This window comes from Hemibagrus wyckioides, linkage group LG03, assembly GCF_019097595.1.
Source record: "Hemibagrus wyckioides isolate EC202008001 linkage group LG03, SWU_Hwy_1.0, whole genome shotgun sequence".
In the NCBI taxonomy this organism is placed as follows: Eukaryota; Metazoa; Chordata; class Actinopteri; order Siluriformes; family Bagridae; genus Hemibagrus; species Hemibagrus wyckioides.
This window is the reverse complement of record NC_080712.1, coordinates 26,591,145-26,642,430: the sequence shown is the minus strand read 5'-3', so window position 1 is coordinate 26,642,430 and position 51,286 is coordinate 26,591,145. Positions and strand designations below refer to the sequence as shown.

Here is a 51,286-nt window from a genome sequence, read left to right as displayed (position 1 = left end):
ATGGGACGTAAGAGCAATAACGAGAACGTGAGCATAACACTTGCCATGTCAACAGGCCCTGGTTGGTACTGAAAAGTGACCGCGGAATAATAGTCCACGTATTTTTTAATTGTTTACATGAATTACTGTCAGATATTTTGGCCTGCCATGTTCGGTGAGTTCATTTCTGAGCTTATGACTACACATTAGGAGGAGAAATGAAATGATGCAAATATTTTCTGTACTGACACTTGAACAATAATGTAAAGCATATAATCTCACTAATTTATAAACAGCAGTGATCCTACTTCATGTTCCAGTGGCAATGATGCTGCTCCTCATGTTACCGTAAACATGAATCATGGTGATATAAAACACTCATGATGATGCAGCGTTTTTATGATTGGATAAACACTTTTAGTCCTTAGGTTAAGGAAGTCCCCATGTTTATCTGATTCATATGTTATTGTACCTCTTGGGGGGAGGGGGGAGGGGGGTTTAATCCAGTAGATGACTATAAAACCATGAAATATGACCTGGAGGCTGCACTTTACGCACATATCTCTATCAATGTTTCCGTTTGTTTCTGAGATTTTTATTTATTTCATTTGTTTCTCTTCGGAACAGGAGACCACTATAAGACTAAGGTGGAGCTGCTGGAACTACTTTTTCGTGTGTAAATAGACTGCACTGCTCTCATGAACACTAAACTGTGGCATTTAAGGACATGTGTACAGCTCAAACATGTACAGCCAATCATTTTGTTTTGTTTGGTTGGTTGTTTTTCCTCAAGAACAGTGGAATGTGGAATGCAGCTCGTGCTTCTCTGATCTCAGTTTTCTATTGTAGCTTCCCTTCTTCCTCTTTTTTACAATGTCCACTTCAGAGCCTTCCATGTCTTTAAACAATAAATTCAGCCTTTACTGCTAAAACATGAGTCACCATTCCTTTAACAAGTTTTATTATTCTAACATCTGATTCATTATGTGTATCTCTCCATGGTGCTGAAATAAACAGGTGAACTGATTCCAGATTCACATTCTTCTCTGTTAAATATCCATCCATCCTTTCTTTCTTTCTTTCTTTCTTTCTTTCTTTCTTTCTTTCTTTCTTTCTTTCTTTCTTTCTTTCTTTCCTTCTTTCTTTCTTTCTTTGATGAATTCAGAGAGTGAATCCTCACCAATTCCATTTATTTGTATAGCACTTTTAACAATGGACATTGTCTCAAAGCAGATTTACAGAAGTATAGAAACAGAGAAGGAAAAATGATAAAGTTTAAAGTTAAGTAACTATTTTATCCCTATTTCATCCCTAATGAGCAAGCCTGAGGTGACGGGGGCAAGGAAAAACTCTGAGATGATATGAGAAAGGAACCAGGCTCAGAAGGGAACCCCATCCTCATTTGGGTGAGACTGGAGAGTAAATAATGTAAACGTAAATAATGGCCTTTCTACAACAACAACCAAGGTCTAATGAGGAACTATTAGGTCAGTGTAGTTTCTGAGTACATTATAGACACTAATTCCTTGCTGTCGCAAGTTGACTCTCTCACCAGAGATCAGGCACCATTCCAGCACATGGTACCCTTAACCCACACTAACACAGTGTGAAAGAACTCAATGCAATACACATTATAGTAGCTCAAGCTGAATATTAAACCCACTGTACAATGCTTGTGACTTGTATTTATTGTTCTTTTGTTACATGATATGGCCAGAAATTTTGTGAACACCTGACCATTGTGTGTGTGTGTGTATAGTGGGGAAAATAAATATTTCATCTCTTGCTGATTTTGTAGGTTTGCCCACTCACAAAGAAATTAAGGGTCTATAATTGTTATAGTAGGTTTATTGTAACAGATATCAAACAAAAATCCAGAAAAAAAACACAATACAAATAAATAAATTAAGAAAAATGATTTGATCCCCAAGCAAAACATGACTTAGTACTTGGTGGAAAAACCCTTGTTGACAAGCACAGAGGTAAGACGTTTCTTGTACACTGTAATAAATGATTTTATGGCTCAGTAAAATCATGCGTCTCTTGCTAAAAATATTTTTGTAAAATTAAAAACTCATATTAAGTAAAATCTAATGTATACTCAATTTTTTCTTGTAAATATTAGATATCCAACAGACAAGTAAATTTGACTTGTGACTCTCTGGCATATTTAATCGAATTAAAAGAATTAATTAAAAGTTCTTAAAGCAAATTTTAAAAAATCATGTAAAATTTACACCGTCTTGAAGCGAGGAATCTGCGCATGCAAGGAAAGAAATCAAATTCAAATTTTATTTGTCACATACAAAATCATACACAGTACGACGTAGTGAAATGCTTATTACAACTGTCCTACATTTGAAGAAGAATTTAAAGTAAATTGTGTGGACATGAAAAGTATAGGGGATATAGGTAATAAAAATATATATGGAAAAGCAGGAAGAATAAAAACTATCTTAGTAGAAATTAAAGACATGATAAATTATGAAAAACACCAATAGTTATGTAAAGCCGATTGTGTATCGGATATACATATACAAATATATGTGTATATAAGAATATAATAAGTGTGTCTATAATATAAACATAATATAGAGATGATAAATAATAATATAATACAATATATTATACACAATATATTGTTATATATAATATAATAAAATAATATAATAGTATAATAATGTAATGTAATATGTATAAATATATAACAATATATAAATAATATATATATATATATATATATATATATATATATATATATAAACATGTATGTAGATAGAAAAAGTCAAATATAAATATAAATGTAATGACAATAAATAATACGGTATGTAAAGTAAATCCCGCGATGATTCAAGGCTTCTCCATCAGTTCTCGAAGGGTAAGTACTATTTAAAACCGCATTATATTATGGATTTTTAGATTTAATTTATTCAAGAAATGTCATTTCATTAGATGATTGTGTTGTCACTTAATTCTGTACCTTAGAGTACCTTGTAGTCAATGTTGCAGAGTGTTTAACAAGTTTTTAAGTTTAAACTTTAAGTTTCACATAAATATGGGTAAAAACCGAGAATCTGTTATTTAACTCGTGAGAATTTTGTTTAATATTTGTTATTTTGTATGGTTGTGCATTGCTCTTCTGGAAAATACGTATGTTGTGGCCACAAATTAACAATTCTTGAACACATTTTCATTCCCTCATTTTATATAAATCTTGCACAATATAAATCATTCCCCCATTCTCTAATTACTTGCATAACTGCGTCGTTGTGCATTTTCTTACAGGAGTCAAAAGTTGTTAATCTCAGCCCACCAATTAAAGATTTTCAGGAGAGATGGCCTGCCTTATTCTCCAAAGCTCAGGTAAGTTAAGCCATTTACATTATTGTAGATGTCACATTTTGATTGTTTGCTGTTCATATAAGGATACTTTTGTGTGTGGATTATTTAACGTATTACAGATTAAGGAGGAATTCCGAAGAATTACGGCGGTGCCCCCGGAGCAAACCTTTATGTCAAAACTAGATGGCTACACACCAAAACTCTTGGAGCTTTTAAAAGCTAAGGGAGGTGCTGCGGGAGTCAAGATACAGTCAACACTCAGTTTTATTCAGTATTGATTATTAGAAGTACATCTCTTTACAGGGCCATACCATTGAAAAAAAATGAGATGGCGTGAACCACAGTCTTACTGAATATCTTGGAGAGGGGGGCAGAGAATCTTGCAATGTAAGTCCCAGACATGTTATGCTAAACATTTCTGTCCAGTCTGTAAAATTGTCCTGACCATTTTTCAACTGTTTCTACAACAGTATAGCTTATGATGTTATTAACACTTGAAATTGGAGAGCCAGTGGTTTCCGTTGTTCTTGAAGGAAGGAAGGTTCTAAGCAAATGTGAAAATACTGCAAAAGCTTCTGCACTCCTGATGTCTGTGGTCATGTTTTGATACTGAGATTAAGAAGCTGTCATATCTATGCATGAAACTTCTGATGTTGGAGTTGTAATATGTGTTTAATATGTCATTGAACATGGATGTTTAACATTGCTCAAGCTGTTTCAAAATGTCTTGAAGTGATCTTAAGCTTCAAAGGTTTCTGTAAATGCTTGTTATTTCTTGCATTGTTATTTCTTCCCAATAAAACACTCTTAACTACCCATTGCCATGTTATTATTTTGTCACATTATAACAGTAAAATTTAATTTAATTTAAATTAATTACCAGCACTGCATAAAACAAGTAAAAATGTATTTAAAAGAACAACTGGTTTTACTTAATTATATTAATTATATCAGATTTGTAAGTGAAAATTACTCAATAAAATTTAACAGGTCAAGTTACATGTACTTATTTGGTTTGTTAATTTTACTTAATTTAGTTAAGTAGATTTGCTTAATTTTCATATGTGTGAAATTTACTTGAAAAATGTTCGTGCAAAAACTTGTTGTGAATCAACGTTTTTACTTGTTGTTTTTTTCAGTATAGTTGGTTACCAGGTTTGCACACATCTCAGGAGGGATTCTGGTCCACTCTTCTTTACAGATCATCTCTAAATCCTTTAGGTTTCTTAGCTGTAGCTTGGCAACGTGAAGTTTCAGCTCCCTTGATAAATTTTCTATAGGATTAAGGTCTGGAGACTGGCTAGGCCACTCCATGATCTTAATGTGCTTATTCTTGAGCCACTCCTTTGTTGCCTTGGCAGTATCTTTTAGGTCATAGTCATGCTGGAAGACCCATCCTGACCCATCTTAACTGTTCTGAGAGAGAGAGAGAGAGAGAGAGAGAGAGAGAGAGAGAGAGAGAGAGGGAGAGAGAGAGAGAGAGAGAGAGAGAGAGAGAGAAAGGTTTTGAACATCCCATTCCCTATATAGTTCCCCCTTTGCTGTTTTAATGCACTCCAATCTTCTGGGAAATCTCTCCACTAGATTTTCGAGCGTTTCTGTGAGGATTTGTTATCATTCAGATACAAGACCATTAGTGAGGTCAGACTCTGATATTGAGTGAGGTGGTCTGGTGCAGGTGACATTCCAGGTCATCCCAAAGGTGTTTAGTTGGTTTGAGGGCAGGACACTTGAGTTTTTCCACTCCACCCTTATGTCATGCTGGAACAGGTTTGGGTTCAATGAAGGGAAATTCTTATGCTACAGTTTGTAAAGTATATGCAACTTTGTGGTAACAGTGTGAGGAAGACCTATGTATGAGATGAGATTGTGTCTAGCATATTGTGTAGTGCTAATTGAAGAATCAGTAGTATTTTCATCATTATTATTATTATTATTATTCTTATTAATCACATTTTTTTTTTATTTCGCACACTCGTGCAGTCTCGTGCTGCAGTCTTGTGATTTGTCCTGCGTCATCTGTGTAATTCCTCCACTTCTCCACTAGAGGGAGGTATTTTAATGGTTAACCTGGAGAACTACAGTCGATTTGTTTAAAGCTGCGACGTGGAAAGTTTGAAACCTCGCTACGTGACAACATCACGCGGGCCTTCAGTCCATACTTTACATGTTAGATCTTTATTGGAGCATGTGTGTGAAGAGTGTGAGGACAGCTGATTATTATAAAGGTTAGTGGACTTGAAGTACAGGAGAGGGGGAAAAAAGGAGGGTGAAAGCCATGGACGGAGCAGTGGCTGTTCTTTTAATCTCTCTCGCGATGTTTGTGGGATGTTTTCTGCTCGGACTTATTCCATTACTGATCAACTTTTCCCAGGTAAGAGTAAAAATAAAATCCTGTCATATCCAACATGGCTTATTATACTCTAATACTATTCGCTAAAGCTGTCTAAGCGCACGAGACTTTTGGCAGGTTTAACCAGTCTGACGTAAATTAGTTTCATTTTTGTGTTTATTTTGTAAATATTCTCTGATAATCATATGACGTTTGTACTAGCATACACCTCATAAACATATATCATTTGAATGTATATATAATGCCTCTTGTGATTTTAGAAGAGTTTTCTATTTAACATTTTTATCCACACCCTAACAGCAGAAACAGCAGTTTATTACCGTGCTGGGGGCGGGGCTTCTGTGTGGCACCGCCCTAGCGATTATTATTCCGGAGGGGGTGGAGCTACTTGAGAGATCCTCTAGAGGTGAGTGAATTCTTCTTGATCCATAATAAACGCACACTCTTGCAAAGTTGATCTGTATTACTGATAAATAGACTTATAAGTGTAGAAAACTGAGCCAGATCTGTGTTGCTAAATCTTTAAAATATTAAATATTGTGTTCTCTTATCAGTCACCTGTGTTTAGATCTATCCTGATCCACCTTGAGGCTGATAGTCTGTATGTTATTTCTATTTATATTGTTTATATTGTTCAATACTGCTCTAATGTGCTCCTAACTGTATTATCTGATACAACATGATGCAATGTGATAATACATAATCGACACCTAAACCCTTTTCTGCAAAAATATCAAGAGCATCTACTTCAGGATCATCCTGCAGTATATAGTGTTTAAACACGATCTTAAAAAGGAAGTGCCAGAGAAAACCAGTCAGAGCGTATCAGTGAGCAAGATTCTGAGAACTGTGTGTGTCTGTGTCTACACAAAGGTATTTGCTAACACAGAGATGCAGAGAAGCTGGTTGCACGTGAACATGTGCAGCAAGACATGCGTTTCTTTCTTCATTACCTTTTCAGCATCTACACCTTGCTCACTAGTCTTTCAGTTTGTCTGCCTCGTGCTCTCTCTCTTTACAGATACTGTTTAAATGCCACGACGCCTTAAATTACAACTCACCAGCATAAGATCTTTTTTAAGTAAAACGTTCCCTGATGCTCCTGATTGATAATTAATACTGAGCAGGTTACTTATTTTAATCACTAAACACCACTTTTTATTTATATCAAAGGAAGATATATTTGGGGAAATATATTTGTCTGTATTGTGTCTAGAGCTGTGTCTGATTATTAATTATTAATAGTTTATTCACGTTGATTCATTTTGCAGATTCATTTTGCTCAGCTGTAACAGCTAGACTGAATGCCTCAGATGCGAATGCTACTCTCAAGCCTTCCACCGAGAAAGGACTGCGTCCCCACGTCTTCATTGGAGCGTCACTGGTCCTGGGCTTCACGTTGATGTTTGTGGTTGATCAGATCGCTGACTACTGTTCATCACATGGTAAACATCATGAGTTATTCTACGTTTAGGCATACAGCAACTCGCAGCAACAGAGCAGGCGGATATCTTTTTTTTTAGAGAGAGAGTTTGTGATTTCCTGTGTCATGAGCACTAGCAACCACTGGAACTATTTATGATTGCAAAGTTGAGAAAAGTTCAACTTTATGCAAACATGAAGTGGTTTGGTTCAGTGTCTACCAGTGAGTGTGAAAGCAGGAGAGCGCACATGGCAAAGAGCTCACACTGCTTCTCCTTTATCCTGCACATAGACACTGCAGAATTTTATTCCCAAACACCAAATCTCCCTCCAGACTGTTTCATTTTAGCAGCAAAAATAGATTTGGTATGCTAACTGCATCACCCATTGCTAAACATTATTACCATGGCAACCATTAGTAGTAAGGCCTCCAGGTTACTTCATAGTACAACAATAAATTCACTGTATGTGTGAACATAGATTTGCTGTGTTCTTTCCTGCAGGAAGTGATCTGTCATTAAGTTTCTGCTACATAATCTTGTTACACTCCTAGAGCATTAAGTCAACATTAGATGATTGGAATTGGATTTGCTGCACCGTTACCTAAATCATAACATTATATCAATATTTAGCTTTGCTTTGTTGTTTTAGTTTTGGTTTGTTCTCAATGCAAATCTTATGAGTATAACGGCATTCCTTCGGTCTCTCTGTTTCTAGTCTCACGTGCAAGCGTGTACAGCGGCAGCACCACAGCGACTCTGGGTCTCCTCATTCACGCAGCAGGTACTGTTAACAAATATTCATTTCATTTTTCATTTCATTGTCTGTACCGCTTATCCGATCTATCCTCGGGCCACGGGGCCATCTCAGGTGTCATCGGGCATCAAGGCAGGATACACCCTGGACAGAGTGCCAACCAGTCGCAGGGCAATCGCACACTACCGGCAATTTAGAGACTCCAATCAGCCTAGTAGCATGCCTTTGGACTGTGGGAGGAAACCAGAGCATACTCACCAAGCACGGGGAGAACATGCAAACTCCACACACACAGTGAGCAGGAGCGAGACTCGAACCCAGGATGCTGGAGGTGTGAGGCAAACTAAGCCGTGCCGTTTACATTACAGTCATGGATGTTAAATAGACAGTGGGGTGGGTTTCTGTGTCCCAGAAAGAAAGATCCAGACCACAGGAAATATGCAATGTTAGGAAATTTGACACTTTCTGCATCCCATAACTTGATGTGTCTGAAATATGTTCTCTATATATTTTCTGTCTGTGTCTCTGTACTGTAGCTGATGGGGTGGCTCTCGGTGCAGCTGTTGCTTCATCTCAAGTGTCAGTTCAGGTCATCGTTTTCTTTGCTGTGATTTTGCACAAGGTACGACTTCTCTAATCACAATTTACTCTCAGGGGCAAAAAAATCATGACATTTTTAAGTAAAAATGATTTTTCCTGCTTAATTCACCTTATTCATCGAATTAACTCAAATATACATTGTGTACAAAAAAGTGTTATTTTATAATCTAGCAAATCATAAAGCGTGGAAGCCGTGAAACCAAATTTGCACTGATTAATGTGTCATAATTTTTTATTTGTCAGCAAAGAAAAAAAAAACACTCTCTTTTATCATCTGTGGTCCAAAATTGATTAAAGCCATAAAGTCACTAGTCTCAGACACCTCTAGAAATATCTGGCAACCTTGGAAACGTGAACTACACGGTTTATTCGCATAACCTAGGGCTGAATACCAGTAACTTTCCTCACATAAATACAGACACAGCTTTAGGAATTACAGTCTGAATGTCTTGTTCTTTACTGTCTGTCCAGGCCCCAGCTGCATTTGGTCTTGTCTCATTCCTCATGCATGCAGGACTGGAGAAAAGCACAGTTCAGAAGCATCTGCTGGCTTTTTCATGTGCAGCGCCTCTGATGGCGATCAGCACCTACTTCATCCTAATTGCGGTAAGATGGCTAATGTGGTACTAACATGTACTGGCACTTTTCTATAGAGCAGGAGTCTCCAACACACTGCTCATAAACCCACTTTTGTGCAGCTCGCCTCAAGGCATATGGAATACACTGATCAGGCATAACATTATGAGCACTGATAGGTAAAGTGAATAACACTTATCTCCTCATCATAGTTGATGTGTTAGAAGCAGGAAAAATGGATACGCGTGAGGATTTGAGCGAGTTTGACAAAGGGCCAAATTGTGATGGCTAGACGACTGGATCAGAGCATCTCCAAAACTGCAGCTCTTGTGGGGTGTTCCCGGTCTGCAGTGGTCAGTATCTATCAAAAGCGGTCCAAGGAAGGAACCGTGGTGAACCGGCGACAGGGTCATTGGCGGCCAAGGCTCATTGATGCATGTGGAGAGTGAAGGCTGGCCCGTGTGGTCCAATCCAACAGACGAGCTACTGTTGCTCAAATTGCTGAAGAAGTTAATGCTGGTTCTGTCAGAATACACAGTGCATGACGGGCCAGGGCTGTTTTGGCAGCAAAAGGGGGGCCATGAATAGAGTACAAAAATGATCAAATCAAATTAACTCATTAAACCTGTTTAAATTCCATTGACCCTTTCCGCACATGCACATGCATCACATGGTTTAATACAGCTATTCATCAATCAATTTCTCACACAGCTAGCACCACATGGAAGCGTTATATAAACTTAAATCTATAAACAGAAAGTGAACCAGTTTGGATGAAGGATACAGAAAACACATGGCAGATCCTTTCAACTTGGAAGCTGCTGGGGATTCAACAGTGTTAGGAATAAAGGTATGATGCTGCGGTGAAGGAATCTATCCTGCTGTATGAAGATGCAGGACGAGCGAGCTGTAGATATTTCTTATTAGTACAGATGGCGTTTCAGAGTAAAGTACTGTTTAATATTTCCCATTGCACTTGCATATGAATGGCAAAAAAATACTATTATTTAATCACATAAAGTACAGTACAATTTCAGGTCTCTGTCTTAATATAACCTTCAATATCAAAGGTATTTGAAAAAATTCTTGCTGAGGCCATCAGGGTATGTGTCGGGAGACTTATAAGTAACAATTTGCTGATAAATAACAGAATCTATGTAAATGAATGAAATAATAACTGATAAATCTAGTCAGCAAACACATCTTGTTAAATCAAGTAACTCTGCTCAACAATTAACATGCTGCTTATGTGTATTTAAATGGATTTTTTGTAAAATATGACTGTTTGATATTGACAAGTTCACACAAATAGCTCATTTAGCTGGTTTGGTTTACAGCAATAAGCTATGTAAATAAATGTTACTAATAATAAAACGCAAGCCGTCATTTTGACAAAGTCGCTCTCAGAGGAAAAAAGGTTAGAGACCCATGATATAGATTTAAGCAGAGTTAATAAACTTAAATTTAGTTTATTGTGTCTGCTTTTGCTAGTTTGTTTAGTTATTTTAGAAATATATGCTTTTTCGTCATTTTCCCTGCATATAACACATCATTAGTGATGTAGCTCATGGTGATCGAAATAATAGTCATGCTATGGAAGATCAGGGTTTAGATAAGAATCGGTGTCCCATCTGAGACGTGACTCTTTTAAACATTTATTTTTTTTTATATCTGTGTAGACGGGTGGATCTTCAGAGCATCGTCTGGGTGCGACAGGAATCGGCATGCTGGTCTCTGCTGGGACTTTCCTTTACGTGGCTACGGTGCATGTGCTGCCTGAGATTAACAGCAGAGGACAGCAGAGATCCGGCCACGTCCACCACCACCATGCAGAAACAGGAGCGTACCATCACACGGGACTCGGGTTAATGGAAAGCATCACGCTGGTCGCTGGAGCTGGACTTCCTGTGCTCTTAGCCCTCGGCCTACCTGATGAATGAAGAACTGTTACGTTGCCAAAGGTGATCTGTAGGAGTGAATGTATTTTAATGCATTTCAGACTTGATAATGCTCAATGAATATTTATGATTCTTGTCTTTGTATTTTTGTTCCCCCATTTTGTAATCGTTTGTCAATCCCTAAACGCAGCGGTACTGAGTTTTTATATATCAAGCACACTAGCCATATTTGATTGCACTTTTTAGATCATTTGCAGTATTGGGTCTGGAACTTCAGGAACAATAAACACATTCAGATTTTTTTTCTGATGCAGTCCTGCATATTTTATAGTGGTGATGGTTTTTGTTCCGCCTACTGGACACTGGAATTTGGACACTTCCCCTGCAGTAACTCTTTGCTTCCGACACTGAAATCAGTAACGGACATGGCCATGCAAAAGTGCAATGAACGTTTCTGCGATTTCTGCTCATTTAGTGAAAACAGTTAAAGCAATAAAAACACATCTATATAATTCTGGATCCCACACTAAGGGACAAGCCACATAACAGAAATAAAGGTGGAGAAAAAACAGAGGAACCCCACACTGACGTGGAGGAAACCCGAGCTCAGGATTGAACCAGGAACCCAGGAGCTGTGAGGCAGCACCACTTAAACAAAAACTACCCCACATCACTGGAGTCTCTGTTTCTTCCAAACCTGCAATTTTCTGCTCAGTTAGCATTTCTGTCCTGATTGCTACGAACTGAAGCTATATAACAGCCAGTTATGATAAGATAAGAACAGAAAACAAAAACAGCCATTTCTATGAAATACATGACACAGATCAACCCACAAACATTTTCTTGAAGTTCCATTTACCGTTTTATTTCCCTAAGCTTCTCAAACACTAGATGAGTACCTCAATTTGTTCCATGTACTCGAAGATCTTACAATTTTTCCTAACCGGTATGACTTACACAGTTCCTCTCTCTCTCTAACACCAAGGCTTTCCTTTTTCCACTCTTTATTTTTATTTAGATGCTGCTGCTGTGGCTCAGAGATCATCACTGCATTCAGGGTTTTTATAACTCCTTTTCAATTTCCAGCCTGTATGTACACATCTGCTTGACAGCTGTACTGCGATGGGCCTCTACATTCAACACCGTTCATGCAGCATGCATGAGATTACATCAGCAGCGTCAGCGGTAATGAATGGACAAGGGTGAGAAGATTATGAGGTTAATGCAAGGTCAGGTTCTACAAATATATTTTCACAGCTACACGCAGAAATATTCCAGAGCCCTTGAAGCAGATGTGTCACAGTTGCTTTGCGTTAACGCTACAGGTGCCGTTACACGTGATTCAGTGGCAAGTGGGCTGCACCAAAAAGGTTAGTTTATTGACTAATAACAACAACAGTTCTTCTAGTTGTTTATGTCACCAGCAATGATCTGAAAATAAAGGCACAAATGGACTGAATACAGTCAGGTCTAAAAATATTTGTACACTGACAGAGTTAATCATTCAATTCAATTCAATTTTATTTGTATAGTGCTTTTAACAAAGAGCATTGTCTCAAAGCAGCTTTACATGAGAAACGACATAAGAAAACAACAAACATATAAACAGACAGACAGACAGTCCTAGATGTTATCCCAAGTGAGCAAGCCTGAGGCGACTGTGGCAAGGAAAAACTCCCTTAGATGGTATGAGGAAGAAACCTTGAGAGGAACCAGACTCAAAAGGGAACCCATCCTCATTTGGGTGACAATTGTGTGATGCAGATACAGCATGTGTATAGTGTTATGTAAATTAATAAGGAGGTTGTTGTCCACAGCGCTGCTTGAATATCCCAATCCTCACAAGCAGAACCCGGCTGGAGGTGGTCCATCTCCGGATGCCACTGGAGCCGGCACAGTCTCTGTATGCCTCGGGATGGGTAGAAGAAGGGAAACAATGGAACAGCATTAGCGTAGCTGTTGTTCATAATATTAGCAGTACTAGATGATAATGTGCATTTAATCAGATGTACTTGAGCACAAGGTTATGGGAAGTGTTAAATGTATGCCAGGCTAAAGAGATAAGTCTTTAGTCTACATTTAAACTGGGAGACTGTGTCTGAGCCCCGAACACTGTCAGGAAGACTATTCCAAAGTTTTGGAGCTAAATACGAAAATGCTCTACCCCCTTTTGTGGACTTTGATATTCTGGGAACTACTAGAAGTCCAGAATTTTGTGATCCTAAAGAGCGTGATGGATTGTAACGTGTTAGAAGACTAAACCAATTAGAGCCTTGTACGTAAGTAGAGCTAATTTATAGTCAATTCTAAACTTCACAGGTAGCCAGTGCAGGATTGATAATATTGGGGTTATATGATCATATTTTCTTGATCTGGTAAGAACTCTGGCGGCTGTATTCTGGACTAACTGTAGCTTGTTTATTGAAGATGCAGGACAACCACCTAGTAATGCATTACAGTAGTCCAGTCTGGAGGTCATGAATGCATGAACTAGTTTTTCTGCATCAGATACAGATAAAATGTTCCTAAGCTTGGCAATATTTCTAAGATGGAAGAAGGCTGTTTTTGTGATCTTGGAAATATAATTTTCAAAGGATAAGTTGCTGTCTAATATTACACCCAGGTCTTTCACTGTTGAGCTAGTAGTAAGAGTGCATCCTTCTAGGTGCAAGCTGAATTGCGAGAGCTTCTGTGTACTGGTTTTTGGGCCAATAAGTAATATCTCTGTCTTGTCAGAATTTAATAATAGGAAATTATTGGTCATCCAATCTCGAATATCTTTGACACACTCAGTTAGTCTAGACAAATTAGATATTTCATCTGGTTTTGATGAAATATATAACTGGGTATCATCGGCATAACAATGGAAACTAATCCCATGCCTTCTAATGATGTTACCCAATGGAGGCATGTATACTGAGAAAAGCAGAGGTCCTAAAACTGACCCTTGTGGGACCGCGTATTTCACTGGCACTACACTGGACAGTTCTCCATTTAAATCTACAAAGTGGTATCGATCAGACAGGTAGGATCTAAACCATTTTAATGCCTGTCCCTGCATACCTGTGTGATTTTGTAAGCGATCTATGAGGATATTATGATCTATAGTGTCGAATGCAGCACTAAGATCAAGCAGGACTAAAATGGAGATGCAGCCTTGGTCCGAAGCTAAAAGCAAGTCATTTGTGATTTTAACTAGTGCAGTTTCTGTACTATGAAGGGGCCTAAAACCTGACTGAAATTCTTCAAGGATATTGTTTTCCTGTAGGAAGGAGCATAATTGAGACACCACCTTTTCTAATATTTTAGATATAAACGGAAGGTTTGAAATCGGTCTGTAATTCGATATTACATCAGGGTCTAGTTTCGGTTTCTTAAGAAGAGGCTTAATAACTGCTAGCTTAAGAGATTTTGGGACATGACCTAGAAATAACGAAGAGTTAATAATATTTAGAAGAGGCTCTCCAGCTGCATGTATCACTTCTTTCAGCAATCTGGTTGGAATTGGATCTAGCAAACATGTTGTTGGTTTAGCCGTGGTGATAAGTTTAACTAGCTCTTCCTGCCCTATGCTGGTAAAGCATTGTAGCTTTAAGTGTGGAGCTATAGGCTGGTCTGGATCACCGGATGCCGTCAGTGGTTGAACATCCAATATTTTGTTCCTGATACTATCGATTTTATTAGTGAAGAAATTCATAAAGTCCTCACTACTAAACTGTGCTGAAATACTCTCTCCAGAAATCTGATGCTTTGTTAGTTTAGCCACTGTACTAAATAAGAATCTGGGATTGTTCTGGTTTATTTCAATCAGATTGCTCAGATGCTCAGCCCTACCAGCTTTTAGAGCCTGTCTATAGTTGGCCAGACTGTCTTTATACGCAATTCTAAAACTAATTTGGTTTTTCTCCACTTTCGCTCGAGGTTACAGGTTGCTCTCTTGAGGGCATGAGTATGACTATTGTACCATGGTGCAGGTGTTTTATCTCTGACCTTTTTTCACAGTATACTGGAGGTATTTGTACTGGTGTTACGGGGATGTAGTAGTTTAGTGGTTAAGGCGTTGGACTTCTGATCAAAAGGTTATGAGATTGAATCGCAGGTCCACTGCTGGGCCCTTAGCCCTCAACTGCTCAGTTGAATAAAATGAGATAAATTGTAAGTAACTCTGTATAAGGGTGTCTACCAAATGCCAGACATGTAAATTAATCATGTTATCAAGCTATAATTCATGGGTGTGTGCATCAGATTCAGTTGATCTGTGTAGGAATGACAGCATTTTACAGCAGCCCTTTTGAAGAAGCCAAAAATAATAATAAAAAATAGAAGCTGCATCATGGCCATGGCTCTTTGCAAGAAAGAACGCAGTGTTGACCTCAGGAACACCAAAAGACCTAGAAGGCCAGTGGAAAACTGTAGTGGATGACAAGAATTCTTTCCCTGGTGAAGAAGATGCCCCTCAACAGTTTGCCAGATCAGGAACCCCCTCATGGAGGTAGTGGTATCTGTCAAAGTCAAAAATCAAGAGAAGACATCACTAGAAGAAATATAGTAGGTTAGATTTAAGCCTCAAGAACAGGAAGACCATCTTTAAAAAAAGAAAAAGAAAGAAAAGAAAGGAACTGGTCATGATCTGAAGTATACCACAATTATATGGGTCCAAGGCCAGTGGAACCAGTTCCCTGGTATTTATTGATCAGCCTCATCAATGACTAATCACTCATCATGTTCTGCAGAGGTCAGGTCTAAGCCAATTCAGCATGCATTACATTTGCTCCAAGAACAAACAGGAACTGAAAATAGCTGCAGGAAAGTCATAGTAGAGGATCACCAGGGAAGAAATCCAGCATCAGGTGATTGATTTCCTATGTTTGTGGATACTGCTGGAAGTTGTAAATTTCCTGGTGGGATGGGTGGGTGTGGGTCTATCTGTCTGTGGGTTCCAGACATCAGGCAGACAGACTGTAATTGATTTGATACCAAGTTAAAATTGCTGATTTAATTCATTGATCATCTGTCCCATTACTTTTGCTCAGAAAGGAGCTCACAAAGAAATCTAAAAATATTCATCATCTAGAATAGAATAGACTTTTGTCACATACACATTACAGCACAGTGAAACCTCCTTCTTCACATATCCCACTTTAGAAGTTGGGGTCTGAGCACAGGGTCAGCCATGATACAGCACCCCTGGAGCAGTGAGGGTTAAGAGCCTTGCGCAGGGGCAGCTTGGCAATGCTGGAGCTTGAAACTAATTTCATGTCCAAATATTTATGGACCTGATTGTAGAATACCTACTTCACATTTCTAGCATTTGGCAGACGCCCTTATCCAGAGTGACTTCTCTCATTTATACAACTGAGTAACTGAGGGTTAGGATCCTTGCTTAAGGGTCCAGCAATGGCAGCTTGGTGGCCCTGGGATTAAAACTCACAGACTTCTGATCAGTCCAGCATCTTAACCACAAAGCTACCACTAAGACCTACTTCATTAGAAATTGTTGGTTTGCAGTACATGAACTTCCTCATATCTAGCTTATGACTTGGTTCAAGTGGTTTTAATTGGAATTATGGCTAAATATGAACTTTATAGTTTTGCTCTTTCACTCCCTGGTGCAATAATAGAGATGATGAAAGGTCATTTTGGTCAACAAGCTGAGTTTAATTTAAAATATAATATTAAATCCATACAGTGGGTGCAGTTTGAACATGTTATGGGGTTGTTATGTTTGGCATCCACTTTATAGGTTCTTCAGAAATCTTAAAAAGACTTTATGTACAGCATATCAAAGTGTTTTAGGCCAAAACCTTAAATTTTCCAATGCATCCTTACAGAACCCTGGGAGAACACAGGCAGATAGATAAACCTATGTGTATAAACACCAGATTAACAGGAACTCATAATTTAGCTTAACAATCTTTGTACTAAGAAAGAAAAACCAAAGAACTTGCCTATAAATACAATAAACAGATTGCTTCATAATTAACACCTTATAGTGTAAGGTGACTGATGGAGGTAATCACTGTGAGTGATCAGTTTATGAAAAAGCAAATCAGAAAATGAATATGAAATGAAACCAGCCAAGTGTTTCATCATACCTTAAGCATAGAGCTTGTCTGCACTTCCTCTGTAGTATATCGCTCAATCCCCTTGCTGCAAATCTCCAGATGTGGAACAGTATTTAAACATCAACTTGGCTCTTAAAATCTGTTTAGAGTACACTGGAGGTTTTCGATATATAAAAAAAAATATATACCACAGCTTTCAGAACTACAAATAAATAGACACACCGACACGAGTTTAGCAGAGAATTCGGCTCAGATTTTATTGCTGACACTCAAAGCCAACAAAGCAGCCTGCCAGTTGAGTGTGCGGAATCACTGGCATGATGGGAAAAAACCACACACACACACACACACACACTGGCAAATGGCAGCTATTAAAAGAGCATACTGACCTTTTCAAAAATGGAAGAAAAAAAAAATGGACATCCTCTACATTTTCCTCACACAATACTGATGTGATGGGAGGGGGAAAGTTGCAGTATACCTTTAAGGCTTCATGTTTTTTTTGTTAAGAAAAACCAACAGATAAAAAATAATAATTATTAAAATAGCCCTGGGGTACCTGTATCTACCTTAAGGTTTTAAATTAGTACTACCATGTCTTTAAAATAAAAATGTTAAATATAAAAGTCTAAAATACAACCCAATTTACAAATTCTTTTTCAAAATCCTTCTATTACTATATCAAATTGAACAAAAACTCTAAACACTCAGAAAGAACGAGGGGAAAAAGCACAAGCTAATAAATTGTTCATTTTGGCTTGCACTATGGCTTTTTAAACTGAACAGTTCATAGTAAGTTTTTTTTCTTTTCCATCGCACGTACACGATGTCTGTTCCAGGTTTCTACAGAGCTCGGTACATGTTCTTCTGCATAAGTGATATTTTCTCTTGAGGCAGAGCTGCAGTACTGTTCAACTTAAATTCCAAATCCATGTGTTTCCAAATAGCACAGGTTTTGGCAGTGTTTCTGTCCTTTTCCCCCTAGAAAGCAGTACGTACTGAGTAAAGAGTATTAGATCATTGCCCTAAAGCCAAAGGACAGTGCAGCCCCCAGGGCCAGACCTAAGGACAGGAAGAAGGCCATGATGGCTCCGGCTGTCTCTGCTTCGTGCTGAGCCACTTTCCTGTGGGACAAATCCAAAACAGCAGCATGATTACTACATAGGAAATGGAAAAATGAGTGTGCATTTGTGGTGTGTGTCTGTCCAGTTCAGGAAGGGTTCTCACGTCCAGTGTGTAAATCGGCCATTATGAATTTGAATCAGATGCGAGTCAGTGTGAGATCTATAACTGTTGGATAGTAGAATAAGATCGGGAACAAGTGGCCGTCGTTTAACACTTTCCGCTACCGCTTTCCATCTCTCTTTAGTAAAAGCACATTTTACGAGCTGACTGATCAGACAGATGACTCATTTTTTAAATGAACTCAGACCTATAATGTTTTGGTTTTCTAATATTCATTGTGTAGCACAGTAACGGCAGAAAACGATCACATCCTCAGAATCATTTACAGCTGTGGGTGTCATTGCTGTGTTCCCAAACAATTAAGTGCAAAAATTCACACCTTTAGGAGTTACCTTTTGGGTTACCCAACACCATAGGTGTGGCAGATTTCCCCAATAAAACTGCTGTTCTGTGAGAACATTTCTAACAGGCTCCCTGGTGTCAACAATTTGGGTATAGAGCTTTTTTTTTTTTTTTATATATATATAAATAGTATAAACTCTGCATACTCACTTAGGTCCGAAGCACATACACAGGCTGGCCAGATAGCCGTTGCTGAATGAGAAGAGGATCATGAACACGATGTACCAGGCATCATGAGTGAACACCACGGGAAGGTTGTTCCTGGGCTTCACGTTACACAGAACGAAGAGGGGGACGAATATGACTCGAGCCAGCACCAGCACAGGAAGCCACTTGCTGTCTTTACCAGGCTGAAAAAACAAAGCACGGAAAAATATTAACACCAGAGATCCAGTGCTCTGTAAAGTCATACTGGTTATATAAACACAGAGAATCATCTCAGCACAGAGGCAGAGCACGCGCTCAAAAAGGTAAATTTGGTTTAAAATGATACTAATATGGAATTATCAAAAAAATTGAGCACTAGATTGGCTTACATCACTGCCTGTGTTTTCTCTGATCGCAGCATTATTACATTCTCAACTGAATGTATTGTCTCACTGAACAAGATTCTATTATATTCAATATTTTATATCCAAATCATAATGCGTGACTAGAGTCAATAATTGTAGTATGGACTGATTTATTGGATTAAATGACTTCTTGTCTGGGCAAACTTTATCTACACTTCTTTATTTCCATCGCTGTTGCTCATTGGCTGGTGTTGGAGGCTTTGTTCATTGCCCTTCAAGCCAGGACACAGATACATGGCATTGTCGAGGAAAGCTTCCCTTCATGCTGAAGCAAAAACTGAGTAAAAGCTTAGCACGTAACACTTCATTACTCACTCAACTATTCTTTTCATTATCGAGAAGTTGAGTCATTTCTGGTTAGATCGGATCTTCGATCTAACTAGCAAGAAGTCCAGTTAACATGACTCAACTTCTAGTGAACTGTACATGGATGACCGGGACATTCTTCTCATTGTTGCATTGTTGCTTTTATGCACATGGACACGAGTCTGACTCGCACGTTCCTGTATTCACTATTAATCACCAAAATGATTAGCTTCGAGGCATAGAATAGTCTGTAGCTGGGATATTTAAAAATAAATCTTCCTAAGTGTTTCACCAGCTGGATCATGCAGCCTCCATGATGAGTCCCAAGGCAAAAATAATACAATAATACATTATACTACACAAGACTTGATTCATAATACAACCTACTTTATCAGGTCTTTTTGGAAAAGATTCATTTCCTTCTTCTCTTATGATGCTCACCTCAACACGGTGTAATTTAAAATAGTTCTTTAAGTTCATCTATCCAGTGCAATTAGCAAACACTAAACTAGCAGTGCTTTTTCACAAGCTGGAAAGATTCTAGTTCATAGCAGTCTGTGTGCTTGTCCTTTGTTTGCTTTATTATTTAGGCCACCTCCTGGTCCTTGTACCTGCAGGTCTCAAAAACAAGATAATATTCTGCTTTCCAGTGAAGGATATTTATTAATTGGATCTATGCCACTGCTCTGTTTCATTTTTTCACTAATTAAATTAGTTCATGGATCTAATGATAGATCTGGCACTGGCTTATCTGTGGATCAGTCTAGCAAATATTTTTTTTTAAATATTAATCTTACTCTTGTTGTAGTACAAAACCAGTGGATCTTTTCACAAGCTGGGAAGACTATAGTTAAAGATTTTTTAGCCTTTTTAATACAAAGGATGTGCTTGTGCCTGGTTTGTTATATTATTAGCGGCCACCTGCAGGTCCTTGTACATGGAAGTCGGACAAATGGGATGCTACTGCTTTTGCTCTGCTTCTGGCAAGGTGCAGGATCTTTACTGCCTGGACGCCTGCCATCACGCCATCTCATTCTCTCTGATGAAAGGCTTGGCAGATTTTTGAGTCTGGAGAAAATTTTATTTAGTTACTTAGGGTCTGGCCTTATTTCTATAGTTACTTGTGGTCCTTTATTGATTATTTTTAAAATCTTCCAAGAATAACAAAAAGACTGCACTTCCAAAAAGTGCCTAAATTTGAGCTCTGAATCAGTGGACAGTGATGCTGAAGACCTACTGCTGTAATCAAAAAGACTTCACAATGTTCTTTTACTAAACATCAGGTTAATACGTTTATACTACAGAATCAGTACTGCAGTGTGGCAGCAAGGGGGTGATGTCGTGATGATTCTTTCTGTCCTGTTAGTGCCAGTTTAGATATGTATCTCTCTGTGCTTTTAGGTGACAGCTGAGCATGAACTTGACCTGTTTTCATAGCCTGGAGCTCTGGCAAAAGCTCTGCCTCCTGTCTTCCTGCACACAGAGGCTCTACCTCCAGGTGTAGAAGAGTAATGATTCCTAATCCAACTAAATGCTTCTGGGTTTCTGTAAAGCTGACCCCTATTGTGAAAAACACTATATAATACAACTATGATTGAAATGGTGTTTGTTTTTTTTGTTGTTGTTTTTCCTCTCACTCTCTGGTCTTTGTTACTGTAAAAGCTGGACTGTTCCATGGAAGGAAATAAAGTGCTCATTTAAAAACACATACACACAGTTGCACCAGATGTTTGGATTGTTTTTGTCAAGTGAAACGGGGGCTTGGAGCCAGCACGCTTTTTCCCCTAACAATAAAACATGCACTTACCCACATAAACTTTGCAGTTAAGCTTCGTCCAACCCAGTCCATCAAGTTAAAGAGCAAGAAGCAGAACACGGGAATGAAGTACTTTTCTAGGGTTAGCAGTGAAACAGGAAGCCAATGACATTAGAATATGATGAGCAGTGGAATTTTTTGAAAAGCAATCTTTCAGAAAAACACGCTTACGCCAATCACCACCGTCTTCCCCAGTGGGCTGGACTTCCACAGTTACAGCAGGAAATATTCCAATAGTGATGGTGAAGACAAAGCACACTGAAAGGGCCATCACCCAGATCTAAAAGGGTTGGGGTACAAAAACAGGTAAGCATCAGGGCATCTTTTAGGACACCAGGACATGGCCAATGTGATTGGACACCCACAAACATTAAACACTGGGAAACTCCTTAAAAAAAATACCTTTTTAAAGATGGCAAACACAGAGGTGTTATGTGCAGTCTCTTCATCGGTCAGACTCACTACTGCCTGCTTCTCCTCAGAGTGCTCTGTAACAGCAGCATCCACAACCATCAATGACATCATCCCTGCTGCTTTCCAGCACAAATTTAAACACACCATACAAAAAGTGTAAATAACACCAGAGTGGAAAGCAACATGGAGAATACACACTGCAGGGTCTCAAGAGGCTCTGGCTTCATCGAAAAGCACTCAAATGCAGTGCCAAAGAGAAGAGAACAAACATGCCAGATGGTTTGGAAATCTCTGGGTTGGATCACTCAGCTTGCATTGAGAACTTTTTCAAAAGGAAGCATCTGTGTCATTAATAAGAACTCTACCTTTGGTCAAAAGGTCCATCTTGTTTTCCTCATCACTGCTTGGTTTGGGGATGCTGGTGTCGGCATAATACTTGAAAAATTCCTGCAAAGCCACGAAACACAGGCAGAAGTTGGTGTGATATAAGGCTCAAAATCACTAAGTACATTTTGCCATAACTTTAATGAAGACAGATTTAACTGTGCTCATGTCAGAGATACGCCCTAAGATGAGAAATGATAAGAGGTAAGGTGTAAATATTTGACAAAGGGGTGAAGATCAATCCCGAGAAAAAAACAACAACGACAAAAAAAACTTTACATATTTTGTACAAGAGTGAAGCATTTTAGCATCGGAGTATGTTAGAACATATCAACCCGTAGGTCCTAGGTCTATCCAACACCTTACAATAATAACTAGGCATAAGACTTTTCCAAAATTGTGAGTTCTGCGCTATTATGTGCTACAGCGTATCAGGAGCCTTCAAACTTATCCGCAAAAAGCCGGTGTGTATGCAGACTTTCATTCCTGCCAAACAGAGGGTACACTTGGAGATCAATGTGGAATCAGGTCAGACCCCTTACTGGGTAGAAAGACAATTTTTGCCACACCAGCCCTTGATGGAGAAGACTGAAGACCCCTTGTTCTATTATAATAGCCAGTTAATAATGGTCAATAAAAGCTCTGGGAAAACTGGATGACCTTTGATATGCATATGTTGCGATAAATTAACTTAACTTACGGAAAGACATGCCTTACAATAGATTGGGTGCCTATAAAACCTAGAATGCCTAAAATTTAATGGCATAGCCAATGTCATTTTGAATACAGTGATGCACTTTAGTGATGAAACTGAAAACCGTAAAGCTTAATAAAACTCGGGTCGTACCATTTTGGGCAGGGCAACGTAAGAAACGATGGCCAGAACAATTACGACACAGGCAGTGATGAAGTAACCAAAAGCACTGTCCTGTATCGCTGAGCCACCTGGAAACATCAAAATAACATAAGCCCAAAGAGTCATGACCTAGAATGTAGAAAAAATAAGGCTCAAACAACAAAATAATCTGCCATCAAAACAAATGAAAACGCACTGGCGATTGCACAGATCATGGAAAAGGCTGCAAATGTTCCAGCAAACCCCTGACCACTCATGATTGGTGCGGTATAGGAAGCTGGGAGCAATCCTGCCAGTCCAAAGAGACTCCCCTGCAGAATCGCACCAAAGCCTAAATGAGGAACAAGAAAAAAAGCAAAATGGAGTGGTGAGAAAGGAAGATCAACAGAGTGTAAAGTCAACTTAACACATGGTACAGTGTATCCCCATAGGAATTTCAAAGATTAGTTCCCACTGCATATTCTCTTTTTTGTTATCTTTTCCACAGCTACACTTCCCAAACCAGTATGTAATAAAAACAATATCAAAGAGGGTTGGTCTGTCATGTTGACCCTAACTCTTTGAGTGAAAAAATAAGCCACTGCATGATGGTGGAAAAACCAGAGACGTCCAGCAGAGCCACTCACAGTTGATGCAGACGATTTTGATCATGGTGATGGTGAAAAAGGGCATAGGTTCCATGTTCACCTTGACCAACACTGCGGTGATGAGAAACACCACCAGGATCACACAGAGGCTGCCGGAGATCCTCCATTTCTGAGGAATCCTGTAGTGGAGGAGGGAAGATGGAGAGATATGGGGGATCAAAGAGGATCAAAGATCAACATTCCTCATACAGTCCTGAGATAATGTTTAGGTGAAGGCTAAAAAGGAGTAAGGGGGTGGGTGAGATACCACAAAATTCTTTTGTTAAATAAAACTAACATACCCTCTGGGTACCTGAACATGAACACAATCCCTGAATGTGTGTTCAGCTCACACCAACTCTGCTAAATCCTTTTCATTGGCCAGTTTGTCTAATAGCATAATGAACTAGTGGACACGGTGGAAACTAAACACACAAACAAACAGGGGAGCAGGCTAAGAGATATGAAGCTCATGGGATGATGAAAGGTCATACTTATAATCAGGGTGGGGCTTGAACAGCACGTCTAACACGTCCCCTGATCTTCACTGCTTTATTGTTTCTGCTTGTGCCTGCCTATGATATGCCCTAAATAAACTCATTTCAGTTACCCAGAACACAAACAAATGACTTATGAGAACAGGAGGGGTTGATTAGAATAACTTCTAAGTTAACAACTAGCGATATACTGTCTGTTGTTTCTGTTGGCATTTTGCTCATGTTGTTCTGAAGCAAGAAAATAACCTGGAAAAAGCTTACATGCTGCTCTGTCGTCCTGCAAAGACCCATTTGTTGGGAAAAGTTGGAAAATTCGAACTACTTATATATTTCTCCCATTGTGTAAACATCATCCCACACTGAATTTCCCATGAATTATGTGAAAGCCTCTTTAGTCTAAAACAGCCTCCACCATGGGTGCAGCAGACATTTGAGCTTGTGGGTCAAATGACATTTAGCCTGTTCACTGTTTTCACTATTGATAGCACACTGCAGTAGCAGAAGGCAATATGAAGTGCTATGGTGAGAAATTATTTACCTGGTTGGAAAAAACATGGAAGTAGAGAAGTGTACCAGAGGGGACTGGTTTAAGCCTACATGGAGGCCCGTATTTTATTTTATTTTAAATATTAAATTTTCATTAATATGAAGAACTGCAATCTTTGCCAAAATGTTTATATTACTCGTCACATTTGGTGTCTTAGTGAATTGTAGTGAAGCAAATCTCTCATTACAATACTGCAGTGCAACCTGCATGAGAATCTACTCTGAAGCCCATGACTGGAATCCTGTGAAGCTTCTATGGACTTCTATTTTAGATTCAAATTCAGCAGGCTTTAAATGGGAGGAATTATTAATGCTTACTGGCATAAGGGCAACATAATGTGCCATTTGAGGTGTGTATAGCGTAGGGGGGAAAAAATGTCAGTACATGCTATTGATTATGAGAAGAGACTTGAGAATGAGAATTGAAACAGGAGGCCAGAACTGATACACAGATACAATGGCACCTGTGTCAAGGGGTGGAACATATTAATTAAACAGCCAGGTCTCAAAGTTGATGTGAGAGCAGTAGGAAAAAAACGGGTAAGCTTAAGTATCTCTAAAACTACAGTTGGCGATGGGTGTTCCTGGAATGCAGTGATTAGTACCTACCAAAAGTGCTTTAAGGAAGGACAAACAAACCAGAGACAAGATCATGAACGATTGAGCAATCAGTCATATTATTCCTAAATGGCTGCAGCTTTATTCAGCAGGATAATGCACCTCCCTAGTTTGAGGAACAGGACAAGTGATTGAAGTGTTGACCTGGACTCCAAATTCACCAGATCTCAATCTCTTAAGTATCTGTGGGATGTGCTGGACAAACAAGGCCCCTCTATGGAGGCTGCACCTTGCAACTTACAGGACATAAAAAAAAAAGATCTTCTGCCAGATACAGATACGTCTTGATGCCAGATACAATAGCACTCCTTCAGAGTTCATGTGGAGTCCATGCCTCAACATGTTAGAGCTACTTTAGTGGCACAAGGGCACGTGGTAGTTACGGCTGCTTACCATGTACACTTTAACAACAGACACCTGTGCTTCCCAATTTTGAATAAAAACTGCATATTTAAGTACTGTATGAGTTTTTTAATACCTAAAAAACATTGTCAAGTTTCCCAGAAGCTTGAATTTTTGTGGCAGAAAATGAATCTAATCTTAAAAAAAAAATCAAGAATGTAGGGTACTAAACTCTCTGCTTCAAGTCCTGACATCGTCAGATATACGCAATATACAAGCAGAGTGTCAGGGTCAGTACAAGCTAATTTTTTTTTTTTTTTTTTTTTTTTTTTTTAAAGAGGCCAAAAAGAACTATGATGTGCCTGAAGAAGTTTAGAAAAGCTTGCTTTACCTCTGATGGAGGAAGGAATTAAGGCAGGTGAAGATGAGCAGCGGCACCATGGCACACAGGGTCATCACATTGTTGAACTTCGATTCCAGGACGCTACGCGAGTCAGCCATGGTCTGGTTCTGAGGTTCTGCACTCATAGCAGGATCCTTCAGACGGCTGGTGAAGTACTGTGAAGAAATAATTCGACAAACTTATAAAAACGCCATAAAAATGCTTCAGTATGAAATTTTCTAATTATGAAATCAAGGTTACAGTTTACTACAAATAAGATATGAATAATATAGTAATAAAAAAAAAACAGATCAAAGTGAGCAAAAAAGGTTTACTAAACGCATACAAATGAGTCCCTACAATAAATAAATAGATAAGTGGCATTGTTACCTGAGTAGCAGTCATGAAGAAGTTCCATGGCAGAAGCGTTCCCAGCCCCAGGATGAAAAATATAATCCAGACAGCATTATATCTGTCAAGATAAACAATATTACAAACCTGCAGATTCTCAGCTTCCAGGACCTGGATATGAAGTTACAAAGCGATATTACTCACCTGTCCCGTGGTGAATTAACAGCAGTCGTCATTTGTCACTGGTGTAGTTTTCTCTTACGGAAGCTGGAAGACAATAGGGAGAATTTTAGGAATGATCGAATTAGTGATGTGTAAATGTATGCTGAAAACCATTTGTGACAAACTGGTTCTACAAATATGTGCCCAGGTGCATGTTCATTGATACAAGCAAACGCCCCCACCTTAAAAAAATATATAAATAAATTTAATTTTTTTTTTTTTTTTAATTAAATTAAAGCATTCAGGTCCCCCCTCCACACACAGGCCTAGAAGTAAGGCTTCACTTTAAAACCTCATAAGGCACTTATTAAAAACTAGTAAGACCCCCTTGTGTTGACAGGCAAAGGAATTCAAACAATAATGCCATTAATTTCCCCCATCAGGGGGGTTTCAGAAAAGTCCTTCAAACTCAGGAATCTAGTCTTTTTTTTTTTTTTTTAATAGTAAAATTCCAGCCATCAGAGCTAAATTCCCAGACTAACAAAAGGGTTATCCATAAAATACAAAAGCTTCAAGCTTCAAAATTACTTATTTAACATTTACTTTAGGGGTCAGAATTTTTTGTTAGTATGTCTGAATTATCCAGTGCATCACTGCAACATATCAATTATCACCACAGCATATCAGGTATTACTTTGTGCCCATTATCTGATTATACTGATGTTTGCAGTGTCAAGAGATATCTGATAATCTGAACAGAAATCAGTCGGAAGTCAGGTGCTACAAGAGCAATGTCTAGAAAATGCTGATGCTTTATTGCATTACACTGACCTTAGCAACTGCAATCACTAAAAATAACACATAACCACATAACGGATAACAAAAAAAGGTCTTACAATGCGTATCCTTCAGCCCTCCACCAACAGTGTCAAACTACAGCGTCAGCTGCTGAAAAAAGCTCATCTAATACGGTGAAGACAACAGTATGGTGCAGTTCTCAGGAAGCAAAAAAGTTCTCCCCCCGCCTCTCATTCACTCCTCCCAAACAGTAGATCTCTGGAATGCATCACATATGCAGGGATTAGAAAACATGACTACATGCATTAGGCTTACACATATAATACACCCTATATTTAATATACTGCCAATCTATATATTGCTCTCTCTCTCTCACACCTAGGAGACTAAGCTTTTGTGAGGTCCCACAGCAACAACAAAATGAACAGACTCCTAAATCATCTGAACAAAGTGGGATGTCCTCTTGCTTGATGAAACAAGCCAAACAGCTGGTCAGAAAACAAAGCAACTCCTACATTAATGCAATTCACTCGCGCCACTCAATAATTTGAATGTTTCGACTCGTTGGCAAACATCTGTTACATCTTTTACATGATGATGATGCCCTGTCCAGGGAGTGTGACAATGAATAGGGAATTTAATTCCGTCTGCTAGAGGCAGACACCTGAAACGCAAGCATTACATGAGCAGAACTGGGTGCTTGTTACTTGAATCAGACTTTTCTCTGAAATATATTCAAGGTATTGACAAACATTGAGCTATGAGGAACTATTGATGGTTTAATACATAGTCCATCTCTTCAAAAGGTGCATCGATACCAAATAAGTCTGACATCAAGCTCATTTACTAATGAACAGGATTACCAGGGGACAAAAAGACAGTGGTTTCACAATTAACGACAGCAATCAATCTAGGTCAAATGCCCAAACAAACAGCCCAGAGCAGCAACCTACATAAACAGACTTAACCAAATGTCCCATAATGCAACTGTTTGGATAAAACTAAGTAGGTTACTCACCAACCGAAAAAAATAGCACTGAATCACCCCTAAGCTAGACTACTGAATGTCAGCAGTCTCAGCATTAGTACAGACGAAAACTGAACATTGGTTTGCTTTGTAAAGCATCTGCGAATTTTAATATGATCTGAGAGTAAATGAGGTCTAAGTGAATCCACATGACATGGCTGGTGAGAGGAATCACGGCCTTCGTTTGCTCCACGTTCTATACTGGACATCGGTATAGAATCATCCATGAAACAAGGTTCACTCAGCAAAAGCACATTACTAAATGACCTTTGTACCCGTATTAAGATAACACAGTTAAAGAGTTAAGGGTCTTTATTTCATGCACTTAACAGATATGTGTGAAGCTCTACTTTAACCATTCAAATGATCTGCACATTCAGGACTGTGTTCATACTTTGGGAACCTAAAAAAATGTTGGTGCTTTCTTTTGAAGTTTAAGCTGAAGAAAGCATGATATTTCTATTTGTCTAAAATCACAGAGATGTTACTAAACTGATAAATAAGCTTTTTAATAAGAACCTGTACACCTACTCATTCATACACTATCTAATCAGTCAATTGTGTGGCAGTAAAATGCATCACACAGATACGAGCCAATCGCTTCGGCTAATGTTCACATCACCCATCAGAACGAGGGCAGTATAAAATCTCGATAGCTTCAAGCGGGCTTATTTTATTATAGGCTGCTGATCTCCTGGAATTTTATCTGCTGAACCTTCTCCTGAGCCAATCGTGTCCACAAAGGGCTGGTGCGGGTGCAGGTTTTCATTGTAGCAGAAGCCACACTTGATTAAAGTTGTTTAATTTACTGATGTTGGTTTCAATAGATAAGATGTGACTTCTGCCTGGTTGGAATGAAAACTCATTCTGGCCCTTTGCAGATAATATTGGATGACCCTGCTCTAGAATTTACACAGAGTGGTGCAATCAAGAAGAAAAACATCCAGCAAATGGAGTTTTTGGACGGAAACAGCCTTAGTGATAAGAGAGATCAATAAAGAATGGCCAGACTTGTTCGAGCTGACAGAAAGGCTACAGTATCTAGATAGCACTCTGTACATTTGTGGTGAGCAGAAAAGCATCTCAGGATACACAAGGATGATGCAAGGAGGATGTGCTGCAACAGCAGATTGCATCGGATTCCAATTCTGTCAGCTGAGAACAGAAATCTGAGGCTGCAGTGGGAACAGACTCACCAAAACTGGACAGATGAAGACTGGAAAAACATAGGCTCACCGTTGATAGGGTAAAAAATTTGGTGCCAGCAAAATGAATGAATCCATGGAGCCAACCTGTCTTGTGTCAACAGTCCAGGCTGGTGGAGGTGATGTAATGGTGTAAATGTTTTCTTAGACACTTTTGTCCTGTCAATACCAATCAATCATCGCTTGAATGCCACAGACTATTTGAGTATTGTTGTTGAGCATGTGCATCCCTTCATATCCCATCTAATGCCTGATTTCAGCATGATAATGCACAATGTCATGAAGCAAGAGATGTCTCAGCCTGGATTCCTGAACATGTGTTCAGTGTTCTTCAGTCTGGTAGAATGGGTGATTCACAGCATGAAAGTGCACCTGAAAAATCTGCAGGGATTGTGAGATGCAGTTATGTCAACATGGAGCTCAAACTCAAAGGAATGCTTCCAACATTTTGTGGAATCCATGCCATGAAGCACTGTGGTTGTTTTGAAAGAAACGGGAGGTCCTTAGTATAGCGTTCATAATAAAGCGCTCAGTGAGTGTATATTTAGAGCTGCATTTTAATTGTTTTAACATTACACAAAATAAAATGAGCAAAAATCTGGGAAAGGCGGATAACTTCTTTTCATATAAAAAAGGAGACAGCAATCTCCAATTTTGCTTCAAAGAGCTGGGGTTTCTCAGGCAGTAAAATAGTAGAGACAAATTCCAGCACAATACATGCCACATTTTAGTCTGAATAATAAATCCAAACGGCATGTTGCCATGTTTCTCAAATTAGACTAATAATTACTTCATGGCCTGGAGTGATGCACTAGAAGAACTCCTGCTGAGAAATAATGCAGTTGGCTCAGGATTAAATCTGGAGCGATAAAAGATGCTTGTGTGCTGTTGTGAAAGTTTGAGGAAAAATGAACATACCACATCCTTCTCGGTTTCTAAAATAATATAAAGTTTCTAAACTTGCTCTCTGCCTCATTCCAGCATTTTTTACTGCTATGTGTGTTTTTGTTCCATTTGATAGGGTTGCCAAATCTGCAAATACAAATACAAACCTGGATGGCAAAACTTTGACAATTTTAGAAAGCATTACTGAGGAAAATCGTGCATTATGAAAACAAAATCCGTCCTTCTGGGCTACACAGATAACTGCTGTATGAAAGAAAGGAAACTAAGGAAATAAGAATTAACTAAGGAGGGAAAGTTAAATGTAGATTTAACTGGCAATCTAAAAGTAATGTTCACTTGTACTTGAGTTTTTTCATGGCCAATGACCGTTAGCTATTTTCTTCCTGGAGTGTTATACAGCCTAACTCGGTTATGACCAACAGAATTATTTTTGGATCAGCCCTTCACATGCTAGGCGTGTCTGATTTGAGTCATCGATGTCTTAATCTATTTGGGTTAGTATTTTACCATTACTTGCTCAGAAAGCTTATCACTAAATCAATGCACACATTCTTATTAACAGGTCTTTTGGGACTGGGAGCATTAAACAGAGAAAGTCTTTGAAGCTTTTAAAAGCTTCAGTTCTCCAAATTTGTTATGTTGAATGAATGATTGAATTGCATCCACTTGAATATAACCACAAATAGCTTCACAGTAGAGCTTAGAAGAAATTCGCCAGAGATATGATTAGAGAAAACCTTACGCAATAGTCTGTATCTTGACAGAGAGCAGGTCTGGCATATCCTCAGAATTCACCTGCTGATTGAAAGTCGTCTCAATTTTAAAGTCTAACCAAAACACATAAATGAAGCTCTGTCTAACAGGAACATCCACATTAGGGATGCCACAATACTCAATATAATATTGAACCGTTTGTTACGACCTCCATGGATCAACAAGCGTATGTGAACCGCGGTTTTTCCGTTTTTACTTAAAGCAATAATAACCTAGAGCTGGGCGATGTCCAAAAAATTGAATCTCCAATTTTTTAGAATAAAATTCGATTTTAAAACGATTATTTTTCTTTAAAAAAAAAATTAATAAAACACTAGACTATAGAATAGATTTTTTTAATTTGAGCAAAAACAGTATAACCAAACATATGAACTGCTAAATTAATATAACAAAACATGAGGGATTTGTAAAGTGCAAACTGCAGACTTAAATCACTTTTTATAAAATAAATAATTGTCACCTGGAAAAAAATCCCTGAAGAAAAACAATTTTGTAAAGCAGTTCAACATTCAACTTACATGCTAAATAAAATCAAACAGGTGGCAGACAGCGTTTTACAACTGTGTATATGGGCACAATCGGGGGCGAGTTTAGGATTTTCATTTAAGGGGGACTCAGCCCCCAGTGAGGGTATAATAGTAAAAAATATAAATAAATAAAAGGTTTCACTAACAGGGTAGGATGGTAAACTTATTGCAGCATTCCACTGTACTGTATAGATGTGTATAACATTTGAGTACTGAACAAGTACTCAAATATTGGTCTTCCTGATCACACACACACACGTGCACGCGCACACACACACTTGTCCTCTGATCTTCGCTCTACGACGCCGCGATTTCTTCAATCGGATTGAAAACCCGCTGAAAGACGGGGAGGAGCCCGAAGTCTGCCGCCGTTTTCGTCGCTAGGCCATTTTTAACATTACTATTCAGCCACCCTAAGAATTCTGCGATTCTCCATAAACTCTACACAAATTCGTGATCGCTTCAGTTCACTTTAAATTTCATATGAAAACGGTGGCAGACTTTCGGCTCCTCCCCGTCTTTCGGCGCATTTTTCAATCCGACTGAAGAAACCGCGCCTCTCTTAGAAACAAGCTCTTTGCATCGCAGAACTACGGAAGATATCATTCATATTTTCTCCGCAAACCCAAATGTACTTTCAGATTGTACTGCAAATTATAAATGTGTACTTAGCCACATTTATCAGATGGCAAATTATCTAGTTTGAGGGAAGGTGGTTTATCCACTGTAAAGGAGTGCTACCAAATGACAGAAATCCTAACTCATCATTTCCTTCCAGCCCTGACTGTCAGCAAATAAAGTTCCAAGTAAGGAGTCAAATTAGCATATGAATTTACTGCCTTAAGAGATTCATGCTGACACTTTGGGTTGAACAAAAGATGCAGTAGAAGCATTTTAGAGTCAGATTACTACACAGACACCTCAAATTTCCTTCCTTATGAAGCAAACAGGAAATGAGGAAAGGTGAGGACTTGGGGTGGTTTAGGGACAAATACAGCATTTTATCTGTTTCCCTTCTCCCATGATCCATCCTTTTTATGGGATGCTAATGTAATGAGCATAATGTAAAATGTTTATGTTTTTGAATCCAAACAAATCCTTTATGTTTACACAACTCCATGATGATGGACTCTATTACACGGCCACCCTCCAATATTCTTCTCTGTCGATACTTCCTGTGCTCAGGTATTGTGGCATTTTAGTGCCAGGGGCTCCAAGAATAGCTATCCTTGTGAGTTGCTGAGCCTTAAATAGACAGCAAGTAACATGAGGAGGGCTACAATGAGGCAGCAGGGTGCGACAGTATAGCTGCTGTTGATATAAAGATTCCACTTGACATTACATTTTCTATATGAAGCCATATGGATAAAAAAAGAAATCCTTTTTCATGTCATTCGTGTGACTAACCTATTAGAACTATGACTAGTTGCTTTTGCTGTATAAAAGACCTCCTCAGGTTACATGGTGTTTACTGGTGGCTATGGCAAGGCAGGCTATTCCTAGAGCCCCTGACAGTACAACGTTAGGACTAGATTGAGTGGAAGTGTTGTTCTTTTACTTGGATATCAATAGCTTTGACTACATTGACAGACACTGGCATCAGGTATCAGTCTAACAGTGCTTGTTTATTTATACTCCAACACGTACCAACATCTGATAACATGTGATATGAAGTTTTGTGCAGGCCGAGATGCTTATGAGCTTTGATACCCTTCCTGGCAGCTCGAACCGATCTAGCCTTTTTTTGGGCACTATTCTGTGCAATGGTCTGTTGGAGTTTTTTGTGTGTGAAAATTTCACGGATAGTCCCAGTTTGAATTACTGCAACTAGCCCATATAGTCCAAATATCCATGCCACGATCAAAGAGATCACACTTTTTCTTCATTCTGATCCTTGATCTGAACATTACCAGAAGATTTTGATCTACATGATTTTTAAATGGCTGATTAAATAACATGTATGTATGTATGTATGTATGTATGTATGTATGTATGTATAATTATGAATGTAGAGGTTTTTCCTAATAAAAGTAAACAGTGAGTGTCAAAGAAAATGTATCCCAAAAAATAAGGTAAATATTATTATTGTTAATATTACTTATCATCATCATCTCGTTTACAGCCAATGATAACAGGAAAAACTTTAAGTGCTGCTAAACAGACAAAGTCTCAAGGAGTTTTTCTTGCCACTGGCATACTCATATAATCAAAGTGAATTGAACTTAAGGTGTTTTATTCTTTTCACTGCATCAGGATCCCTTATTATCAATGACTAGTTTACTTTCCACGTGCCTATAAATGTAAACATATTTTATTGTACATCTTCTACAGCAAACTGCTAGCAAAACTACTCTTGCTGAGTTTCAAAATATTTTAATCAGGTTACTTTCACTGCTTTGCTTCATAGCTATAACTAGCTGTGACAACAACAAAAAAACAACCCTGCCTCTAGTTCATGGATCACTGCTTCCGTAACGTGGCAGCAGATTATAGCCTACTATGTGGGAAAACCTGCATTCAGACGCAATAACTTTTCACGATCCATCCCCAGCTGAGCTCAGAGCCGCGATGTTTATACGTATGGCGAGTTGCTTTACATACTAAAATGGCTATCTATTCCCCCACTGTGGTTCTACATGTTCCTACAAACCATGGTGGGGAAGATAGCCCCTTATCTCTTCCCCCAATTTGGTGACCTTTTAAACCTGCAAAATCCGAAGAAGGGCCCCATTTTACAAAAATACTGAGACTGTGTTACGTTGATGAAGCCTATTTAGTGCTAATTTGAAATGAAAACACAAACAGCTCATCCAATTACACCAGACTATCCTGCAGGCTTCTCAGGACGAGGGTTAGCACTGTCTACCACGTTACATTCAGCTGCTTTATGATAGCAAAACGTCTTTAATATTAAAGACAAATAAAATATCTGAACACTAAAACTTAACTTTTGTATGTACCCCTAACAGCGTTCCTATTTTTGAGGTCCATAAGAGCTAAAAAAAAAAGAAAGAAAGAAAGTCTGAAGCCCTAACATTAAGCTCCAGTGGAAGACAACAGGGACAAACTCGGAGTGTTGTCTACAGTTTAGAGATTTTCCTGAAGCGGAACAGAGTGGGATGAAGAAACAACTTTGCTTTAACTCTGTCTAAGGGCCAAGGACAAGCTGGTTGCTATGATGCAAATGTTTGGAGTATGAATTTCACTACCTCTTCAGGAAAAAAAATTAACTTAACAAGGCAGAACAGCAGGCCATGGTGACATTGAAAGCATTTCCAAGTGCAATGAGGCAAAACTCTGGAGTGATGCCCGTGTTTTCTCTCGCTGTTAGTCAAAACTCGGCAAAATTACCTCAAAAACACAGGGTGCAAATGAGTCATCTTGCTGTTTAGTGGGATGAAACTGCTTATGGAACAAACCGAAACACAGAACCTCTTACTTTCATGCTTAATATATGCTTTAGTCAAAACGCATCTCAATGCTTGTCAAAACATCTTGGAACTGAGTAAAACCACATACATAAAGCTAGGAGAATGCTTTTGTACTTATTTCCTGTACTTCATTTTGTATCCTTAAATCATTTCAAAACAGGTTCTGTCCTGCTTGGGGTTTTTTTTGTGTGTGCGCCATTTATCTGAGGACAAGCTGTTCCAGAGCATTAATTCAACCTTTTGGACAAGTAGTAAAACCCAGATCATTTTGGGAACCTGTAATGGCAGACAGCTGACAGTATGACGTTATACTGCAGTAATGAAATCATATGTTCCTGAGATTCAATCAGCCACAGGCCACATCTAGCTTTTTGACTTAATTGTTACATCCCTTTTAGCTGTGATTAATAAAGATGTAGCCAGTTTTTTTCCGTTATAAATATATAGAAGATGATAATATTATTTGTTTATGCCAATCTCTCAGAACAATGTACTATATAGCTGAGAGCATCTATTTGGAAACTTTAACAGCCCGGAGTGCTTAATTATGTTCATGTTAACGTCATTTTCTGGACATTCCCCAACACCTCTTCACTCCACCCACACCAGTCTAAAATTGATAAGCAGCCAGATACTACTATGAGCAAGAATGTTTTTTTTTTTTAATGGAAAAAACAATGTCAGTGCTTTTCCATGATGGTGTAATTTATTAGTGATGAAGGTGGATGCAGAAATAGTGGCATTGCTCCGGGACAGGAGTGTAATGTACGAGGAGGTAAATGTACCTTTAAATGGTGGAACAGGGACTTTGCATGCACTCAACCACAAGGAATTTTCATGCAAATACCAGAGATGTGTGAGCCCAGCCCTCAGTGCTGAAAAGAATTACAGTGCGTTCTATTGAAAAATTTAATTTAAGTCTCAATGTGGGCCATCAAGGATTTGCAATATTGTTGGATACCAACAGATCCAAACTACCACTCAAGCCAATGAGTTATTTTTTTGAGAGCGTGGCAAAGTAGTATAAACTGTTATTAAAGACTACCACATAAAACCAACAGACAATACCTCACATATACAATGGACATGCTTCTGTTAAACTGGCAGCAATTTGTGATGTGAAAAAATAAAAATAAAAAGATAAATCATGTCAAACCCAAACATTTTAGGGAAAAAAGGGTCACAATAACTTGGTGGCATAAATGTGCCTAAACTAACTTCATCTTGGTTTATTTACTTTTTTTATTTTATTTTTTTACATCACAAAGAGCTGTCACTTTAACAGGGATGTGTAGACTCATATCCGCTGTACTGTCCTGGCACAATATGGCTAAAGTAACTTCACACTTTGGTGTTCATGTTAAACAGGCAGGCAGAATTTCTTCACAGAGAACATTGTCACTTTAAACAGGTGACCGGTTAAAGGACAAAACAACAAAGTGTCTTATTAAGGTGTTAAGCTACCATGAGAGGGCATCAGTTTGCCTTTGCACAGATCCTACAAGTCTCAGCAACTGTACTGGAAGAATGATGCACCATTTTTCTAAGATAATCTCTCTACTAATTTTTGGAATGAATAGTTCTGTCAAACTCGTTCCTCCTGCACATCAGGGCTGACTATGAAGGCCATAGTGTGTGATTTTCAAAATATTCAAACTCCTAATCATTCGTTGAGCTTGAGGCATTGTGACCCTGGAAGAGCTCCCATAAGGATAAAATTATTATAAGATATGATAAAGCTAATCAGTCAGAATAACTTGGTATTGATTTGTAGTGATTCTTCTGATCTCTGAAAAGTGGACACAAAACCAGGACAGCAAAATGCTCCCACAGCATAACAACAGAACCACAGAAAGCAAGATATTGCAGTGTTAAATGATCTCACCCACTGCCATGCAGACAAAATACTAGTCCTGCTGAGTAAGGAGATCCTCAAAAACACATGAAAGAGGTACAGAAATTTGAGATAGTAAGCATGTAAGACTTGTTGATTGTGTAGGATGGGTTCTAATCATGTGCGTCACAAAAGTAAGGACATATGCAAGAAATCCTCCGGGGTTTTCACTTCTCTGTCTGTAGCATGTGTGCAAGGATATGATGCTTCTGCAGAGTTAGTTAACGTTAATATACAAAATGTTATACTATGGAAGTCCATTTCCACCCCATAATACTGAAAGAACTGGCAATGACAACATATACATGCAAAGTCAGCACAGTCAGTAAGTGTTGTTTTTTTCCTTATACAGCAATTTTTTAAAAACTTGCTCAAAATTCTCACTTCTCAAACAGTAAATCATCATATACACTAAATTGCCAAAAGATTTGGGACACCCACAAATTCAGGTGTTGGGCTTGGCCCCTTAGTTCCAGTGAAAGGAACTCTTAATGCTTCAGCATACCAAGACATTTTGGACAATTTCATGCTCCAAACTTTGTGGGAACAGTTTGAGGATGACCCTTCCTGTTCCAACATGACTGCACACCAGTGCACAAAGCAAGGTCCATAGGGTCAAACCCAACCCCTGAATTCAATTATTTGGAGGGGAGTCCCAAAACACTTGGCAAAATAGTGTACAAATTCTGCCTTATCTCAAACTTCTCAAAGTGACTTATCTCAAAGCTCAGACTTATGATGTCACACTGTGACTCATCTGGGGGAAAAAAATCCAACTTACTGACAGAATTCTGAAGAGATACGTCTGAACTGACATGCAAGATAAGTCAGTATCTGAGATAAGTCCAGTTTTGAGATAGCTCTTGGAAGTAAAAACTAAAAATACAGAAACTACACAGTTACCACCTGTTTTTCTACCTGGTCAAAATGAATGCATGTGCACTGATCAATAATAAAAATGAATAAAGTCTTTCTGATGCTTGTTTGGAGGTTTGTTTGTTTTTCTTTAATCCATTTACCCATTTTATGAACTTTGAACCTGTTTAAATGGCCTCTGTAACCCAAATGACAACACATAGAGAATCTCTCTATCTACTGCTATTTAGATATGAACCAAGACAGCAGAATATGTTCATATCAACTTGATCAGATGAACTCTAGACACCGCTAAGCCCAAGCTGAAGCTCCATATAGTTAAATGTTACAAAATGTGATGGTGATAAGACAGTCTGAGTAGATTTTTCTGTTACAGAACATGTAAAGGGAATAAGCAGTCTGGAAATCCAACAGTTCAGCATTACTCATTTTCTGTTAACGTGCGTGCAGTAAGTTTCCGGAGAACACGTGTTCCTTGTGTAGAAACCACGTGTATCTATAACCACTTTTTGAGACATTAATGGCAGGCATTTATAATCTCTACACAGTTGTTGTTAGTAAATATTGACCATTTTTATTAAAATGGGTGTCAAAATATCTCTAACACAACTTCATATTGTAGTAGGCAAAAGCACAACGGGAAACAAAGGCGCGGCAAAATTAACTCAATGTAAACACGAATTACAATCTCAGCCATAATTTAAATATAGCTCATTTTATAGCTGCCACCATTTTATAGCTACCTCCAAAATCAAATAAGAGCACAAGGAATAACACACAACGTGTGTTGTGAAATACACCATTCAATTCAAACCGCGTGAGACTGCGTTCCGGGACAAGAAAAAACAGGCACGTACTAGTCACACTGAGAGGAACAAAATAAAACCTGACACAAAAAAATCCGAGTTTGTTTTACCTTTACCTTTTGGTGAAGAGTTTTTTCTTGGAGCTTGCAGCTATCTCACACAAACGGCGCGTGTTTGGATGTGTTGCACACGTGTTTGGATGTGGATGTCTGCTGCTACGCCCTAATCTACTTTGCCACTACGTAGTGTACCTCAATAGTAAGCAGCCACTTATTGAACGTTGACTGCGTTGTAACAAAGCACGTGCCTCCCCAAAATATTCTAACATTACAGATTATTTGATTAATTACTAATAATAATAATAATAATAATAATAATAATAATAATAATAATAATATATATATATATATATATATATATATATATATATATATATATATATTTCTCAGAGGTAAAATAGTGTTACTAATTTTGTTCAGCTTTTTTTTTTCTTATTTACTTATATAAAGTTACTTCTATATTGGATTGAATTCTGTCAGCATTTAGATACATATCTAGATTCAGTGTATCACATAGAATCTTTATTTACATCTTTTTCAATATTGTCCTCAGTGTAAAAGCTTGTTAAAGGTCAGCACTTTAGGTCAGCACTTTAGCACGTCAGTAGACATGATTTACTAAAATCCAGCTTTAAATTTTAATCCATAATATCCGTAGGTGGCAATAGTAAGGAAAAACTCCCTGAGAAGGCATAAGGAGCCTATAAGCAATATCTGGACTATGAGATTTACAGTCCCCTACGGTATTGGAACTGCAAGGATAGTTCTTTTGTTTTTGCTATACACTCAAGACATTTGGCTTTGAGAGTTAAAGATATGAGGCTATCATTTAGAATTTCAGCTTTTATTTACATGTAGGTGTGTGCAACAATTCATAGGCATAAGGAGGAAATCCTAAGAGAAACCATGAGTGAAACTGATCTTTAGCTTGTGTTCATGGTTTCTAAGTCCAAGAGTGCTGGTCCTGAGGACTATTAGCCCCCCTAATATTTCTACTCAGCCCCCCTAAAAATTCTGCGATTCTCCCTAACCTATACACAAATTGGTGATCGCCTCAGTCCCCTTTGAATTTCATATGAAAATGGCAGCAGAATTCAGCTCTTCCCCATCTTTCAGTGCGTTCTTCAATCCGCAGACCGCAGCGTCGCAGAGTGAGGATCAGAGGACGAGTGTGTGTGTGTGTGTATGTGTGTGTGAGATCAGGCTTGTTCAGTACTCAAATGTTATAAACATCTATGCAATACAGTGGAATGCTGCAATACGTTTACCATCCTACCCTGTTAGTTACCCTCATTGTGGGCTCAGCCCCCCTTAAATGAAAATCCTAGAATCGTCCCTGGTTATGACCCCTTTTAAAGAGCCCAAAATCAACTTTTGAAACCACATTCACAGCAACAAGCTGTTGTGATCAGGCATAGCATCAGCAAGGAATCACAGGTGATACCCACAACAAAATATTATATGGAGGTGAATTATTGCAGTTTGTGGCTATGCAGCAATAACATAGAGTCAGCTGAGTACCTGAATGTACTGAATGACTGGGTTATACCATCAGTGGGTTTTTTTTCTTGCCTAACAGCACAGTCATATTGCAGGATGAAAAGAAAGAGTGATTCAGGGAGCATGAGAAATCATTATTTACACATGAACTGGACACCACAAATTTGGGTCTTTAACTCCATTGAAAATCTTTTGTATATGTTTTGGAGATGACTTGACGTAGTGTTTTGACTCTCAGCCAAAATTAACGCAAATCTGGATTGAAATAAGTGTTTAAAATGACAAAAATAAGTGTGACATGCTTTTCAAAGCAATGTCACAATAATGCACAATTATCATCTTCAAATGACCATCTCTCAATAGATTTACACCAAAGTGAAAACCTGTGCTCTGAAAAGAATATCATAAAAGAATATAATGAATGTTCTGCATGGAGAACTGGACCATGTGTAACCAACCTTGCTAAACATTACAGGAAGGGACTCAGTGTTGTGTAATGAGTGTTATGTATTGTTTCGATGTAGCTTATCAAAATCAGGCGACATACAAAGAAAGAACAACTTACTTCTCAGATGTTAACATCCACCCAAGACCAGTACATGATTTGATGCACACAAGGTCAATAAACTCTGGTGCAAACAAAGAAGCGCTACGTAGCAAACTGTACCAACATGATGGATTTGTTGGTTTAGTTGGGGTCAAGCAGTGTATTTCATGTAATATTTGCATGAGTGTATGAAAAGACAAACAGGAGTGACAAAAAAAACAAAACGAAAAAAACAAAAAAAAACAAAAATTACTTAACAAAAATAATTTCTTGTATTATAAACATCCTTTGTTATTCTAATGAGCGTGTAAATGTAATAAGATCATCCCCTTTAATGCTCTGGGGAAAACATTTATATATTTAGGATCTTAATTGATGCTTGAGCAAGCACTATTACTGTAGGGCTAAAGGCTGTAGGTATTGTATAGGTGTTGTTTAGATAATGGGCTTACACTGCACATATGTAGAAACCATTAAAAAAAAAAAGATTTGCGTATGCCTCAAATCCAGTGGCGGGCCGTACATTCCACACCTAGGCCTTCACTGGCCTTCACCAAATCGATTTCTTCTCCTCTGTCAGCCATTGTGAGTTAAAATATATATATCTTATTTAGTTTGTGTGGTTCGCTGCCTCTGACTACTCCAATTATCCAATCAAAGGACGGGAAATTGTTGACGTAATCGTATGCCTGCTAGATAACAGCAGTGACGCCAACTCGAAATCTGATTGGTTAATGTAACAATTTCATTGCTTCACTTATTTTAAGCTCCTGCTTAAATAGGCGCCTGCACTATTGATTCTGAAGGCCTTAAGGCATATTTCTTTCACCCTGGCAACACATGATGTCAGTCACTGGCTGAAATATGATTGGATAAATACTCTTATCATAAATATACACTACTGGAAGCAGCACAACCGAGAGAAAAGCTATGAAATGTAGAGAATAGACTATTGGGAATAATTTAATACACATTCATGGAAAAATATATTAAATATATTATAAAATATTAAAATATTATATTATAAAATTATATAAAAAATGCAAATCAGTGATTCAGATCACTGTGGTTTAGGCCAGCAGAGAAGGCCTTGCTGGCCCTGATGGCCCACCACTGGTCAAATCCACCACACTCATCCAGTGCAATTTTGGTTAAAATGGTAGTATACTGGATACAGAGCCACTTTGTTTTGGTATAAAATATGCTTGTGTGTGTTCTAGATGTGTTCTATTATTCTATTATCATTGTTATCTATAAATATTCCACAGTTTAATCTGCAAGGAATTTCATAATTATGGCTGGTAAAACATCACTTTTGTGACTCCATCTGCATCATCATCTCAGAGGAAGGAAAATGACAGTCAGTCCCAGTCAGCCTATGAATCATACACCGTAGGAGCAGCTTGACACAACCTGCTATTTTGTGGTCTGTTGCTCAGATTGTTGATCCTTAATGTGCCTGGAATGTTGGTCAAGAATATTCTCACTTAAGCAGCTATGAGGTTTCTCTTGGGACTGATTGGGATCCCGGTCTTAACTGGACTGACCATATGGAGTGTTTGAAAGAAACATCAGAGATATCCTGCTATGCTAAACAATCCACAGGCCTCAGACCTAAGACCCTGGGGCACAAACTGACTATGAGAAGCGCATCACACATGCGTGAAGTTAGAGGTCAAGCGGATGTCTGTGGCTTTTAAAATCCCCTTGAAAAGATCTCGATGATATTCTTTATCTGTTTTTTTTTTGGATGACTCTCTTGCTGTTTCCTATACTGAATTTTTATATTCTGAAGGCTGATGTATGTCATTTTGCCACTCTAGATTAAACTCACTGCAGTACTACAACTGTATCCAGACAGAGAAAAGCTTAACTCAAATTCCACTCTATTCAAACACCCATTTTGCTTATATGGATGCACCAGTCCTTTCCTGTTCCAGCTTCACGGGGTAAGATGTCACAATCCACCATGCAAAGAAGACTTTTTACAAAACGCAAATCACTCATCAGCAGTGAGAATTACAAGGCCAGAATTGAAAGAATTACAGAGACAACCCAGACAACTTTTGGAACCAAGATTCACCTCTACCGAAGTGAAGAAAAGGCCAAACTGTAGAGAAAGGATCTGCTTATGATTCAAAACATTCAAGCATCATAGGCTGCTTCTGGAAATGGCTGACTAATCTTTATAGATGTCAATAGAGAAATGAGAAATGTCATCATGTAGCAAGATAATGACACAAAACACACTGCCAACACAACAAAAAACTTCATCAGATGAAAAACAAAGTCAGTCACCTGACCTTGAGCCAACTGAGCATTATTTCACCTTCTTAAGAGGAGAAACAGCGTAAAACAAACAACAACTGAAAGAAGCTGTTGTACAAGCCTGGAAAAGTGTCACAAAAGAAGAATGCAACAGTTAGGTGATATCAGTGGGTCACCAGTTTCTTGTCATTATTTCAAGCAAGGGATATGCAATTTTTGCTCACTAAGAATTGTGTAGACTGCCACAAACGTTGCCTCATTCAATTTGTTGCACACACCTACATGTAAATAAAAGCTGAAATTCTAAATGATGGCCTCATATCTTTAACTCTCAAAGCCAAATGTCTTGAGTGTATAGCAAAAACAAAAGAACTATCCTTGCAGTTCCAATACCGTAGGGGACTGTAAATCTCATAGACCAGATATTGCTTAGTCTTAACATCTGGAATTACAACATACATGTACTCAGAAATGACGGCACAGAATATCTGCTTCTATCTCATCTGTTTTGCCGCACTTTAACAGCCTGAGGCATGAACTAGGGTTTCAGAATCAATAACATCAGGGAACCATTTAGAGACCTGTCAGAAATAAGAATAGCATTCTTCAGATAGATTCGATTTCTTTTCCCAATAGCCATTCAAGGAGATGGAAAGGAGAAGCCTTTTCAACAATGCCAGGTTCTGTTTTAAAGGGAAATTCCTTCAATTTATTTTTATAGTGCTTTTAACAATGGACATTATTATTACACAAATTATCCTTAAAATAAAAAGAGGAAGCACGATGTCCCATTTCTTTCTTTCTTTCTTTCTTTAATTTTTTCCTTCCTTCCTTCCTTCCTTCCTTCCTTCCTTCCTTCCTTCCTTAAGATAAAAAGAGAAAGCATGATGTCCCATTTTTTCCTTTTCTTTCTTTCTTTCTTTCTTTCTTTCTTTCTTTCTTTCTTTCTTTCTTTCTTTCTTTCTTTCTTTCTTTCTTTCTTTCTTTCTTTTTTCTTCCTTCTTTCCTTCCTTTCTGCAGATAAAAAGAGGGAACATGATGTCCTCTTTCTTTCTTTCTTTCTTTCTTTCTTTCTTTCTTTCTTTCTTTCTTTCTTTCTTTCTTTCTTTCCTTCCTTCCTTCCTTCCTTTCATTTTTCCCCTTCTGCCCTATGTTATTTATCTGCATAATCCAAAATGACAAATAATGTTTATTTGGAGGAAAAATGCTGCAATAAAGTCACTCATGGTTGTCTCTGTCAGCAGTGCTTGGGACCAAATGTTATAAGACAACAAATTCTTTGCCCAGTGCACTTTAGCCTGTCAACACAAATCAGCATTTGTATAAACAGCTCTTGAACATGAGTGGCCTCTGTCACAATGTGAGAGCGATTGTGTATCGCCAAAATGGTCAGAAAGCCCAGCATGTCTTAGTAGCAACAAAACCATGACCCTATGGCTCAGTTTTTTTAATGTAACATCTGGTTTGTTTTAACACACCAAGTAGACTTTTTTCATGTTCTAAAAAAGATGAGAACATTCTGAACAATAAACCAAGAACTCCCAGGTTGTTTGAAAAACTTGCATTTGTCCCTCCCTCCAACCCTACTCCACTACATTCTGCCTTAAGACACACATTCCAATGGTGTCAAGCCCCATATATATTGGCCCCTGTTAATTCAAAGCTGGCTGAAATTTTATTTTTCTCATGGTTTTGGCTATAAACAAGTGGGTACACAGAGTTGCAGTGAAGACACTGTTTGCATTTACAGCCAGACTTCTGGGTTTCCACCTCCACCCTGTCTAGTCTAAAATCAGCCTGCTGTGGTTTGTGAAAGACTGTCTGTAGGCTGCCCTTGAAAAATAACACAAACAGAGCGATGGAAGGATGAAGCAGGGAGAAAGTGTAAGACAGTGTGAGAAAGACGTCTCTCAGAGAGAAAAAAAATGTCTAAACTATTCAGTTTGATTATATTGATTCATTTTTATCTTGAAACATCGAAACAACGTCAAAGCACCATTCCAGGCAGAAATATTTTCAGTTCTGAAAATGTTTTTCTTTTCAGTGATCCAGAAAAAAACATTCCAGTCTGCTTTGCTGTTCACACACATCATGACCTCCTTGTTTTAACCTCATCAATGGTGGATGCTTTTTTTCTTTGGTATGTTTCACATGCTCTCCAAGAGAGGCTGGAATAACACTGAAGCCTCAATATGGCAGTTAAATTGCTGCCAATGCTAAATACTGAACATGCAAAACACTTCTGAGAAGTGGGTGTATTGCATGAATTAGTCTTTTTATAGCTGCTTTTGACCCTTTCTTATGTACGGTAGCTGTTTTTAGTTGTCTTGTTTCTAACTGACAGTAAGCACATCCCAGTGTAACTGGGGACTAAAGGTCATCTAGCGGAACTGCTTGCATGGTTGCACAGTCATATACATTAAAGTATACTTTAATGTTAATGTTAAATGTCTGTTAAATTTCTGATGAGTTACGCAATTTATTAGTTAATTTGAGGACAAGACTTCAACCTAGGATTAAGAAATTTGGAACCCATTTTGATTGATTGATTGAGTTTATTATATCAGAAATCAATGGCTTAAACATTTATACACACTTTGTTAGTATTGCATTTAAATCCTAAACTTGAACCAAGTGCTTTCGGGAAAGTTTCTACAAAGCTTCTCACAATATTTGCTGGAATTTTGCCCCAACTTACTATTACTAACTTGCTTTTTGTTATATCTTTGTTATCTTTAAGCTGCAACTTTGTAAATATATTTAGGATCATTGTCCTGCTGGAACTCTCAGGTTGCAACAGAGTTTTGACATTCTTGTCACTTGCTACAAGTGACACTAGTCACAAGTCTACAAGTCACTTGAACAGTGCTATTCTGTCACTTTTTATAGATAATCCTTCTTCCTCTAGGTACATCTGTTCTGTTTGCAGCAAAACAACCCCATTACATGATGCTGCCACCCCCATGCTTCACAGTTCAGGAGTAAAAGCCTCACCCTTTTTCCTCCATACATAGTGCTGATCATTACAGCCAGACAGGTCAATTTTAGTTTGCTCCGGTCAGAAAACACTCCTCCATCAGGCTGGTGGTCACCTACAGACTTTGTCTGGCTTTTTTTAGACTTTTATAGCCGTTCAGTCCATGGTGATGTAGTAGATATACAAATTTGGTTCCTGATACATTCAACTACTTTAATAGTTTTTTGTTGTTGTCTTTGAGTTTAACTGAACCTTTCAGGCTGAAGTTTGTTTATCCGGGGAAGTAAATTTGTGCCTCTTTCCTGAATAATGTGTGCAGTGTCCGTGTGGTCCCAGGATTTTTTTTTAACATAAATATACAATGCATGTGAGATGCTCTTTTTATATAAAAAGAAAGTGCACTACATAAATAAATTTATAGCTTAGTTTACAAAAATGTTTGCCTCAAGAAAGCATTTTGCATAAATGTTTATTGAGCAATTCTCCCAATAACTGCTAATATACTTCCATTTTAAGTAAGTTTTGAGTAAACAGGCTTTAGGTTCTGTCAAATAACGGAAGCGTCCTGTCTGATGTAATCCTTCATACACTGTAGATGTGATATATAGGGATTAGGTTGAGAAAAGACTGCAATATTCATATCTATTTCTTAATATTCAACACTAAATTAGATTTGCTGTAAAGGGTTATATGTCTTGCTTCAATTCTTTCAGTTCATCATAGACACAAATACAGTAATAATTACTGCAAACATATCATACACATAATAAACAAAAGATGTATGATTTTTTTCTTGTTGTTATTGAATAACTGAAATAAGTAGGACTTGACGTTTCCTGTGGAAACTCATAATTGTTTTATTAAGCGAGTTAACTACAGCTTCAATGACTACACTATTATTTCTGGCAATGGTCCAAAAGTTTCTCAGTCACATCCATTTCTAGTTTAATAAGCGAGTTAAGTTTAATCAGCAAATTGCAAACTTGATCTTGTGCCATTCATTTCATTTTCATTTTACACAGCTCACCTAAATATTATAGAACATAGACATAAATGTTCCATTTCAAAATAGAAACAAAGCTTCCTGTACCTCAAATACAGCTGATGTTAAACATAACAGTTTTTGTTTTAAAGTATTTTATCTGAAGTAATATGAGCAATATTCCATTTTTAAAGATGCCAAACTAAAATGTAGAGAAGGCTGTCTCATATAAGCTGTATAAAAAGATTTGCTTCTTGGATAAAAAAAATTGCTGATTTGACTTTTTCTAGAATTTTAGTGAAATGCTTCATTTCACTTTGCTGGGGCAGAGGATTTCATAAAATAATAATAATAATAATAATAATAATAATAATAATAGTAAAAAAAGGGTTCAAAAGTCAAGAAATCCTATCTTCTTTGACCTCAAATATTGATCTGCTCAGGCATGATTGCTGTCTGAAGTTTTCTTGGTTAATTCAATGCTGAAGCAGAATTGTGAATTGTTATTATACAGTAGAATATATATATATATAAGAATATGTTGTTATTATACATATGATAATATGGTATAGTCCTAGATATTATCATAACTATTTAAAGTTCAGTTTACTTCTGATTTAACGTTAGATTAGGCAGGTTTTATTGTGTTAAATTAATTCAAATTAAATCAGTTAATTCCTGGAAACTAGTCAGCAAATCAATTATATTTTAAAACACTCGTTTTTCATGCGAGATTCTCTCTTGCACTAAATGTGTGTGTGTGTGTGTGTGTGTGTGTGTAGAGTTCCAAAAAAACCCCACTCATGGAAACAGACAGAAATGCTATAATTTAATTAGACAAAAAAGGTGCTCTTAGACTGAATCTCTGACAACCAAAAAACAGAGGAACTGAAAAGTTGTCCAGTTATGGTCCTAAGTATAAAAGTATCGCTCAAATAAATATGAGAAAAGCCTGATTAATTTGGCTCTGTTTTTCTGTAATATTTTTTTTTGCTGAAGCATCAAATGGTTTGCTTTGCAAAGAAACACAGGTCTAATATTTTGTTTACATTTTACAATTCCAGTCAACAAAATGCAACAATCTCCCACTAAATGTTTCACAAATGTTAAATGTTAAACACATTATTAACTACAGCTGCCTATGCTGATAAGGTTGTTTTGACATATATCTAGGACAGTTATCTTTTGTGCCTCAGACTGCTTACTTTAAACAGGACTGTGAATTTGGTCATGTCTCTGTGACAATCTTTTCTATGCAGCCTATTACGGATTAGAGCTTTCCTACACACACAACCGTCCGTGAGCTCTGGCAGTGTCTTAGGATGTCTGGTTATATTTTGGAGATTATGTAAAAAATGTGTCTGTTTCCTTTTGTGTGATCCCATAGAAATCAGTCTGTTTTTGATTATGTTAAGTCTGTTACATAATACACCTGATTTTTTTTTCTTGCAGATTTTCATAGAAGTCATGGAAGAGAGAGATCATCCTGCACTTTCACTAACCCTCCAGGTTTTGAATTCTGAGCCAATTTTGCAGATCATAATCCACTGGCATTTCACGTCACATGCTCAAATCTGAATTTGGACATGACTCAATCAAATCAAGCAAATCAAGCAGGTTAGAAAGGATATTTTTTAATGTGGCTGCCTCACTTCTATCCTCCCTGCGAAATCTTCTAAACTCATGTCTTCTGTTTCAGATCCAGCCAGTTGTGATGTGACTTCTAACCGAACTTCTGATTCTGTTTTTCTCATGCTTATTCGATGAGGTAAGCATTGGAGGCTGTGAAATTGTAGATCCTTTGGACTGCTGTGAATAATCATTTGCTCTGCCTGCTCTCTCTGCTGTTGTTATGCTGTTTAGAAGCATTCAGGTCCATAAGTATTTGGATAGTGCCACATTTTTTGTGGATTTGAAGTAATAGAGGAAGTAATGAAGAAGTGATTGAAGAGTAGACTTGCAGTTGTAATTCAAGGAGTTTTACAAAAATATTGCTTTAGCTGTTTATGAATTATAGCCTTTTATTTACACAGTGCCTCCATTTTTATATGTTCAAAAGTATGGGTCAATTGGCTAAAAAGCAGTTTCATGTTCAGGTGTTCAGAAGATAAAAGGCCGGGAGTTGATTCCATGTCTTGAAATTGTATTTGGTAGGCATTCATGGGAACGCTCAATATGTGGTCCAAAGAACCATTGTTTCAAGTAAAGACCTTCAAGGATGGCCAACTCAACAATTCAGTACATCCTGAAATAGTAGGAATGCACTCAAGGCCAGTAATGCCTGGAAGACCAACAAAGACAACTAAAGTTTATGAAAGAAAAACCCTGTCACAACATCTAGCCAAGTCAAGATTAAACAACACTGTCGAGGAGGGAGCTGATTCATTGTGAAAATCAAGAGATGCTTCATAGATATAAATACAAAGGGATTCTTTGGACAGCTGAAACCAAGATTAACTTGTACTCTAATGATGTAATTGTAATGAAAGAGAAAGAAAGAAAGAAAGAAAGAAATGTCACACCATCTGTTGAACATGGTGGAGGCAATGTTATGGTATGGGCATGTCTGCTTGCCAGTGGAACTGGTTCACTGGTGTTTATTGATGATGTGCCTGCTGATTGAAACAGGATAAACTTATAACTTATAAACTTAAACTTAAACTTAAACTTAAACTTAAACTTAAACTTAAACTTAAACTTATAAACTTAAAGTATAACTCTATACACTACAGTCAAATGCTGCAAAACTGATAGGACAGCACTTCACAGTACAGAACCTCCAAACAAGCTCAAGGATAAAACATACCCTCAAAGCAATCCAAGAGCTTCTTAAGGCAAATAAATGGAATGATCTTTAATGTCAGAGTCAATCACCTGACCTCAAGCCAACTGAGCATGCTTTACAACTGAAGGCAGCTTCAGTAATGACCTTCTCAATGGAGGAAACTCAGTATATGGTGATATCCATGGGTTCCAGTCATTGACCCCTGCATCCAAGTATTAAAAAGAATTATTATTTATAATGATTTTAGTTTAGTCCAATTACTTTTGAGCCTGAAAAATGGAAAAATTCGAGTGACTGGTTAAGGCAATATTTTTACTGAATGAATGAATTTTGATCACTCTGAAGCTTATCTTATATTTAAAACCTTGACACATTCCTGGAATGATGGAGTGAACTCACACTGAGAGTCTGAACAGCTGATGTCCTTCCAGAATATGTACATAAACGCTCTATGTGTGTTACATATGCATCACACTAACTCCTGTTTCTGGTTGTTTCTTAGTTTGTTGGTATCTAGACTTGGATCAGTTTTTTAGGGGTTGCATAAACTAGTTGAAGAACACATTTAACAATTCTGAGGTTATGACGTCTAGACTGGCGGGGGATAAATACAGTAAAGAACACAGTAAAGAAAGCAGGCAAATGTACATTTTTACGAAGGATACAGTGTGTGACAGTCTACTACATAACACTATGCTGGGAACGTTTTTTTTCTTCTTTTGCTTAATAAATTGAAATATCATTTTACATGAAGCCAACAAGCCAAGGCAGAGGAAAATCCCACCCAACAGTTCGAACTCATATCAGTGAAGCATGGCAGCTCAAAGAGGCCAGTCCAGAACTCTTTTTGTACATTCCTGATGGTGGTGTTAATTTTAATACTATAGACATAACTTCCTCCATCCATCATTTAGCTATGAGGAGGTTCTGCTTGCAAACAGAGTTTTTACTTGAATTTCCTTTCCGAATTATTGGTAGACTAAAAATAAGTTGCTGTGTAACCCCTACTATTCTTTCTTACTTGGCACTTATATATAAACTCACCACTTAGCGCATAATGTTTAGTCTCTGCATCCACTCTGACACTGATATGCTGCTTAGAGAGTGTAATTAGTGGAATTTTACAAATGTAGCCTATTGTATAAAGCATGTACACAGCACACAGGCCAGATGTTTACATACACTTAAATTAAAGATATTTAATCTCAGTTTTCCACACTTCAGACATTTCTTTTGGCACGTGAACTACAGCCTTGACTGTGTTCACATCAGAGGTCATTTTAAAACAGTCCATTAGAGACCGAGGCCTTGGCTTGAATTTTCAATGGTATCATGGGAAAGAAGGCTCTGTCTCTGAAAGGTAAGTCCTTTTCAAGCCATAGGTGTGCTCCTATTAACTCCTAATTATATCAATCAGAAACTTCTAAAAACCATTACATCAATTTCTGAAATTATTCCAGACTGTTTAAAAGAG

At 37.9% G+C, this 51,286-nt stretch overlaps 2 protein-coding genes and 1 long non-coding RNA gene across 10 annotated transcripts in view; 2 read left to right on the top strand and 1 right to left on the bottom strand.

Moving 5' to 3' along the window:
• The first annotated feature begins 5,373 nt into the window (after positions 1–5,373).
• LOC131346800 (zinc transporter ZIP9) lies at positions 5,374–21,231 on the top strand. 5 transcript variants are annotated; one of them, XR_009203667.1, is made up of 10 exons: positions 5,374–5,695; positions 5,975–6,080; positions 6,946–7,119; positions 7,814–7,879; positions 8,389–8,474; positions 8,924–9,058; positions 10,708–10,989; positions 11,945–12,155; positions 12,252–12,296; positions 20,858–21,231. XR_009203667.1 is itself a non-coding variant. In XM_058380461.1 (8 exons), exons 1-7 carry the CDS (start codon positions 5,600–5,602, stop codon positions 10,966–10,968), a joined length of 924 nt encoding a protein of 307 aa, XP_058236444.1. In that variant the 5' UTR covers positions 5,374–5,599; the 3' UTR covers positions 10,969–10,989; positions 11,945–15,528. The 5 variants fall into 5 exon arrangements, 3 of the variants coding, with proteins under 3 accessions (XP_058236444.1, XP_058236434.1, XP_058236455.1); XR_009203666.1 differs by lacking the exon at positions 20,858–21,231 and having other exon boundaries at positions 12,252–15,528; XM_058380461.1 differs by lacking the exon at positions 20,858–21,231 and having other exon boundaries at positions 11,945–15,528.
• Positions 17,862–38,965, bottom strand: slc29a1a (solute carrier family 29 member 1a). 4 transcript variants are annotated; one of them, XM_058380421.1, is made up of 14 exons: positions 38,811–38,956; positions 27,347–27,506; positions 26,493–26,555; positions 26,328–26,409; positions 25,947–26,113; positions 23,553–23,692; positions 23,123–23,257; positions 22,918–23,015; positions 22,052–22,133; positions 21,675–21,760; positions 21,444–21,552; positions 21,264–21,349; positions 18,729–18,928; positions 17,862–18,115 (listed from the first exon to the last, which is right to left on the bottom strand). In XM_058380421.1, the coding sequence occupies exons 3-14, from the start codon at positions 26,522–26,524 to the stop codon at positions 18,004–18,006; spliced, it is 1,329 nt and encodes a 442-aa protein (XP_058236404.1). In that variant the 5' UTR covers positions 26,525–26,555; positions 27,347–27,506; positions 38,811–38,956; the 3' UTR covers positions 17,862–18,003. The 4 variants fall into 4 exon arrangements, with proteins under 4 accessions (XP_058236404.1, XP_058236413.1, XP_058236395.1 ...); XM_058380430.1 differs by having other exon boundaries at positions 38,805–38,899; XM_058380412.1 differs by lacking the exon at positions 27,347–27,506 and having other exon boundaries at positions 38,811–38,965.
• Positions 38,966–48,323: 9,358 nt separating this feature from the next.
• Positions 48,324–51,286, top strand: part of LOC131346984 (uncharacterized) — a 7,027-nt gene continuing 4,064 nt past the window's right edge. Inside the window, exons 1-3 of the long non-coding RNA XR_009203696.1 lie at positions 48,324–48,644; positions 48,727–48,795; positions 49,182–51,286. The exon at positions 49,182–51,286 is cut by the window's right edge and continues 4,064 nt beyond it. This is a non-coding gene — a long non-coding RNA (uncharacterized LOC131346984). The remainder of the gene's footprint in view (positions 48,645–48,726; positions 48,796–49,181) is intronic.

Coding starts and splice junctions, on each gene's coding strand:
- LOC131346800 (XM_058380461.1), top strand. CDS start 5,600: ATGGACGGAGCAGTGGCTGTTCTTTTAATCTCTCTCGCGATGTTTGTG. Junction 7,120..7,813: donor TGACTACTGTTCATCACATG/GTAAACATCATG, acceptor CTCTGTTTCTAG/TCTCACGTGCAAGCGTGTAC. Junction 9,059..10,707: donor CCTACTTCATCCTAATTGCG/GTAAGATGGCTA, acceptor ATATCTGTGTAG/ACGGGTGGATCTTCAGAGCA.
- slc29a1a (XM_058380412.1), bottom strand. CDS start 26,524: ATGACGACTGCTGTTAATTCACCACGGGACAG. Junction 26,114..26,327: donor TCTTCATGACTGCTACTCAG/GTAACAATGCCA, acceptor ATTTCTTCACAG/TACTTCACCAGCCGTCTGAA. Junction 21,350..21,443: donor GGAAGACGGTGGTGATTGGC/GTAAGCGTGTTT, acceptor TGCTAACCCTAG/AAAAGTACTTCATTCCCGTG.